At 46.4% G+C, this 70,375-nt stretch overlaps 5 protein-coding genes and 1 long non-coding RNA gene across 8 annotated transcripts; 4 read left to right on the forward strand and 2 right to left on the reverse strand.

Annotated features, from left to right (window-relative positions):
* The first annotated feature begins 14,633 nt into the window (after positions 1–14,633).
* LOC139832062 (uncharacterized) lies at positions 14,634–15,753 on the forward strand. Its single transcript, XR_011746563.1, has 2 exons — positions 14,634–15,320; positions 15,402–15,753. It is a non-coding gene; the product is annotated as an uncharacterized lncRNA (long non-coding RNA).
* Positions 15,754–21,397: 5,644 nt separating this feature from the next.
* On the forward strand, positions 21,398–24,872 carry LOC127321615 (pentatricopeptide repeat-containing protein At1g77170, mitochondrial). 3 transcript variants are annotated; one of them, XM_051350637.2, is made up of 5 exons: positions 22,699–22,880; positions 23,524–23,882; positions 24,026–24,137; positions 24,220–24,280; positions 24,383–24,872. In XM_051350637.2, the coding sequence occupies exons 2-5, from the start codon at positions 23,849–23,851 to the stop codon at positions 24,686–24,688; spliced, it is 513 nt and encodes a 170-aa protein (XP_051206597.1). In that variant the 5' UTR covers positions 22,699–22,880; positions 23,524–23,848; the 3' UTR covers positions 24,689–24,872. The 3 variants fall into 3 exon arrangements, with proteins under 3 accessions (XP_051206596.1, XP_051206595.1, XP_051206597.1); XM_051350636.2 differs by lacking the exons at positions 23,524–23,882; positions 24,383–24,872 and having other exon boundaries at positions 21,398–22,880; positions 24,220–24,245; XM_051350635.2 differs by lacking the exons at positions 24,026–24,137; positions 24,220–24,280; positions 24,383–24,872 and having other exon boundaries at positions 21,398–22,880; positions 23,524–23,847.
* A 371-nt stretch (positions 24,873–25,243) lies between these two features.
* Positions 25,244–27,205, reverse strand: LOC127321616 (uncharacterized). Its single transcript, XM_051350638.2, has 5 exons — positions 26,973–27,205; positions 26,814–26,876; positions 25,753–25,831; positions 25,620–25,665; positions 25,244–25,533 (listed from the first exon to the last, which is right to left on the reverse strand). Exons 1-5 carry the CDS (start codon positions 27,039–27,041, stop codon positions 25,524–25,526), a joined length of 267 nt encoding a protein of 88 aa, XP_051206598.1. The 5' UTR covers positions 27,042–27,205; the 3' UTR covers positions 25,244–25,523.
* Positions 27,206–28,667: 1,462 nt separating this feature from the next.
* On the forward strand, positions 28,668–30,714 carry LOC127321614 (Golgi SNAP receptor complex member 1-2). The gene is made up of 5 exons (XM_051350634.2): positions 28,668–29,152; positions 29,265–29,354; positions 29,439–29,510; positions 30,020–30,149; positions 30,270–30,714. Exons 1-5 carry the CDS (start codon positions 28,802–28,804, stop codon positions 30,365–30,367), a joined length of 741 nt encoding a protein of 246 aa, XP_051206594.1. The 5' UTR covers positions 28,668–28,801; the 3' UTR covers positions 30,368–30,714.
* Positions 30,715–30,861: 147 nt separating this feature from the next.
* On the reverse strand, positions 30,862–35,106 carry LOC127321613 (phosphatidate cytidylyltransferase 4, chloroplastic). Its single transcript, XM_051350632.1, has 6 exons — positions 34,569–35,106; positions 33,533–33,723; positions 32,970–33,094; positions 32,331–32,464; positions 31,545–31,660; positions 30,862–31,325 (listed from the first exon to the last, which is right to left on the reverse strand). Exons 1-6 carry the CDS (start codon positions 35,042–35,044, stop codon positions 31,234–31,236), a joined length of 1,134 nt encoding a protein of 377 aa, XP_051206592.1. The 5' UTR covers positions 35,045–35,106; the 3' UTR covers positions 30,862–31,233.
* Positions 35,107–36,778: 1,672 nt separating this feature from the next.
* Positions 36,779–42,673, forward strand: LOC127321612 (uncharacterized). Its single transcript, XM_051350631.2, has 9 exons — positions 36,779–37,075; positions 37,799–37,863; positions 37,971–38,019; positions 38,316–38,410; positions 38,586–38,671; positions 38,760–38,819; positions 38,900–38,981; positions 42,068–42,181; positions 42,278–42,673. Exons 1-9 carry the CDS (start codon positions 36,868–36,870, stop codon positions 42,440–42,442), a joined length of 924 nt encoding a protein of 307 aa, XP_051206591.1. The 5' UTR covers positions 36,779–36,867; the 3' UTR covers positions 42,443–42,673.
* Positions 42,674–70,375: the final 27,702 nt, after the last annotated feature.

Raw genomic sequence — 70,375 nt, forward strand, 5'->3', positions numbered from 1 at the left:
TAGAGGGGGGGGGGGGGGGGGGTGAATAGGTGCTAACCAATTTTTAGTTCTTTTTCAATTTAGGCTTGACACAAAAGGTAAATTCTCTAGATATGCAACTAAGTGAATTTACCTATATGACAAGGCTAACAACTAAGCAAGATATAGCTAAGCAATATAAGAGATAGAATAGGATAGAGGTAACCGAGAGTGGTGCACGCGGTGACACGGAGATGATTCCCGTAGTTCCCTTCCTTTGCAAGAAGGTACGTCTACGTTTGGAGGAGTGTGGTTGCTACGAAAGCCAAACCAACAGCCACGAAGGCTTCACTCAGATCTCCGGTGAGCAACGCCACGAAGGCCTAGCCCACTTCCACTAAGGGATTTCCTCGAGGCGGAAACCGGGCCTTTACAAGGTTCTTGGGGCACACATCCACAACTGAATTGGAGGCTCCCAAATTTGTAACAATACAACAATCAACAACAACACATCAACATAAATCAACTAGGGAACCAAATAGGAACACTAGCATGAGATCCCTCAAACAAGAGAGGGGGAAATGAAGAACGCTTCCGTGAGGATGTAGATCGGTGTCTTCTCCTTCGAATCTCCAAAGATCAAGAGCTTTGGTTGGGGGAGGAAGGAGATCTTGCAAATTTTGTGTTTCTTGAGGTGGCTCTAATGGAGGTGACTTGGCAGATTTCTTGTGCAATGATTGAGCAAGCAACCAAGGTAGAAGAAGGGGGTATTTATACCCCCCCAGAAAATGAGCCGTTGCAGCTTCCGGGGGGCCGGATATTCCGGCCTAAGTAAGGGCCGGATAATCCCCCCCCCCCCCCCCCCGGATAATCCGGCCTCTGGGACAAAACCATGACAAAATCCGGCCAAATGTCCGGCCCCATGCCAGACTTGTTTTTCTTCAGGTCCTTAGCCAAATTTGAGGGGGCCGGATATTTCCAAAATATCCGGCCCTGGTACAAAACCGGGACAATATCCGGGCAAATGTCCGGCCCCTATACTGCGCTGCTTTTCCTCAAAGACTTAGCCGAAAACTGGGGGCCGGATATTTCCACAATATCCGGCCCGGATTATCCGGCCTGACCAACATTTTGCTGTTTTCTTTTGACAGACCGACCATATCCAACACACATGAACATGTATCTATGTAATCCCTGTACCACTTAAACAAACATTAGTGTATCACATATATTGACATCAAACACACAAAACATAATGTGAGAGATGTTCTTTCAATCTCCCCGTTTTTGGTGTTTGATGACAATGTACGGATTTGCAAGAGAATCACTATAGAGACAAGCATGATGGCAAAACATAGAGGCACTCCCCCTACATGTGTGCATATAAGTAATTTGCATTTGAATACAAATACACAACACATAGGAGTGAGGTGCCTCAACACAAGAGATATCCAACATGAGCTCTAACAATAGACATCGACAAATATGAAGTTGAGATAGGATGCAAGAAATCATACCCATGTGTAGATATATAATACGGAGATATAGCATCACACATAATGTAATATCCTTGATCTCAACAAATAGAAATCTGAAAACCATAACAATGTCTCACACCACATAGCACATAGTTTTGAACGGAACACAAATAAACCAAATAGTTCAAATAAGAGGGAACACAAGCAATAGAAGAATGATAAACGCATATGCTTGTGCCCAAACCATGCAAATCCCCGAGAGTCCTAATAGAACACTTCTCCCCCTTTGGCATCGAGACGCCAAAAAGGGGACAAGCGCGATGCTACACGTCCCATGGGAATCACTCGGAGGCATCTTCATCACCGGACTGGGATGCCGCTTCCTCATCTTCATCTTCAGTGTCAGGTGCATCCGGAGAGCGGCGAGTGAGGTTGGACCTTTGAAGGCAATCATCAAGATCACTCCATGGAACCTGTGCAGAATGCCATCCACTGTAACCTTGGTGAGCTGGAGGCTGAGGCGGGGGTCCTTGATCACCACTGAGCTTGTGTAGAATAACCGCCTGAGTATGCTTAATCTCAGAACGCTCATGGCTGGCCGCATAGTTCTCCTTATGGATCTCAATGTTCATGCAAAGGATGTGACGCTGAAACCAACTAAGCCGGCTCACTTGCTTCCTCATAGCTGGAACGTCAGGATGGCGAGCAGGAGCAAAACCACTAGAACAAGCATCACCCATGAAAGAGTCAGGTGCAGGTACAGCAGAAGAGACTGGCTTAAGCCTGTAAGCCTTCTTGACACTGTGCTTCATCAAAGGGTACCCGCTCAAGTCTTCACCACCCAAAGCCACAGAGTTGTTGATGAGAAGCTGAATGTAGGGTGCATAAGGTATGGTGGTCCAGGAGACCATGGCATCATGGATCTCATGGAAGATAAAGTCCATGACATCAAGAGTGTAGTTCCGTTCCTCAGTAGCATCACGAGCACACTTATAGCTGAGGTGCATAAGATCCACAAGGGCTCCCCGGAGAGCATCATTGTTACCACCACTTGGACAAATGGTGGCCCGAAAGAACCGAAGCAACTGACTGTAGATGGGAAGCAGCCCCTTGGTAAAACCAACTGTTCCCGCTGAGGTATAGAGATGAACCAGAGCATTCTTATCTGTCTGCTGTGGTCCATGAAGGCGACGACCCCCTTCAGCAGGAACTCCAAAAATACCAGCAAATCGGCGCAGAGTGGCACTACAGTGAGTGGAGCCAGTCATCCATTCCATAGTGCATTCCTCATCTTTCTTGATAGCCAAAGTGGCAAAGAATTGCTTCACCAGATCTGGGCTATAGTCACATTGAATCTTCATGATATCAAGCAAGCCCATTCTGCCAGCTACCCAGATTGCATCTTCAAAGTGATTGTTGACTGCCAGAATGTCCACATCGATAGCTTGCATGGGTCTCAGATTCTTCATGGGCTCATAGATGTCCCTGTAGATGAACTCCTGCTCCATGCACCAGTATCTCATGCCCTCTATCTCTTCATCCCTTGGGAGGTCTTCATACCAGTTCTTCAAGCGGATAGCGGAATAAGAGATAGGGTCCATGGTCTTGTAGTTTTCCCTCACTTCCTTGTTCTTCCGCCTTGAAGCGACGGACTTGCGAGGTGCATTGGATGCAAACTCATCACTTGATCGATCATGCCTAGAGCGTCTCCGACCACCCCGAGAAGCACCACCTGTGAGAAGAAAAAGCGGGTAGCAAAGAGAAGGTAATGCTCATAAGTCATGTGAGATACAGTAATATACTCTAGAAACATGCTATAAGTCGGTACAAATCTAGACATGATAGATTGAAACAAACTGCAGCGACGATGAAGCTCCAGGCCGGATAATCCGGTGTCCCCCGGGGGCGGATAATCCGGTCTGGCGGGGGCCGGATAATCCGGCCCTGCGAAAGTTGCAGTTCTTCCAATCAAACACTTGTCTAAGACCAGATCGGCCTCATAGCATGCAAGAGGAGTATACTACACTTGATTTGGAACAACTAGACACCAATTCCACCAAGAAAATAGCACATATAAAACACAACATCTAGGGTTAGAGATTGTGAATCATACCCACATCCATTGTGGAAACCGCTTGGAGGAGAAGGTAGCTAGGGAGGAGATGCACCCGATCCACCCAAAAACTCCGAGAGGGAGCGGACGGAGCGTCTCCGGCGAGGAGGAGGAGATCCGGCGACCTTGAGAGGAGAGAGAGGAGAGGGAGGCGCGTGGGGGGTGGTGTGAACCGTTTGCCCCCCCCCCCCCCCCGCGGCCTCGTCCTCAGCCCTTTCACGATCTGCCCAGGCCGGATAATCCGGCCCTAGTTTAGGGCGGATAATCCGGCCGGGCCGGATTTTCCGGGGTGCCCTGGGGCCGGATTATCCGGTTTTCTGGAAATTCCAGAACACCGGGAATCCGGCCCATCTTTTGTTGGTTATTTGCATAGACCCATATGCGAGGCAATAATGTATCACGTCACATATAAGATGCAAATTTACCAATAAGATGGAGCAACCTAGATCATCCGACCGAAAAACCTCAAACTCCAAGTTTTTTACCAAACATGACAAATGAGCAAGATGGAAGTGGCTTATAGGAGAGAGTAGGCTTAGGTTTTAGAAGATACAAACTGTTAATGGTACATGATCACTCAAGTTTGCAAGATATGAGCAAATAAGGCCAAACTAGAGTGATTTCCCATAAGAACATGGAGATGTCAAATAAAAGGCGATAAGATCCAAATAACTCCAACTCTTCACAAAGAAGAGTGTGGTGGCCTAGGACACCATATATGAGTGTTGTGGCATGGCACCGCGAAGATATATCTTGGGTCCAAGCCACTACTCATCATTGAAGCTCACATATCAACATATGATATAAAGAGAATGATTTCTTAATGTTGGCATTATGGGGGGAGGGATAGCTCAATAATTTAAACCGCACTCCCCCTATTTCCATGCCCACATCTAAACCAAATAAAGTTTTGAGACGAAGGTGTGTTTGCAAGATGGTCAAGCTATACTCCTTGAATCAATGATATTTAGCTCATTCCTCAAATAAGTGAACCTTGCTTCATCAAGAGGCTTCGTGAATATATCGGAAAGTTGATCTTTGGTAGGAACATAGATAAGCTCAATATCACCACGGGCAACATGATCCCTAATGAAATGATTCCGGATCTCAATATGCTTCGTTCTTGAATGTTGCACCGGATTATAGGCAATCTTGATAGCACTTTCATTGTCACATAATAGAGGCACTTTGTCACAAATGACACCGTATTCCTTTAAAGTTTGCCTCATCCATAACAATTGAGTGCATCCACTTGCGGCGGCAACATATTCGGCTTCGGCGGTGGAGAGAGATATACAATTTTGCTTCTTAGATGACCAACACACCAAGGACCTACCAAGAAATTGGCAAGCCCCGGAGGTTGATTTCCTATCATCCTTGTCTCCCGCCCAATCCGCATCGGTGAATCCATTGAGAATAAAACTTGAGCCTTTGGGGTACCAAATACCATATCTTGGGGTATCAACCAAATATCGAAAGATTCTCTTGAGAGCTATCATGTGGCTCTCCTTAGGAGAAGCTTGATACCTTGCACACACACCAACACTCAACACTATGTCCGGTCTAGATGCACAAAGGTAAAGCAAGGATCCAATCATGGAGCGATATACCTTTTGATCCACCTCTTTACCATTGGGATCAAGTGCAAGATGACATTTTGTAACCATAGGAGTGGCAACACCTTTCATCTCGGTCATCTTGAACCTCTTGAGTATGTCTTGGAGATATTTTGCTTGGTTGATGAAGGTTCCTCCTCTCAATTGCTTGATCTCAAAACCAAGGAAGAACTTCATCTCTCCCATCATAGACATCTCAAACCTATCGGTCATAAGCTTTGAGAATTCATCATTGAAAGCTTTGTTAGTAGAGCCAAAGATAATATCATCAACATATAATTGGCAAACGAAAAGCTCCCCATTGACCCTCTTAGTAAAAAGAGTGGGATCGATTAGCCCAACATCAAACCCACGGTCTACCAATAATTCCTTAAGGTGCTCATACCAAGCTCTAGGAGCTTGTTTGAGACCATAAAGAGCTTTATCGAGCTTGTAGACATGGTTAGGGAAGTTGAGATCCTCGAACCCCGGGGGTTGCTTAACATAAACCTCTTCATGCAAAGGACCATTAAGAAATGCACTTTTCACATCCATTTGTTGTAACTTAAAGTTATGATGCGATGCATAAGCAAGAAGGATACGGATGAACTCAAGGCGAGCCACGGGAGCATAGGTTTCTCCAAAGTCAATTCCCTCAACTTGAGAGAACCCTTGAGCCACCAATCTTGCCTTGTTCCTCACAACATTTCCAAACTCATCTTGCTTGTTCTTGAATATCCATTTAGTGCCAATAACATTGCGGCACCCCTTTGGCTTCTCTACTAAGGTCCACACTTTGTTGCGCTTGAAGTTGTTGAGTTCTTCGTGCATAGCTTCCAACCAATCCGAATCTTCAAGGGCTTCAAATACTTTCTTGGGTTCCACTAAGGAGATATAGGCATGATGATTGCTAAAGTTAGCCAATTGCCTTCTTGTGGAAACCTTCGCCCTTATATCACCAAGAACCTTATCATGAGTGTGATCACGAAGCTCAAGGTTCCTTTCTCTTCTTGCTATACGACGGGCCTCGATCTCCTCCTTGGTTCTTCTTGGCCTTGGAGGTATCACTTGATCAACTTGATCTTTTGGGTCCCCGTCTTGACCTTCAACTTGAGCAACTACAATTTCTTGTGGGTGCTCAACATCATGTGCTTGATCTTGGACATCATTTGGTGCGGAGCAAATATCAAATGGATACTCATGGAACCATCATGAATTCTTGGTTGATCTTGACCTTGATCTTGTCCTTGATCTTGTCCTTGATCTTGCCCTTGATCTTGTCCTTGATCTTGCACACTAGAGGGAGGGTTTTGTTCTTGTTCTTGGGTTGGTGCATCATTTGCTTCACTTGATGGGGTTTGTTGATGTTGAGAAGATGAGGGCTCCACCGTGGTAGAGCATAATCCTTCCCGAGACGCCACACCGTGTCCCTCAACGGGGCGGAAAAATCCCACACCCATTCTTACTATGGCATCTTGAGGTATTTCATCACCTGCACATACATCAACTTGCCCCACTTGGGAGCCATCATTTTCTTCGAACCTCACACTACAAGATTCAATGATAATCCCGGAGGCTATATCAAAGATTCTATAAGTGTGAGACTCGACACCGTAACCAACAAATATACCCTCCAAAGCTTTAGGAGCGAATTTAGATATACGAACCCCTTTGATTTTGTAGAAACACTTACACCCGAACACCTTGAAGTATGAGATATTAGGCTTGTTCCCGGTGAGTATTTCATATGGAGTCTTGTTCAAGCCCTTGCGGAGATAGAGCCGGTTGGAGGAGTGACAAGCGGTGGAGATGGCTTCGGCCCAAAAGTTATAGCGGGATTTATACTCCGCCATCATAGACCTTGCCATATCCATAAGAGTCCGGTTCTTCCTCTCCGCAACACCATTTTGTTGAGGGGTGTAAGCAGCGGAATATTGATGATGAATCCCCTCATCACTAAGAAAATCATTGAGTGTGTAGTTCTTGAACTCGGAGCCGTTGTCACTTCTTATTGCCATAATGAGGAGGTTGTGTTGGCGTTGCACCTCGGTAGCAAAGTCAATGAATATTTGTTGAGTCTCATCTTTCGTCTTGAGAAAGTAGACCCAAGTGTATCTTGAGTAGTCATCGACAATCACCAAGCAATGTTTCTTCGCACCAAGACTTGCATGAGTAACGGGACCAAAGAGATCCACATGAAGGAGCTCCAAGATCCTCTTGGAAGAGATGATGGTCTTGCTTGGGTGCAGAGAGTCATGCATTTTGCCTTCAACACAAGCCCTACAAACACGATCTTTGGCAAAAGACACATTTTCCATTAGTCCCACAATATGGTTCCCCTTGTGAAGACTTTGCAAAGTTCTCATGTTGACATGGGCTAGGCGGCGATGCCACAACCAACCCACGTTCGCCTTTCCGAATAGGCACATCGCACTTATCGTGGTGGTCCCCGAAAAGTCCACCACATACAAGTTGTGTTCGCGATACCCAACGAATGCGACTTTTAGAGTCTTGCTCCACAAGAGGACCACAATATCATTATCAATAAAGACGGCGAAACCCATCTTGCCAAGGGCGGAAACGGAAAGCAAATTGTAACCAAGGGTTTTGACAAGCATGACATCCACAAGAGTAATGTTGTGTGCAACCACAACCTTGCCAAAACCCAATACCTCGGATGTAGAATTATCGCCAAAGGATACGGTGATATGGTTTATGTTGGGCCTCAACTCCTTGACGAGGTTCTTGCCACCGGTCATATGACTTGTACATCCACTATCAAGTACCCATTTTGAACCTCCGGCGACATAGTCCTACATGAGATCAATTCTTGGATTTAGGTACCCATTTTTCAATGGGTCCTCTTTTGTTAGCAACAAGGGTCTTTGGGACCCAAATAGACCAAGCAACATAACCATCATATGGACCAACATATTTAGCATAAACATCACCATAATAATCTTTAAATAGAACATAGTGAGGGTTATCTATTCCCGCACCATCATCATTAATGGTTTTGCCCTTTCGGGTTTCACCATTAGCTTTCTCATGTGCGGGTTTAGCCTTTTTCTTGTTGGCATTATTAGCCTTGGTATTAAAACCAAGTCCCTCCTTCCCATTGTTTGACCTTTGCTTACTCAAAAGATCATCCAAGGAAAGTTTATTTTGGGGAGAGGAGGCCTTAGCAAGTTCATCTTTCAACCTAGCATTTTCCTCAATAATATTTGCATGTTCACATGAAGGAGTAGAGGTACTAGGTATGTCATATGAAGCAAGCCTAATTTGAATTTGCTCATAAGACTCGGAGAGGAGAGAGTATTCACTCTTCAAGGCTTTGTGAGCCTTGTCTAGTTCATCTAGATCCTTCACAAGTTTCTCATGATCAACACCAAATTTGGCCTTTTCCTTTATAAGCACTTTGGTCTTAGCTCTAGCAAGATCTCTAGCTTTAGTGAGCTTGTTAAGTTTATCTTGAAGTTCTTCAAGATTTTCTAGCTTCTCTTCAAGAGATGCTATAGTTTCTTGACATTCCTCAAGAGCATTTTTAAGAGCATGTATTTCTAGAGAGTCTTCTCTCTCTATTTGGCACTTTTTCTCAAGAGTATCATTTAGTTGAGCCACACGTACCATGAGACTTGAAACATGCTTCTTAGTGTTACCTTGTAGGTTACTAATGAAATCATCAAACTCTAGCATTTCTTGTTTCACTTTTAGACTAGCGGGGTCAACCCCTAGATCATTAGAAATGTTAGGCATAGAGGGGTTAGGAGATGATACCTCGGAAGATTTAGCCATGAGGCAACTTTCTTCCTCCACATGAATGACTTCATTGGGAGATTCACTTGTTGATGAAGAGTTAGTAGAGAGGGAGGCAAGAGCAACCAATCCATTTGAGGTTGCATCTTCTTCATCATCAACATCTTCATCTCCGGAGGTATACTCTTCTTGAGTTGATAGCACAATAGATGTGTCCAAGGTGGACCTTGCCATGAAGCAATGTGCATTCTTGCGTTCAGGGTTCTCATTGGGTGAATCAAAGAGAGAGGAAGAGGGAATGTTGGTGGTGACAATGGCGGCCACTTCTCTTGAGCTTTCCTCTTCATCATCACTACCACTTGCAATCTCATCGGAAGAGTATTCTTCATTAGCAACTAGCACAATCCTTGAGGGCCTCTTGCCCTTCTTGTTCTTGTTATAGAATTTCTTGTTGGGGGGCTTTGAATATTTGCCCTTTGAGTCTTTGCTCTTGTCCTTGGGGATGAGCCTTCCACCATGAGTCTCCCCATTCTCATAGGGACATTCGGCAATGAAATGGCGCTTGTCATTGCAATTGTAGCAAGATCTTGTTCTTGGGCCCGAGCTTGAGGGACCCCTTGAGTTGTTTCTCTTGATGTTGTCCTCCTTGGCCTTGGAAGGATCAATCCAAAAGGTGTTTGCATGGAATGCCATGTGGTCATGGTAGTGGTGTTCCAAGTCTTCCGGATAGGTCATGCTCCAAGATGCCCTATAAGATTCTTGAGGAATCACTTCTTGCACGGGGTCAACCACCATGGCAAGGTTGGACCCTTTTGTCATCCCAATGGCACGATTGCGGGAATCATGAGAGTTTTGCTCAAGCACCTTGAGAGCTTGCATCTCGTGCATGGCTTGTTGAGAGGTGAGAGAGGCATAGCATTCTCTTCCGACAAGAGTCTTGACATCAATAGGCTCGAACGGCATCATGCACTCAATGTACTTCTCCTTGATCCAAGAGTCATTAATGTGAGTGGCTCCAACAATCCGGAAGGCGTCGGCAACGGTGAGGAGTCTTCCATACATGTCTTCATGATCTTCATTCGGAAGCCTCATGAATCCTTCGGCTTTATTCCGAAGAGCATTATACTTGTTCCTTCTTGTGCTCTCACTTCCAATGCAACTCGTGGCCAAAGCATCCCAAGCATCCTTGGCGGTGGTGAAATGCCGAACACGAGACAACTCCTTTGTCCCCACGGCAGTTTGAATAATGTGCAAGGCGGTGTTGTTGAGTTGACTATCAACCACTTCTCTTCTAGTCAACTTCTTGGGGTTGTAAGGATTGAAGCCTTCCTCGATGATTCTCCAAAGTTCATTGGAGGCACTGCGAACATGAGAGCTAAACTCAAATTGCCAAGTATCGTAATCATTAACGGAAAACTTAGGTGGGTCGCCCCGGATGTTTATATGAGGATGGGGAACTGGTATATCGGGTGATTGGAAAGGTGGAGGTACTCGATTGTAGCTCTCACTTCCACTAGTTCCCTTGGGAGATGCAATGGGGGGTTTGATAGTGTTTAAGTTATCACCATCCATGGGTGTGGTAGCGGAGGGTAATACTGAAGTATCACCCTCTACAACCGCATCCGTGATATTAACCTCTATGGTGGGAGCCACGGGACGGGGAGGAGCCAAAAGCTCGGAAATCATTTTTCTCATGCTTTCCATTTGAGCATCCATGGATGACTTCAACGAATTGATATCCTCCATGGTGACCGGCCTAGTCTCCCCTTCCGAAGGTCCATCGTCCGGCATACTCTTAGGCGGTTAAGCCTGAAATAAGAGCCGAGGCTTTGATACCAATTGAAAGGATCGTATGCCGCACCTAGAGGGGGGGGGGGGGTGAATAGGTGCTAACCAATTTTTAGTTCTTTTTCAATTTAGGCTTGACACAAAAGGTAAATTCTCTAGATATGCAACTAAGTGAATTTACCTATATGACAAGGCTAATAACTAAGCAAGATATAGCTAAGCAATATAAGAGATAGAATAGGATAGAGGTAACCGAGAGTGGTGCACGCGGTGACACGGAGATGATTCCCGTAGTTCCCTTCCTTTGCAAGAAGGTACGTCTACGTTTGGAGGAGTGTGGTTGCTACGAAAGCCAAACCAACAGCCACAAAGGCTTCACTCAGATCTCCGGTGAGCAACGCCACGAAGGCCTAGCCCACTTCCACTAAGGGATTTCCTCGAGGCGGAAACCGGGCCTTTACAAGGTTCTTGGGGCACACATCCACAGCTGAATTGGAGGCTCCCAAATCTGTAACAATACAACAATCAACAACAACACATCAACACAAATCAACTAGGGAACCAAATAGGAACACTAGCATGAGATCCCTCAAACAAGAGAGGGGGAAATGAAGAACGCTTCGGTGAGGATGTAGATCGGTGTCTTCTCCTTCGAATCTCCAAAGATCAAGAGCTTTGGTTGGGGGATGAAGGAGATCTTGCAAATCTTGTGTTTCTTGAGGTGGCTCTAATGGAGGTGGCTTGGCAGATTTCTTGTGCAATGATTGAGCAAGCAACCAAGGTAGAAGAAGGGGGTATTTATACCCCCCCCAGAAAATGAGCCGTTGTAGCTTCCGGGGGGCCGGATATTCCGGCCTAAGTAAGGGCCGGATAATCCGCCCCCCTGATACGTCTCCGACGTATCGATAATTTCTTATGTTCCATGCCACATTATTGATGATACCTACATGTTTTATGCATACTTTATGTCATATTTATGCATTTTCCGGAACTAACCTATTGACGAGATGCCGAAGGGCCGATTCTTTGTTTCTGCTGTTTTTGGTTTCAGAAATCCTAGTAAGGAAATATTCTCGGAATCGGACGAAATCAACGCACAGCATCCTATTTTTCCACGAAGCTTCCAGAACACCCGAGAGTCGCCAGAGGGGGCCCACAGGCCCACCAGGAGGGTGGCCGGCGCGGCCTGGGGGTGGCCCGCGCCCCCCTATCTCCTCGCCGCTTCTTCGACCCTCTGACTCCGCCTTTTCGCCTATATAAAGGTCCTCGACCTAAAACCTCGATACGGGAAAAGCCACGGTACGAGAAACCATCCAGAGCCGCCGCCATCGCGAAGCCAAGATCTGGGGGGCAGGAGTCTCTGTTCCGGCATGCCACCGGGACGGGGAAGTGCCCCCGGAAGGCTCCTCCATCGATACCACCGCCATCTCCATCAACGCTGCTGTCTCCCATGAGGAGGGAGTAGTTCTCCATCGAGGCTCGGGGCTGTACCGGTAGCTATGTGGTTAATCTCTCTCCCTATGTACTTCAATACAATAATCTCATGAGCTGCCTTACATGATTGAGATTCATATGATGATGCTTGTAATCTAGATGTCATTATGCTAGTCAAGTGAATTTTACTTATGTGATCTCCGGAGACTCCTTGTCCCACGTGTGTAAAGGTGACAGTGTGTGCACCGTGTGGGTCTCTTAGGCTATATTTCACAGAATACTTATTCACTGTTATGAATGGCATAGTGAAGTGCTTATTTATATCTCTTTATGATTGCAATGTGTTTTGTATCACAATTTATCTGTGTGCTACTCTAGTGATGTTATTAAAGTAGTTTATTCCTCCTGCACGGTGTAATGGTGACAGTGTGTGCATCGTGTTAGTACTTGGCGTAGGCTATGATTGTGATCTCTTGTAGATTATGAAGTTAACTATTGCTATGATAGTATTGATGTGATCTATGCCTCCTTTCGTAGCGTGAAGGTGACAGTGTGCATGCTATGTTAGTACTTGGTTTAGTTGTGTTGATCTGTCATGCACTCTAAGGTTATTTAAATATGAACATCGAATATTGTGGAGCTTGTTAACTCCGGCATTGAGGGTTCGTGTAATCCTACACAGTTAGTGGTGTTCATCATCCAACAAGAGAGTGTAGAGTCTAGCATTTATCTATTTATTCTGTTATGTGATCAAAGATGAGAGTGTCCACTAGTGAAAGTATGATCCCTAGGCCTTGTTCCTAAATACTGCTATCGCTGCTTGTTTACTGTCTTACTGCGTTTCTACTGCCTGCAATATTACCACCATCAACTACACGCCAGCAAGCACTTTTCTGGCGCCGTTACTACTGCTCATATTTATTCATACCACATGTATTTCACTATCTCTTCGCCGAACTAGTGCACCTATTAGGTGTGTTGGGGACACAAGAGACTTCTTGCTTTGTGGTTGCAGGGTTGCTTGAGAGGGATATCTTTGACCTCTTCCTCCCTGAGATCGATAAACCTTGGGTGATCCACTTAAGGGAAACTTCTTCTTTGTTCTACAAACCTCTGCTCTTGGAGGCCCAACACTGTCTACAAGAATAGAAGCACCCGTAGACATCAAGCACTTTTCTGGCGCCGTTGCCGGGGAGGAAAGGTAAAAGGCACTCATACTCCGGTTCAGTGTAACGATGCTTTTCTGGCGCCATTGTGTGTGTGCTCGAAGATATTTCCTTTAGATCCTGCAATTGCATCTTTTTGTTTCTTGTTTACACTAGTTAGGCATAATGGAAAACAACAAAAATATGAGAGATCTTTATGAACTTTATCTTGAATTAGGACATGATGTGTTTGAAGAGAGAATTAAAAAACCCATGGAACTTTATATGCATGCTAATGGGAATGTTATTAATATGAATGCTTTGAACACTATTGTTGCTAATGCTATGGAAAATTCTAAGCTTGGGGAAGCTGGTTTTGATGAGCATGATCTTTTTAGTCCCCCGGGCATGGAGGAGAAAATTTTCTTTGATGATACTTTGCCTCCTATTTATGATGATTATAATGATAGTAGTCTTTTAGTACCGCCTGTTATGGATGATAAATTTGATTATGATTACAATATGCCTCCTATATTTGATGATGAGAATAATAATGATAGCTACTTTGTTTAATTTGCTCCCACTACAACTAATAAAATTGATTATGCTTATGTGGAGAGTAATAATTTTATGCATGAGACTGATGATAAGAATGTTTTATGTGATAGTTATATTGTTGAGTTTGCTCGTGTTGCTACTGAAAGTTATTATGAGAGAGGAAAATATGGTTGTAGAAATTTTCATGTTACTGAAACACCTCTCTTTTTGCTGAAAATCTTGAAGCTGCACTTGTTTTATCTTTCTATGCTTGTTGCATTATGCTTCTTGAATTTATTTATTTACAAGATTCCTATGCATAGGAAGCATGTTAGACTTAAATGTGTTTTGAATTTGCTTCTTGATGCTCTCTTTTGCTTCAACTACTATTTCTTGCGAGTGCATCATTAAAACTGCTGAGCCCATCTTAATGGCTATAAAGAAAGAACTTCTTGGGAGATAACCCATGTGTTTATTTTGCTACAGTACTTTTGTTTTATATTTGTCTCTTGGAAGTTGTTACTACTGTAGTAACCTCTCCTTATCTTAGTTTTATTGCATTGTTGTGCCAAGTAAAGTCTTTGATAGTAAGGTTCATCGGATGAAGCCCGGTGATCACATGGGTACGTGAGCACGCGGTGAGAGACTGACACGTGTCTAACGGTGTTAGTTATCCGTGAGATGACATTTTGTAATAAAAAAATTGTATCACCGCGATAAAAAAAATCGCACGTCCCCCTTTTTAACCGCTGCGCCTTATCCACTCCGCATCTCTCTCCAAGCCACACATTTCTCTGTCTCTCTCTCCTAACCACGATGGAAACACCGCGCCGGAGAGGTCGCCGTCGTCGCCGCGTCCGCATCGGGACGCTTCCTTCACGCGAGCACGCGGCCGCAGGGGAGGCCGCCGCCGTCGCCGCGCACGCATCGGGACGCCGCCTCCAAGCGAGCACGCGGCCGCAGGGGAGGCCGCCGCCGTTGCCGCGCACACATCGGGACGCCTCCACGCGAGCACACGGAGGCAGGGGGTGACGCCAAGGCCGAGGCCGATAGGCAGTCGTTCGAGCTCGCCGCCAAGGACCACGCGCTCTACGCCTCCATAGACCTGACCGACGACCTCAACGCCAAGCTCGCGGAGAAGGAGCGGGCGTTCCGGCACCTCTGCGCGGCGCACGAGGACCTCAAGGCCAGCCTCCGGGAGCGGACCAGCGGGTGGGAGGCCGAGCGGAGGTTCCTGAGACGAGGTCTTCTGTGAGTCCGGGCACGCCGAGCGCGGCCGTCTTCTGCAGATGTGCACCCGCCTCGAGCCAAGACCTCGTCCTTGTGGTCGACCTGACCGGACACGGCCAGGGGCCACGGCTCCCTCCTCCGCCGGCATGAGAGAAGCCGACCGTCATGAGAGGAATTGAAGGTGTCGCGTGGAATCGAACCAGCACATAGACGCCATCCTGTCCGGCATGCATTTGTGATTTCTGGTTTGCCGATTCCACCATTTCTAGATCTTTTTTAGATGCAGGTTCGGCTAGCCAAACTAGATTTTTGTGTGTGTTTGGTCTCTGTATAAACTTGCTGTAACGTGTTATCGCTCTGCCTGTAGCTGTTGCCAGCCTCGACGCAGAGATTGAGGTGCACGACAACGAAATCGCTGCCGGGCTGGAGCCACCTCCGCTGTGCGGTTCGACGCCACGGAGAGGTCCCGTTCCCTGGCACCGGCGACGACGCAGACGGCAGCGGCAGCGTCGGTCCGAAAGTGACATCAGACGACCTCCACGCAACCGGATTTGGGCGTTGCTTCTCCGCCGGAACGCCCGTCAGACCCGGTCGTCCCCAAGCTCTGGAAAGAAGAGGCGAGCACTTCACCTGTTGGTTGGACGCGGCGTGTCTCCGTCGTGTAGGCCGCATCGGTGTAGAAGGATTCGTCCAATTAATTCCAAGTTTTCTCTAATCAAGGACACCTTGTCGCCCATCTCCGATTCCGACGGAGACGAACACTGTTCGTGGTAGAAGGCCGTCGACGCGGTGCGGCGGACGAGATCTCTTGCCCTCTGACCGGCGGACGACGCGCGGCGATGTACGAGGGCGACAAGACGTCACGCAGCTGTGGATAAGGTTGAACGGCGACGAGCTGCTCACCACGCATGTAGGAGCATGGAGGACATCGCTGCCAGTCCCATGCGGGTGACCATCGTCTTCAGTATCATATACTACTACTATTCCTGCCGATTCTGGGTAAAGCTCTGACGGAACTGCTCACCCCACATGGTCCACAAGATACCAGGCGGAAAAAGTATTCACGCCGTGTGACTGCCGTGAGGAAGAAAACGAATCTCAACACTGATCCAACGATGGCTAGACCGTGCTCACGTACCCCCCTGAACACCAAATCCACTCTCTAAGGTTCATACTAGATTTGGATTACTGCGCAGAAACAGATTTCTTTGCTGTCACGAATCTGGGCAAAATTCTCTATAGGTAACTCAGAAAATTATGCCAATTTACGTGAGTGATCCTCAGATATGTACGCAACTTTCATTCAATTTGAGCATTTTCATTTGAGCAAGTCTGGTGCCTCAATAAAATTCGTCTTTACGGACTGTTCTGTTTTGACAGATTCTGTCTTTTATTTCGCATTGCCTCTTTTGCTATGTTGGATGGATTTCTTTGTTCCATTAACTTTCAGAAGCTTTGGGCAATGTCCAGAAGTGTTAAGAATGATTGTGTCACCTCTGAACATGTGAGTTTTTGATTATGCACTAACCCTCTAATGAGTTTGTTTCGAGTTTGGTGTGAAGGAAGTTTTCAAGGGTCAAGAGAGGAGGATGATACAATATGATCAAGAAGAGTGAAAGCTCTAAGCTTGGGGATGCCCCGGTGGTTCACCCCTGCATATATCAAGAAGACTCAAGCGTCTAAGCTTGGGGATGCCCAAGGCATCCCCTTCTTCATCGACAAAATTATCAGGTTCCTCCCTTGAAACTATATTTTTATTCGGCCACATCTTATGTACTTTACTTGGAGCGTATGTGTGCTTTTGTTTTGTTTTTGTTTGAATAAATGCTTGTGTGGGAGAGAGACACGCTCCGCTGGTTCATATGAACACATGTGTTCTTAGCTCTTAATTTTCATGGCGAAGGTTGAAACTGCTTCGTTAATTGTTATATGGTTGGAATTGGAAAATGCTACATGTAGTAATTGCTAAAATGTCTTGGATAATGTGATACTTGGCAATTGTTGTGCTCATGTTTAAGCTCTTGCATCATATACCTTGCACCTATTAATGAAGAAATACATAGAGCATGCTAAAATTTGGTTTGCATAATTGGTCTCTCTAAGGTCTAGATAATTTCTAGTAAGAGTTTGAACAACAGGGAAGACGGTGTAGAGTCTTATAATGTTTACAATATGTCTTTTATGTGAGTTTTGCTGCACCGGTTCATCCTTGTGTTTGTTTCAAATAGCCTTGCTAGCCTAAGCCTTGTATCGAGAGGGAATACTTCTCATGCACCCAAAATACTTGAGCCAACCACTATGCCATTTGTGTCCACCATACCTACCTACTACATGGTATTTCTCCGCCATTCCAAAGTAAATTGCTTGAGTGCTACCTTTAAATTTCTATCCTCTACCTTTACAATATATAGCTCATGGGACAAATAGCCTAAAAACTATTGTGGTATTGAATATGTACTTATGCACTTTATCTCTTATTAAGTTGCTTGTTGTGCGATAACCATGTTCCTGGGGACGCCATCAACTACTCTTTGTTGAATATCATGTGAGTTGCTATGCCTGTTCGTCTTGTCTGAAGTAAGGGAGATTTACCACCTTTATGGTTAGAGCGTGCATATTGTTAGAGAAGAACATTGGGCCGCTAACTAAAGCCATGATCCATGGCGGAAGTTTCAGTTTTGGACATATATCCTCAATCTCATATGAGAAAATTAATTATTGCTACATGCTTATGCATAAAAGAGGAGTCCATTATCTGTTGTCTATATTGTCCCGGTATGGATGTCTAAGTTGAGAATAATCAATAGCGAGAAATCCGATGCGAGCTTTCTCCTTAGACCTTTGTATAGGCGGCATAGAGGTACCCCTTTGTGACACTTGGTTAAAACATGTGCATTGCGATAATCCCGGTAATCCAAGCTAATTAGGACAAGGTGCTGGCACTATTAGTATACTATGCATGAGGCTTGCAACTTGTAAGATATAATTTACATAACACATATGCTTTATTACTACCGTTGACAAAATTGTTTCTTGTTTTCAAAATCAAAGCTCTAGCACAAATATAGCAATCGATGCTTTCCTCTTTGAAGGACCATTCTTCTACTTTTATTGTTGAGTCAGTTCACCTATTTCTCTCCACCTCAAGAAGCAAACACTTGTGTGAACTGTGCATTGATTCCTACATACTTGCATATTGCATTTGTTATATTACTCTATATTGACAATATCCATGAGATATACATGCTATAAGTTGAAAGCAACCGCTGAAACTTCATCTTCCTTTGTGTTGCTTCAATACCTTTACTTTGATTTATTGCTTTATGAGTTAACTCTTATGCAAGACTTATTGATGCTTGTCTTGAAGTACTATTCATGAAAAGTCTTTGCTACATGATTCATTTGTTTACTTATGTCATTTACCATTGTCTTGGATTGCTGCATTCATTACATGTGTTTACAATAGTATGATCAAGTTTATGATGGCATATCACTCCAGAAATTATCTTTGTTATCGTTTACCTGCTCGGGACGAGCAGAAACTAAGCTTGGGGATGCTGATACGTCTCTGACGTATCGATAATTTCTTATGTTCCATGCCACATTATTGATGATACCTACATGTTTTATGCATACTTTATGTCATATTTATGTGTTTTCCGGAACTAACCTATTGACGAGATGCCGAAGGGCCAGTTGTTGTTTTCTGCTGTTTTTGGTTTCAGAAATCCTAGTAAGGAAATATTCTCGGAATCGGACGAAATCAACGCCCAGCATCCTATTTTTCCACGAAGCTTCCAGAACACCCGAAAGTCACCAGAGGGGGCCCACAGGCCCACCAGGAGGGTGGCCGGCGCGGCCTGGGGGTGGCCCGCGCCCCCCTATCTCCTCGCCGCCTCTTCGACCCTCTGACTCCGCCTTTTCGCCTATATAAAGGTCCTCGACCTAAAACCTCGATACGGGAAAAGCCACGGTACGAGAAACCATCCAGAGCCGCCGCCATCGCGAAGCCAAGATCTGGGGGACAGTAGTCTCTGTTCCGGCACGCCGCCGGGACGGGGAAGTGCCCCCGGAAGGCTCCTCCATCGACACCACCGCCATCTCCATCAACGCTGCTGTCTCCCATGAGGAGGGAGTAGTTCTCCATCGAGGCTCGGGGCTGTACCGGTAGCTATGTGGTTAATCTCTCTCCCTATGTACTTCAATACAATAATCTCATGAGCTGCCTTACATGATTGAGATTCATATGATGATGCTTGTAATCTAGATGTCATTATGCTAGTCAAGTGAATTTTACTTATGTGATCTCCGGAGACTCCTTGTCCCACGTGTGTAAAGGTGACAGTGTGTGCACCGTGTGGGTCTCTTAGGCTATATTTCACAGAATACTTATTCACTGTTATGAATGACATAGTGAAGTGCTTATTTATATCTCTTTATGATTGCAATGTGTTTTGTATCACAATTTATCTGTGTGCTACTCTAGTGATGTTATTAAAGTAGTTTATTCCTCCTGCACGGTGTAATGGTGACAGTGTGTGCATCGTGTTAGTACTTGGCGTAGGCTATGATTGTGATCTCTTGTAGATTATGAAGTTAACTATTGCTATGATAGTATTGATGTGATCTATGCCTCCTTTCGTAGCGTGAAGGTGACAGTGTGCATGCTATGTTAGTACTTGGTTTAGTTGTGTTGATCTGTCATGCACTCTAATGTTATTTAAATATGAACATCGAATATTGTGGAGCTTGTTAACTCCGGCATTGAGGGTTCGTGTAATCCTACACAGTTAGTGGTGTTCATCATCCAACAAGAGAGTGTAGAGTCTAGCATTTATCTATTTATTCTGTTATGTGATCAAAGATGAGAGTGTCCACTAGTGAAAGTATGATCCCTAGGCCTTGTTCCTAAATACTGCTATCGCTGCTTGTTTACTGTCTTACTGCGTTTCTACTGCCTGCAATATTACCACCATCAACTACACGCCAGCAAGCACTTTTCTGGCGCCGTTACTACTGCTCATATTTATTCATACCACCTGTATTTCACTATCTCTTCGCCGAACTAGTGCACCTATTAGGTGTGTTGGGGACACAAGAGACTTCTTGCTTTGTGGTTGCAGGGTTGCTTGAGAGGGATATCTTTGACCTCTTCCTCCCTGAGATCGATAAACCTTGGGTGATCCACTTAAGGGAAGCTTGCTGCTGTTCTACAAACCTCTGCTCTTGGAGGCCCAACACTGTCTACAAGAATAGAAGCACCCGTAGTCATCACCCCCGCCCCCCCCCCCCCCGGATAATCCGGCCTCTGGGACAAAACCATGACAAAATCCGGCCAAATGTCCGGCCCCATGCCAGACTTGTTTTTCTTCAGGTCCTTAGCCAAATTCGAGGGGGCCGGATATTTCCAAAATATCCGGCCCGGATATTCCGGCCCTGGTACAAAACCGGGACAATATCCGGGCAAATGTCCGACCCCTATACTGCGCTGCTTTTCCTCAAAGACTTAGCCGAAAACTGGGGGCCGGATATTTCCACAATATCCGGCCCGGATTATCCGGCCTGACCAACATTTTGCTGTTTTCTTTTGACAGACCGACCATATCCAACACACATGAACATGTATCTATGTAATCCCTGTACCACTTAAACAAACATTAGTGTATCACATATATTGACATCAAACACACAAAACATAATGTGAGAGATGTTCTTTTAACGGGTCAAGTTTCTAATTCCCTTCTTGCTCGTCATGGTGGCGAGGAAAGGAAGTGCATCCGGGACTTCGGTTGGTGGCTGCTGGATCTGTGGCAAGGGGGGAGCTACGCTTCTCTTGGGAGAGTCATCACGGCGACGCCCTCGCCGTCGTTCTACACACCCGAAAGGCGGCTGCTCCCACCTCCTACGTTAGCTACGGTGTACTTCGGCCAGCGTCTGAAGGACATCAACCTCTAGGCTATCATGCCGCATCGGAGGCCCTCTAGCGACAACACTCCTCTCCGCACCAAGTGGTATCGTCCTCGACGGCGTAAAGGTTGATAGCGTTGAGGTCAATGGTGGTGGTCATGGAGCTGGACCTGATTGCTTTTTAGCTTCTCTTCTCAAGATCTTTTGTGCAAATTGTATGAGCCTAACTTTAGTTTCTAGTTTTACTAAGACCCTTTATGTAAAATGTAACGTCACCGCTTTTACCATGGATAGCTCTCGGCCCTTCCAGGCCGATCCCTTGTTAAAAAAATGGTCAAACTTAGAAGGCGAAAAAACAAGGATACCCTATGCATTTTAACTAGTAATAAAAGTGATTGGAAAGCTAAAATTATGCATTTATGCATTTTTTAAAAACTATGTCCACGGTGTCCACTTCGCTCTTGTGCGGCAAAAGTGAAATATCTATCCTTTGAATGCCGCCGCCTCCCACTCCGGTGGCGCCAAACCCCGCCGCCGTCATCCATGCCGCGCTCTTGAAATGCTCCCCTTCCGGCCTCCCTCCCCGCCTCTCCTTCAACTCCCTCCTCGCCGCCGCGGCCTCCTCCTCGCACCCCCGCCTCCGCTCCCTCGTCCTCCCTGCCCTCGCGCTCGCGCACCGCTGCGGCCCACTCGACTCCTACGCCCTCTGCTCCGCGCTCCGCAACGCCTCCGCCGCCGACGCGGCCCCCCTCCACGCGCTCGCCGCGAGGTCCGGGTGGCTCGGCAGCGTCTTCGTGTCCTGCGCGCTCGCGGCGTCCTACGGCGCGTCGGGTCACTTCTCCGACGCCCGCAGGCTGTTCGACGAGAGCCCCGTCAGGAACGGCGTCTTCGGGAACGCCGTCCTCGCCGGCTACGTGGGGGCGGGGAAGTGGATCGCGGCGCTGGAGTTCGCCAGGAGGTTTCTGGAGTTTGGGCTGCCGGCCGATGGGTACACGATGACGGCCGTGGCGAGGGCTTGCGGAGAGACGGCGAACGCTGATTTGGGCGGCGAGGTGCACGGGCATGCGATTAGGAGGGTGACAGGCGTGGAGTCTGACGTGTTCCTGACCGGCGCGCTCGTGGACATGTACGCCAAATGCGGGCTTGTCGGGCGTGCAGAGCAGGTGTTCAGGTTGGCGCTGCGGGCGAATGCTGGTGGAGACGATGTGGTGTTGTGGACGGCGATGCTGAACGCCTATGGGCGGCATGGGCAATGCAAGGAGGTTATCCGGACGTATGACCAGATGGTGGCCTTTGGGGTCTGGCCCGACGAGCTGGCTATCCTGGCCGTGCTCTCAGCTTGCCAGCATGCTGGGGAGGTTGCCAAGGGGCTCAACTATTTCGAGTCTATGCGTGCAGATTACGGGTTGGTGCCTACACCAGAGCACTATGGTTGTGTGGTCAACATGCTATGCCGGGCAGGAGAAGTAGCCAAGGCATGGGAGATTGCTACTAGGGAGGGATGTGGATGTGATATTGGCGTGTCTACATGGGGCGCTCTGCTCAGTGCGTGCCGTAGTTGCGGCAATGTTGAGTATGGGAGAATGGCAGCTCAGAGGGCAATTGAACTGGAGCCTGGGAATGTCGGGATTTACGTCGAGTTGTCAAATCTGTATGCGAGTGCTGGCTTGTGGGAGGAGATTAACGAGCTAAGGGAGGTGATGAACGAAAGGGGTTTCGAAAAGCATGCCGGGTCTACTTGGGTTGATCAGAATTTGTGAAAGGGCCTACAGAAATTCAAAGATCTTCATAGGACCATATGATTTGATCGTTATGATTCAGGGGAATCTGGTTTTATTATAAGCTGTCACCAGATCTACAAGAAAACAAAATATCTGTTGCTGGGTCAATATTTGAGTGTAATCCTGCTGACACACAAGATCATCAGACAGAAACCAAGGTGAGACCAATCATGGACGTGTTTTTTGCTTGTTTATGTCAGATTTATCACTGTTCAAGAATGAAGATAAAATGATATGATACTGTCATTGAACCGTGGGAAGCAGACAATGTAATGCATTTTTTACATTCTTCCATAAGCTCTTCTGAGTTCTGACTTCCAACGTTTATGTATTGTTAAGAGTGGTGGAGCATACGATTTTGACTCCCATCAAAACTGGAATTTACATCAAATGCCCCACCTATCTTCTAGTTTAAGTGTCTAGTATTGCGTGCTGTATGTTAAAATTTGGAACATAAACTAATGGTCTCCAAAAGACATAAAAGGAAACAGCAAGAGGAATCTCTCCTTTTTAAGCTAAAGCATGGTCATTCAATTCATCTTATGGAAGCAAAAGCATACAGATGTGCTAGAAAGCATGCCTAGCATCATCCTTCTAGCCCAGCTCCTTGTTCCACTAAAAAGTGGTGTTAGACCGCTCTAAAAGTTACAGTACCGACTTAAGTTTTTGATATTTTGCAACTCACTAATTTTTTAACGTAGAAAAGAGGCAGCTCTTGTTTGACAGCCACACAGTTGGACCTTTCACCATATTCTTTCAGCAGCTGGGCCAATCCTAACTCACCTGGTAAATTATGTGCAGAACACACTTCAGAAGGTAAGAGAAACTAGACCTTAACCCTCATTGCGGAAACCCAACCAGGAGCCGAGTTGGTACATTTTCCCTCAAATGATTCCTGCAGCTCAACTGCTCAAGAACCGGACCAACTCTAACTTCACAGCCAGGGCAGGAATCAAATGGAAAGGGCAGAAAGAGAACTTGTAAGATAGAAAGGGGAAGAAAGGAATGCATTCCAAGCTTGCCTTCCATTGGTTTTCTCTGACTATATAAACACTCAAGTTTCCTTACATCTTCTAAGGAAAATAACTCTCTCTGTTCTGTCTCTGTTCTTTCTCTTTTACCAATAATGGGTCTTCCCTTTAGTGCATTCAACAAGTTTGGTGAGTTTATTTCCGTGGTCTTGTTCTCTAGGCTGCTGCTACATGATATGACATTGCTCTTCTGGTTTCGTTCTGTTATATTTCTTGCCTGCTCTTCAGTTCCATTTTCTAAATTTATTAACTTATGTTGGCGTCTTTCTCAGGGCTGCCGGGAATTAGCTCGGTAACTACCGGACAAGTTTATGATCGACATTTCAAGGACAGGGAAACTGGCAACTTTAGAGATTTTCATATTGCCTATGTTGATTTCTGCCAGTAAGCTTTCTGTTTCTGCAGTTTTGTTGCCTGCACTCTCTCTGCCCCCACATTTTATTTATGACATTGTCCAACATTGTAGGTATTTCAACACTGTAATGCCTGGCCAAGATTTTGATACTCCAGGACTTGGAGATATTAAGGTAAACCCAGCATCCATCATTTTTCTCATGGACGTGATTCGGTGAGAATGTTTCCGGACAGCAGATAATTGCAACTGAACATGCTACATGCATTTAATGCAGGACTTCTATGAAAAAACATGGGAACCTCTGAAGGACGAGGTCGAAAAGAAAAAGACGTTCATTAAGTTCATGGAGGAAAATATCCACGAGGCCAAAGTTGACGACAGCCTCTTCATCATGGCCGGCTTGGCTGCACCAGCAGCAGCCATCATCGCCAAGAGGAGCAGCGAGAGCATCCCTCAGGTGAAGAAGTTCAAGCTGCAGTACATCCCCAACGTCGTGTTTGTGCCGCTGTGCACGCTGTTCGCCATCATGGGTGCCACCGCAGTCCAGATGAATAAGAAGAACAAAAAGCCTACCAGCTGATGATCTCATATCGCTATGTATGTAGTTAAAATAAGATGGACGTAATAATCCTAAGAAACCTGGAACGTGTATATCATCCAAGTTATGATTCTATAAATTTGTAAACTGTAAGGCACGTGGTAAATTAATGCTTCCTTTTGTCACTGAAATAGCCAACGAAATGAAAGGGGAGTTTAAAAATTCACCACGTAACAAGTTTATTCTAGTTTGCCTTTTGTTTTTATTTTGTTTCTATATATAAATCTTCTGAAATAAACATCAAGGTCCATGGCAGAAAATATCACATGTGTGTTCAGGACCTGTAAAAAATTCATCCATGTGACTCAACTGCGTGCAGAACACTGCACCTATAAATAAAACTAAACTTCTACTTGCTGCAAGAAAGCTACCTTCTAAGAGAAGTGCAAACCAAGCTTGGAATCAAATAAGCTACCAGCAACAAAAGGTATTGTTCATCATCAGAACTTGAAAAGAAGTATCGTTTATCAGGGTTTTTTTTTTGCAGGTAAGGGCCCTTTCATATTACGAGGGTCTCGAAAATTCAAACCAATTCCATGACCATCTGACCAAGTTCATATTTCAATGAAATAACAAACCACCAGAGCATCAACACCACTGCATAATAATGAAGCTAGCCCAAGCACGAAATTCATGGTCTGGATAACACACTTCAACTTCACAGGGCCCCTACTATGCCTGGCCAATATGGTATATTACAATCAAATTTGGACAAGACGGAGATGAAGTCTACTACAGCCTCAATTTCGCCTTCATTCGAGCTCAGGATATATAGGTTGATACTTATCCTTGCAATAAAGCAGACATAGAGCTATTGTTACTTTCCCCTGAAAAGCAAACATGAACAACAAATAGGTAAGCGCATCAAATAAAGCAAAAGAAAGTAAGATAATGTAGTTTGCTCTTCACTTACGTGTTCATCATTAGCGTAATGTTATCTCCTTTCAAGAGGATCCGACCTGCAAACGATTGAGGAAATAAATTTTGGAGTTTTCAGCAGTGTGGAAACAAGAACAAAATGATAACGGAGAGCACAGTTTCTTTACCCAGAGATTTCCTAGTGTCTTTCTTGATGTTGATCTCCTCGGCATCCTCCAGGACCAAATTCATGTATTCATCAAAGCCCTACAGCACTTGCTGCGGTAAGTATACAATGCTTGATTAAAAGTCAACAATGCTTCTGGCAAACTTTATTCAAAATACAATGCTTCTTTAGAAGTCAGTGATACTTCTGGTCCACTTTATTCAAAATAAATGCTTGTTTAAAAGTCAACAATGCTTATGGTCCACTTTATTCAATACAAACTGCTTGTAAGAAGGCTTCTGATCCATTTTACTCAAGGACATACCAAAAATTGTATGAAAAGGCTACCTCAAAACGCATATCCAAAGCCATAAAATACAGTATTCACAGTTTTGAACAATATTTGCTTCTAGATAATAAGAGTTATTCCTTTCATTTGCATACACACGAGACTTCATGATTGATAAAAAGGGGACAAGTTGTTGACACACATGACCTATATCTAAAAAGAAACTGCGAGCAAAGAGCAGCATAATAGAACCAAACATTAGACTAAAAGAGACATTTTCCTTTCTGTAACAACTGCATCGTCAAGCATCAGTTCTCTCAATGTTAACACACATCGGTTCAACTAATAGCAATATTAGGTGTCTAATGTATTGGCAAACACTCAACCAATAGTGCTACTTCTGTCCCATTTGATATGTGGGTATAGTGTGTTTGGATAATCCAATATGATATGGCAAATACGATTACATGTAAATGCAACAAAAACTATCACAAGAACCTGCACTTCGACCCAACCCCAGTGGCAGTACTACTGAAAAATAGCACCTATCATGCCAAATTACGCTTCTAATACTTTCATCCAAGGCAAATACCGCATTACTCAGGCGTTGGACACTTTGGGCAAGTCCAAAGAGTTCAACTCTGCTCGCCGAACAGAAGAGAACCTCCCTCATCTCCCCACACGGTGAAATCCTCTCCACTGCCACTACCAGGCAAACGTTTCCGCCTCAATACAGGATCGAATCCCAGCAAAAAATGAATAAAACCTGACACGGCTAGTGCGCGAGTACTTACGATGATCCTGCCCTCGATCCGCATGTCCTTCTGCTCGAAGAGCCAGATCTGGATGCGCGCCTTCTGCTCCACGAGGATAAGAGTCAGTAAAAGCGCAAGCAGAGGAGAGGAAGGGGTCGAAGGAGCGGGTGTGTCGGGAGGAGGGTAGGGAATACGTACGCTCTGGAGGAATCTGAAGATGAGGTTGATGGGCTGGGTCATGATCCGCTGCACCTTGGTGGACGCCATGGCGGCGGGCTAGGCTGCGCTCCTCTCGCCCCCCTCCTCTGGCGCGCCGTCGACGAGCTTTCACGGCGGCGGAAAAACCCTAGCTTGCTTGGCGCGAGCTAGGCGGGGGCTTTCCCTTTGCGGTTCGTCAAACCTGAGGTCAAGAGATCTAAGCCCAATGGACCTTCTTGTGGATAAGAAGAAAGTCCACTTCTCATCCTTGCATTTCTGGGATGGGAAAGTTCACTGTTGGTCCCAAAATTACTTTTAATTTGAAACGAATCTTGAACTTTTAGAATAGTTTACTTTTCATTCATTTTCACTTAAGTTGAGCAAACCGCTGATATGGAAAAAAGAACTAGTGAACCAACCGAATTGGTTTAGAACTAGACCAAGACCAAACTAGCTGAGATGTCGAACCAAACATCTTATATAAATGCAAAGAAGGAAAAGAAACCCTTGGGTACTTGAACTAGTCTTCGCTTTATTTCTTTCCCTTCCAATTCACTTGAAGGGTTGCGCCAAAAAGGCCTGCTTGTCCTACCTCTACCCTTGCACCCTTGTTTTGAGTTTTTGACCACCGATGGCAGATATTTGTATAACTCAACTGGAATAAGGACTAAAAGTGAATGATTATGAGAGTTTAAGGTTCATTTTGAACCAAACAAAAATTCTAGGACCAAAAGTGAACTTTCACTAGAATTCAAGGACCAAAAGTGGACTTTCTTTTGTGCATAATAGTAATGCTTTTTTACTCTAGCAAAGTGTCGACTGCTGTGGGGCCTCTCCTCCGGGGTGAATTCTATTTGACGCTTTGTGTGAACCATAGTTGTTGGATTAAAGGAATTGAGCAAAGGAAAAATGCAGGAAAATTTCCGTTAATCTCGATTTCAAAGGAAAAAAAATGGAGGAATTTTGCACTTCACTTGGACCTCCTTTTGAAATTCCTAGGCACGAAGAACAAGACCCGGTTCTCTAGTGGCATAATAACATCCTAATTATACTTTTTACCTGGTATGACTTTGTTTGACCTTGTCCATTAGGAATCCTATGTTTTTCTATTCCCATGGACCAAACAACTAAGATTATAGAATTTATGTGTTTTCAATCCTTGTCGTGTACCTGCATTTCTTATCTTTCCTCGGTTTTTCATGTTCTTGTATTTGAAATACAGCGAACTAAAAGACCCTTAATATGTGGATGGAACAAATGTTGCCTTAGTTACAAATTTTCTAGGTGGTTTTAACAAATTAACGAGGAGGGATTACATGTCTGTGCCGTCGAGTACCATATATAAAATGTTCTCCCTTTTCAATGAAAATACAATGCATCTTGCTAAAGCCGAGTACTCATTTGGTAAGAGGAGATGTTTTCCATAGACAACAAGATAGTTGTTGTGACTCCATCAACCTTAGACCATCTTTAGCTCCAACCTTCCCGTATGCAGTATGCAAGTATTTTTCTTAAATATTTAAGAAAAATACTCCGCTTTTTTCCTAAAAAAATAAAATAGTTCTACTCGGTGTTGGTGAGAAAAAGAAAAAAACAATCTCGAAATGGCCACAGCGTCTCCCTCTTCGATTCTCTGCTCACAGATCTCGTCGGCTCCATCTCAGCCGTCAAACTCCACGATCGAACGGACGCCCTAGACCTAGAGTCTCATCTCGGAGATCCAGCCTCCTCCAACCTCCTCGCGAACAAACCCCGAATCCAAATCCTCGCACTCCATTCCATTCCACCCTCAGATCACGAGCAGCAGAGCAGGGGAGACCGGATCGGAGATGATGCACGGCGCGGGATCGTCGGACGCGGCGGCGGCGGCGTCGCTGGAGCTGCAGGAGTCCGGGTGGGAGGAGCTGCGGCGGGAGGCGCGGAAGCTGGAGGGCGACCTGGACGTGAAGCTCTCCTCCTACGCGCGCCTCGCCGCGCGCTCCTCCTCCTCCTCGGCGTCCTCCCCCACCGCCGACCGCTCCTCCTGGAAGTCCACGGAGCTCGAGATCCAGGCGCTGCTCGACAAGCTGCAGGACGTCAACGACGCCATGAGCCGCTGCGCCGCGCCCGCCGCCCCCTCCAATGCCTCCGTCTCCCAGAAGCTCGCGCGCCACCGCGACATCCTGCACGAGTTCACGCAGGTCCTCTTCCCTTCCCTTCCCCCTCCCCCACCCACCACCAACTCTGCTCCTCTGCCGCTCCGGTCGCTGATAAGCTTGTTGTTTGGTTGACCGACCCGATCGATCGGAACAGGAGTTCAGGAGGACGCGGGGGAACCTGAGCTCCATGAGGGAGCACGCGGATCTCCTCAGCTCCGTGCGCGGCGACATCACCGAGTCCAAGGTTCGTCTCACCTGCCGCGGGCTCTCAACTTCTCATCGAAGCGTTGCAGTGTCTGATCACTGGAATTTCTCCCTCTCTCTGTAGGCTACCGGCGGCATGTCGCCCAGGGTGCATTTGCTCCGGGAGAGGGCTTCGATTCATGGCAGCATCAACCAGGTATGGCTCCAGACCTTGAGTTGTTGAGCTGGACAAAGGCTATGCTGGTCTGAAATACTACGTATTGTTCAACAACTACACGCCAGTTGCTTGGCTTCGCACACTTACACTTGTAGGATCTACGTTTAGACATGTGATGTTCATCATGCATTCTCTCATCTGATGCACAAAGTCAATATATATCTGTGATCTGAGTGATGTCCCATACTCCCATTCGATGCGAAACTTAGGGGCAGTATGCTCCGAGCACCAACTGCTACAACATTCGGCCATTCCATAAGTATAACACAACATTAGCAAGACCATGGTGTTTTTCTTTGTGTGTGTGGGTAGCAAGGACAAGGTGTTTTGTGCACTGGTTGGTGTAGCGACATGCGAACCTTGAATGGTGATGTTAGTGAAGAAGAGAGAAAAATAGCTTACTTTGCCACTGTCAATATGATGTTTGCGATAGACTCTAGGTCATCTAGCACAAGGCATTGAGTTCCTGTTTTCCCCCCAAATTCCAGATCGATGAGGTAATTGGCCAAGCTCAAAGCACAAGATCAGCCCTATCCAACCAGAGGGCCTTGTTTGGAGATGTTCAGGGAAAAGTCAAGCAGCTGGGTGAAAAATTCCCTGTTGTCCGAGGCCTTCTTGGTACTGTATAGACCCCTACATTTTTTTTTTTACTTTGAACATTAGTATTTCGACCGTATTTCTTTGTCATGTATTGCAGTATGCCTACACCCTAACTATTGAACGCGTACTTGTTTCCAGGCGCCATCAAGAGGAAGAAATCAAAGGACACAATCATTCTTTCAGCAGTAATCGCAGCCTGCACCATGTTTTTGATCATTTATTGGCTCTCGAAATGATGGGAACATTACTGGAAATTGCGGCGGCGGTTTTCCCTCTCGGCACAGGCGACAACAAATGTCATAGACTAGGGAACTTGAGATTCCATAGTCATCAGCTTCCAGCTAGCTTCCCTTGACGCGTATCTTATTCCTGGAGATCTCTGTAGAGCAATTTAGCTTGGTGGATTGCCTGCGAGGCCACACCGGTTGAGTACATATGATGGTGCCCTTCTGATACTTTATCTTACAATACAACTTGTTTGGACTTGGCCTCTTCTGGGGTGCTGTAATTTTCTCTATTATTGAGGGAACTGTTCACATGGACAATGAACTGGTTGAGTAAATATGGTGACACTCGACTGATACATCATCTTACAACTGTCCCAACTTCAGCTCTTCTGTAAATATTGTTGTAACTCAATGCAATTGCAAATTCAGCATCCAAAATCAAAGATTACATTTATAAATCTCAACATCAGTCAGGTAGTGGCTAAATAGGCTCTGGGGTATCAAAAAAAGTTTGGGAATCAACACTGTATATTTTGGTTCCCAGGATCCATTTCCCATCAACCACATTAATACACTTCACAAGATATGTAACTCAGTAATTAATCTTCCTTTTACTCTACAAAAAGTAAAAAAAACTATGTACACCAAAGTGATAAGTTTTCACCATTCTGGTGCGCTCAAGAAGGAACAGACTTGATCCATACGAAGAAACACTTGCTTAGCAGTCGTGCCCCATTGGTGCTCACGAAGGAACAGACTTGATCTCACTTAGCCAGACACAAAATTCCATTGAGCGGGCAGTGAAGGGGTTGGTCCTGGGCATCTCAGACCATGCTGCTGAAGGTACAAGGCAACCAATTTGCTCGCTGCAGTAATCAGACTCCGTACAGGGGCAGAGCCACTCTGACAAATGAGTAACAGAGCGCCCCCGTGAAGACATAGCTGTCGACCCGGTCAAGAATCCCACCTGAATTGCAAATATGGTATAACTTACAGTTTGGAAGTATGAGACTAACTCCATGGTAGACATAAAACAAATATAACTGCATGGAGTACTGCTGCTGAAAACTTGACATGCCACAACATGAAAATATGTGTCCAATGGGGCTCTAAGATGATCTCAAGTCCTGGCACATGATTCCGAGGACTAGATGAAATATAACAAAACAGAGCTGACAATGTTTACCATGGCCAGGAATGAGTGATCCAGAATCCTTCACACCAGCGTCGCGCTTAATCAGAGACTCAATAAGATCCCCGAACAACGAACCCAGAAAGATCAGGATTCCATAAGCAGTAGCACTTGTACCAATGAATGAAATAATTAGGCAGCGAAGCAAAGTTCTATACAAATATATATCATTAGAGATACAAACGCACAATTTATATGCATCTAAACTCAACAAAGAGATGAACACTATCAAATGTATGTTGCGTTAACATTTTTTAGGCTAATATGGTATAGTATTAATATCTTCGTTTATATGAATTCTGAAGGACATTAGGAACAGGCTTGTTAAATATTTAAAGTAGGTTAATACTGTACAGATAGGGTTACAGAAAGATAAAAGAAAAGAGCTAGCTACCCTAACTACTGGGAGATACCAAAACTGACCCTTTTGAGAAACTCTAAATGTTGGCAAATCCCTACCAATAGAAGTTTCTCCATCTCAACTTTACTGAGGGACATATTCTTTTGCAATGGGATAACATTAATGACTAATGAGTTCCCATGGATTTATTAAGGAAAATCCTGGCAGTTGTGAATTTGTTGTTAATATGCGAAGCAAATGTTTCCACCTTAAAACCTAAATTTGATGGTTTATTCTGTTCAAGTAACTAATCATTTAAGAATTCAGCAAAGAAAAATAATGTTTCAGAACTAGGACAATAATAATCCCTCCGTTCACTAATATAAGCCGTTTTGGAAAGCTAGAGGTTGTAATAGAAAGCTGTCAGAAATTAGCAATACCTTAACAGAGATCTTGGCCAGCGAAAGAGAGTCGACAGAAGCAAAGTGGTAAGCACACAGCCAGTTAGACCGGCTAAAGCACCCTCCAATGTCTTCTTAGGGCTTATGTTAGTCAAAGGAGTACGGCCAAATGCCTGGAACAAAAAATGGATAACACAATGACATGATTTACTTCCTTTCAAGTACACAGCTGTCTAAATAAATTGCTTGGCTCAAAAGGTACAGAAAAAATAAATGTCTTCATTCAACAAAGATGCATACAACTAAAGCACACATGAACGCCAAAAAAAACAACTAAAGCACACATGACTAAAAATTAGTAGTTACTTTGGCAAGGAAAGAAATAAGCTCGCAGCTGATATGTGATCTGACATTTTTTTAATCAGTGTGGTTGTGCTACATCAAAATCATAATCTTAAAACGTTGCCTTCTGTACGAAAAATCTCTTGGTGTAAACAACAAACAGGACAAATACAATACTTGTTCAAAACGAGTAAAAAATATTTATAATAACCCACACAACTAGTTGCGAAGTTGTTTCCAGATAAATCATGAAAAACTAAAAAGACTGTTTTAGTAATAACATGACAAAATGAAATTGGGTTAAATAAAACTGAAGTTAATTAGGAAAGAGCATACCCTTCCACAAAGGAAGGCTGATGTATCAGCGGCAATAATGCTACTAATAGATATCAAGGTTGCTACAAGTCCAACTGTCCAGTGAGCTTGCCCACCGAGAAGTATTGGCCAATTATGTGCTATACCTGGCAAAGAACACTGTTATGACTTATAACCACAAATGAAAAATATATATACCAAGAAAGAGAGAGAGAGATTTACAACTTCTTGCACTGGTAAGCACTTACCAAAAAGAAGGACAAATTGATATAGAAACATGTATAAACAAAGTAGTCAGAGAAGTACGCGGGCATATAGGGTGCACTACACACTTGAGGTGTACTAACAGTACCATGCTGGCACTATTCAGTGTCAGATTTGTCTTTTTTGTCTTGCGATATATAACGAATTTGGATTTGAAAGTTTGAGACATGGTAAATGTAAATTGTGCCAATGTTGTAATTTGTTTTTCAGAGTTTTTCATTACAGTTGAAAATAGTAATCAGCCATCTACTACATTAGTACACCTAATTAGTCCATAGTATATGCCCCCCAGAAGTAAAAAGAGAATTTGATCCACGTACTTGTGTTTAAGGCAGGAGCTGCTAGTCCGCAACGGAGCTTAACCCAGAAAGAAGGAAGATAGCCGCAATAAAATAAACCAAAAACTGAACTAGTTAGCTGCGCAAAACGGGGGTTTCCTCTTTGCAAGAGCAAAGATATTGCAATAATAAATGCCGAAAACGTCAGGGGAACATCCATGCGGCCATAGTACCTACGCAAATATACATGAGAAACATCAGAACTGGAAGCTGTGACCATATTAACAGGAAATGACAACTAGATGCTGTGTCCTTCCTTCTGACAGTACACACACACCCGAAGAAAAGAAAATCCGACTGTTAACAAGCATTATGATCATTAAGCTATATTTTTGGTTCATTCCTCAGTATTGTTCAAAAATGATACAGTCATCATGAAATGATGTTGCAAAACAAAGCATACGGGTTATGGGAGTTTTTTCTTTTGCATCTACATTGTTCTGAATCCTAAACATAAATCCACGAGACATCAAGTTTTTGCTCCGAGAAAAATATCTACAAAATGACTATAACAGATTGATGCGGAAGCTCAGAAGCAATCAAAGGGCTGTAAACTAATATCTCGAAAGTATATGAAAATGTACTGATACTGAAATTTGTTCCTAGTCTAGGAATTGAGTGACAAGATGTGGAATTCAGTGCTGAGATGGTAACTAGTGAGGCCTGATTCCTAATGATCCCAAAATCTGAAATGTATGTTCTTGAATCGAGCTAAAGCTGGAACTTCCAGACTAAAAAGTTCCAATGCCGATAAACAATTTCAAGTAATTGCTGCCTTGAACCTTCTTTGGTCAAAACTTAAACCAGGCAGTAATTAAGTGAAACTGTTGGTCGGCATTAGAACTTTTCAGTCTGTAACTTGTCCTCAATAACCACAACCACTGGGAACAATGTCAGCGTAGCTAGGAGTAGAACATGACACATTTTATTCACCAAATCCTGACTAAATACCACCTCAATTACAGTAAGCACAGCATTCTTCTAGCTTAGTCTGACAGCAAATGCAAGGCTTCCTTACAGTGTGAGGATGGGCATGAGAGCGCAGATGGCGGTGCAGACGCGGGAGACGTAGCGCGGCGGCGGGGTGCCGCCGCCTACGGCGGTGCCGCGGACGAGCCCGAAGTACTCGCGGGCGCCGGCGAGGCCGACGGCGGCCATGGCGGCGGCGAACACCCAGCCGCCGGCGATCACGACACCGCCCGCGCCCACCCCGATGGCGACGCCCACAAGCACTCTCCGCTGTAGCTTCCGGGCCTTGTCGGTATTCTCGGCGGCCTCCTCCGCGCTTCCTCCGCCGGCGGAGGCGGCAGCGGCGGCGGCGACGGCGAGGAGCGGGAAGCGGCGGCGGAGGCGGAGGGGCGGCGGGGAGGGGAGGAGGAGGCGGAGGCGGAGTTGGGGCTGGGGATAGGGCCGTGGCGCGGAGTGGAGGAGGAGAGGCGGGTGGAGGCGGGTGGCCGCCACGGCCGCCGTCGCAGCAGCAGCAGCAGCAGCCATGGAAGATGGGTGGGGTGGGGGGCGGAGAGTTCGATGTCAGAAAGGAGTTTTCGCTACCGTTGTTTTTGGCTGCAGGCGACGAACAACCGACGAGTTTTTTTTTGTTGGCAAAGCCACCAGCCCACCACCGAGATTTTTTTCCTTCGAAATTCTACCAATATATTGATGATCATCAATAAATCACTAAAAAAATTAAAACAAACTTTATAGTAGTAAAACTTGTCGTAGTAAACAAAAGAAAGTTCGTCGTGCTAATGCCCAAAGAACTAACACACCAGATTAGCAACCATCACCAATAAAGATAACCATAGATCGGAAGAGTATGGAAACACACCAACAAATATGAAAACCGACCAGATCTCTAGAGATCCACTGGACACATGACCACACTTCCTTCACCGATGCTAGGCGCACTAGCGGAGCAAGGATAGGGTAGGGATGATCTTATTTTGACTTCAGAATATAGCTCCCACCTCATCATCCCGATAAACATATTGAAAAAAAACCTAAACAAAGAACGGGAAACCTCCCACCAGCGAGTGTCCATGGTCCGCCATGCCTCAAAGGCTCCAAGGCCACCGAAGACGGAGTAGATCGACGGTGTCGCTGGCGGAGAGGACGAAACCCTAGATGGGTTTTTAGGAGCTCCTCACGACCACCTCTCCTTTAGCCACCATTATATTAATGCATATCAAAAAACTTATATTATGTCTAAAAGATCATCCTTCAAAACAATTTCCTATCCTCTGAAGGATCATCCTTTCTTGATTTCCTATCCTCTGACTAAAACCCTTGAAGGATCATCCTTCAAAACAATCGGATCCATAGAAGAGACGGTATAATTGTTTAGTATCATAGATATTGGCATTTTTCTAAATAACTTTGGTCAAATCTAGAAATCTATGGACAAATCTATCAATTTTGATTCAAGATAGAAGTTGTATGTCTCATATTTTGGGAGAATAGGAGCACCTAGGGGATGGACGATTAACATCGGACAAGACTCATGTTGCATGTTTGTGCATCTTCATGGACTCAAGGTGTATTATGAGACCTTATTTTCTAATGATATCTTTTGGGGTAGTTGGTCAGTTGGATGTTCAAGTTAAATGGATTTTATGACATTCAATCTTATTATTTCGTTTCACTATATCGTAGTTGGTAGACACATTTTTTTAGTTCGCTATGCGACTCCTGAAAGTCATGACTAACCTTAGAAAGTAACATAAATAAGTGGGTTTGTGCCACCTAAAAGTCCTTACTCCCTTCATTCCTAATATAATACCCAGATTAGTTTGAACTTGTACCTCTGACCATAAATAGATGTCCGGACTTTGATTAAATTTGAATGTATCAGACATCTTTAGTGTATAGGTACATTCAAATTTGAAAAAAATCTTTGGCATCTTTTCATGGACGGAGGGAGTATTATATTTATAGTAAGAGAGGTAGTACTCCCTCTATTTCATGAAGGTTATCTAAAATTTATTAAAATTTGGATGGATCTATGTAGATGGTAATGTCAGACGACTTTAATGAAATAGAGGGAGTAATCATACCTTTGCTGATTTTTGGTGATCACAACAACAAATGAACCAATTACAAAAATTTATACGGATTTTCAATCGTACGAGGGCTCGAAGCCTCGAAGAAGAACAAGCACCCCCAAATGAGGTAAACAAAAACTGAAATAAGGAAACCAGCTCCAGGGCAGCACAGAAGCGGAAACAGAGCCCACACCACCCGATCCGGTCCGGTCCAGTCCAGTCCAGTCTCCACCCGCCGGCCGCCGAGTCAACCAGCAAGCCGATCCCCTCGTCCCCATGGCGGCCGCGACGGCGACGGCGACGGCGGCGGAGGAGGAGGCGCGGCTGCTGCGGCTGGAGGAGCAGGCGGAGCACGGCGGCGGCGGCGCCTGGGAGTACCTCTCCCTCGCCCGCAGGCTCCGCGCGCGCCGCCCCGCCCCCGTCCTCCGCCTCGGCCTCGCCCTCCTCAACGACGCCTCCGCCCGCTCCCGCCTCGCCGCTGAACGTAACGCCCCTCCTCCCCGATCTCTCCCCTTCCTTCTCGCACGCGCTGCCGCCGCCATCGGTTTGCTCGGTAGATCTCGTGGCCCGCCCGCCCGCCCTAGGTTAGATCTCTCTCCCGCGCGCGCGGCTCCGATCTGCCCCGCGGGATGCCCCGGAGCCGGTTGCCGGCCTGTGCTTCCACCCCTTCCGCGTCAGACCGTGGCTCTGCGGGATCTGCCGCTGTATCGGAGCCTTCTGGTCTTCGTGCTTTTTTCTGTTTGTGTGTCGCCTGCAAGCAGCTGCGGTCTTGTCGATCGGAGGTCATAATTTGCAACACTATTGCAATTAAGTTGGCACTTATTTAATTTGAAATCAGGCCTTACGAAACGGAATATAGTTGCCTGAGTATGAAGTAAACAAATCTTATAGCACTATATTTATTTCGATGCAAGTGCACTCCGAAGTTCTATGATAGGGTTGCATATCCCAAACTCAACACACAACCCAGAAAACGTGACTTTCTCTCCAAGCTCCGGTCAAGGTTCCGTTGCGGTATTGCACATGTATAGATTCCTCATGGACCGATCATCCCCAATATGTCTAGAATATTCCATGTATTACGGAATGAGTTTACTTACAGCACCTTCTACTACCACCTGGGATGCTGGCAGCGATTGCGCCTGTTGATCTCTCGCCGCGCTCCTGGTTGTGTTACTGAACATGAGATTGGTTTCTTTCGGTGCAGAGTGGACGCTCTACGAGCAGGTGGCGGTGGCAGCCATGGACTGCCAGCGTCTTGACGTAGCAAAGGTGAGTTGTTCTCTGCAATTGATTTTGTCCGCTGGAAATTTCATTTTATTTTTGGGTTTGGCTATCACTATCTCTTGATGAAACTACCTCTTTTCATGGTTTTGCAGGATTGTATCGGAGTCCTCTCCAAGCAGTTTCCTGGCAGCGTGCGCGTTAGTAAGCTCTCGTAGACCATATACAGGCACTTTGCAGCTTTAGCTCAAAACTATATTAATTGGTCATAATACAATACAATGCATGGGTAGGAGCTTGAGAATTGTGCAGGCCTGGGAATTATCTAAGAACCCGCTACCTAAATTCTGTAGCACACACCAAGTGTTGCACATACCTAAAATCAGAAACCCTAAATCTTTTATTCAACAACGCCATAATTTTATCTATCGAGTCATATAATACTGGTTATTATGGCCATCTTTCTGCATATGCTGAACACACCTTGCTCTAAAATGCAGGCCGCCTAGAAGCTCTGCTGTTTGAGGCAAAGGGTGATTGGGCAGAAGCTGAAAGAGCATATGCACTTATCCTGGAAAACAACCCATTTGATCAGGTATCGTAATTCGTTAGTCAGATGACGAGTCTTATGTTCTTGTGGAAAATTTGGTGTGCAAGATGGATTTGATTTTTTCGTTTATTTCCAGAACCATTCAAATCCAAGGATGATACTTCTGTAAATAATATGCTGACATTTTACACAATAAATATCCTCCTTGTATGGTTGGCAGATTGTCCACAAGAGGAAAATTGCTATTGCAAAAGCACAAGGTGACATGTCTTTAGCTGTCGACTATCTGAACAAATATTTGGAATTGTGAGTACCTGTATCATTTTGTTTATAGACCAGATATTGCCACTTTTGTTTGTCTTGTTAGAACATATTAACCCTTTCCCTGTGTTAGATTCATGGCGGATCATGATGCCTGGAGAGAACTTGCTGAAATCTACGTTTCCTTACAAATGTGAGATGTTCGATCTTGATCTATTCAGCATAGTATAATAAGATGTAATTATACTAAATTATATGCCACTTTTTTGTCAGGTACAAACAAGCTGCCTTTTGTTACGAGGAGCTGATATTGGCACAACCAACAATTCCACTTTATCATCTAGCTTATGCTGAGGTACGTGGACCAAACACAGCCTCTCGTGCAAATAAAGAGTAAAATGCAAAAGATCTGTAATTATTTATGGAGAGTGAGTACTAAAGTATTTCCATTATATATGGAACTTCTCATTATCCTGTTGATCATCTATTGATGGTATCTTCGGTCCTATAGTAAATGATGAATGGTCGAAAACCATCGCGAGATAACAATAATAGTCAATAAGCCAGTAAAGATCCAATTAAAATGAAGCACACCAAGTCATAATTGAAGTTAACAAAAAATACTTGACTTAAAGATTTAAGACATAGTGATATAACAAGACAAAATATTAAAAATAGCAAATATAGTAAGTATTCTAAGCTGTGCTTTACAAGATGATGATCCATGTGAAACATGAATTCAAATGTATAAATAATTTGCATGTTTGTAAACTTCTCAGATATAGACGATGAAGTATTGTGACACTGACTTTGCAACTGTATCATAATCTGCAGTGAATCAACATAATACGGTGATTGCATCAAATTTTATATTTTTGACTAATTGCTAGTTGGAGGGCTCACAATCTGGTTGTGTCCAGCTATGGAAATTGGTTCTAGTGATATAAGATAAGGACTAGCTTTCATTGGAATCCGTATCTTATGGAGTTTGTTTGGAATTTCTTTGAGGTAGCCTTTTTTCTGATTATGTTACAAGTTTTACTAACTAATAAGTGGGCTTGGTAGGGCATAGGCTGATAGGTGAATGTGTAGTTTTAGGGCCGTGAGTCTGTTGGAGCTTGGCCTTGTTTGTTTTGGGGACGTTAGTAAAATTAAGGTGTTGTTGCATGTTTTTTTGTTAACTCATTTTGTGTGGTATGTGGTAAGAGGGAGGCAGCCAGAACAGAAGTACAGTTTATTTGACATATGCTTATATGGCAATACCACAACCAGTGCAAAACAGATTGACTTCACGCAGTAGCTTGGGGAAAAAACAAGCCCAACGGCTCGATGCTCTCGCGACCATGGCGCGGGGCGAGCTAGCGCCGCCGCCGGCCTGATCTCTCTCTGCTGGCGTCCTCTCCCACCGCTGACACCAGATCCGGTCTTCCCCGTGCCTCCTCTTTCCATCCTCACCAATATCCGACCCTGCTTCGTGCGTTGGTGGCGGCTGCCACGTCCAGAGCTAGGCATGCCCGCGCCGGCGACCGCCGGTGTCTCGCCGCCCACCGCAGCTGCTCCTGCCGCCGGGCGAGCCACGGCGCCTCCGGTCCACCCAGGTAAGGTGCTGGAGGCCTCCCCTGCACCCACCGCGCGGGTCACTCCAGCTCAGCCGGCCAGCTCCGCCGCCGCGCTGGCCGCGGCCGTCCTGGCCTCCCGCAAGGCCGACCCTGCCATTGGGGGCCGTTTGGCTCGTCCTCGACGCCCCCATAAGCCCGCGATGGCGGCTGCACCTTCGCCTTGCCCGTCCATCATCCCTGCTGCTTCCATGGAAGGTGGTTCAGTCACCCTGCTGCCGGTCCCCGAGTCTGTGCCGGTGGCAAAGTCGCCCAACCCTGTCTGGGTTGGCGTCAGGTGTATGTGCGGTTGTGCTGCCACCTAGTCCGGCAGCACCGGCCTGATGTCAATCCTGCCGTGGTCGACACCGGAACGGGCAATGCTGGTCAGGAGGAGGCGCCTTGGGTGCTCGTCCAGCCTAGGCGCTCCCTACGCCGGATGGCCTTTGCCCGTCCGGCTTTGAAGACGCGTCCTCCACCTCCTGCTTGGCTCAACGGGAGATGCCACCGTTGCCATGAAGCCGGGCACTGGGCTTCGATCTGCTGTGAGCCGCTCAGGTGCAACAATTGTCGACAAGTTGGCCACAAAGCGAAGTGCTGCACTGGGAGAACTGCTCCTCGCCCACCTCCGGTCCTAGTTCGCCACACTGAGCAAACGCATGGTGTTGTTCGTCTCGACCCTTGCAGCGACCTCCTCCCCGACCACAACTGCGGCCAGAGCTATTGGCCACGGCAGATGTGCAGCCTTCCCTTGCTGAGCAGGCCATGTTGCTCCGCTCCGAGCTTCGGGACTGCCTCGCGAGGGTCGAGTGTTTCTTGGTGAGAGCGGGGGCTGCTCTTGGCACATCCCCTGGTGCACATGAAGCCTCTCCTTCAACCGAGCTTGGTGTCGGTTCAGCTGAAGTTGGGGATGAGGGCCTATATGGTGCTTTCTCCCCTCGTTCCATTCCCTGCCCGCTGCAGCAACCCCATGTGTCGTCTCCTTCTGAGAGTGAGGTCATAGATCCTGTGATGTTGATGATGCCCGAGCTGAAGCTGCAGGAATTGTGTGGGGAGTCGGCTTCTCCCTCATCGTTGATGCATTTGGACATGGACTCGATTGAGCTCTCGGCGGTGGTTCCCATGCCACCATCTTCAAAGCTCAGTCAGTCGCTTGCTTTAGTTGACTCTGAGGCTCTCTTTGCAAAAGAGCTTTGCGACCTTCTTAGCAGTTTGGAGACGGATATCCCAGGATCTAGCAACGAGATTGTGCACCTCCTGTCAGGAAAGGATTCGGGTGACAAAACCAATAAGGTGAAAGAGTATCTCAAGAGAAAAAGCAAGAAGAGTAGCACCACGAGAAAGGCATCAGCAGCCGCTTGATGTATGATCTCATCTTTCAGTGCGTTGTGTGTAGTGAGCTTTGATTTGAGAGTTTGTGGCCACAACAGGTTGGGAGAGTTGGTTGATCTAGTTTGGAGATCGAGAAGTTGTGGACTTTGGGTTTAGTCCCCATGTGTTGTTAGGTTGGGAGAGTTGGTTGATCTAGTTTGGCGATCGAGAAGTTGTGGACTTTGGGTTTAGTCCCCATGTGTTGTTGTATCGGTTTTTGCCCGGTTTTCCGTTAATAAACTGGGCATTATCTTCTTAATTAATAGATTGGGGCAAAGCTTTTGCCTCCGTTTCAAAAAGAAAAACAACCAGTGCTATTTGTTTGTTTAATCTGTCTGGTGAAATGCAAATTTGCTGAGTGTTTCTGATTCACAAAAAATTACCAAGTCAAGCCAATAAGATGTCCTGCTCCTGCCAAAGGCACAATTAATTTCACGCATATCCTTGCTTATTTTTGTTTTCTTATTTGTTGAAGGTTTTGTACACTCTGGGTGGCTTGGAAAACCTTCAAACAGCTAAAAAGTATTATGCATCAACGATCCAGTTGACTGGAGGCAAGAACACCAGAGCTCTCTTCGGCGTGTGCCTGGTAAGACTGACATACATCTTGAAAAGTTGCAGTTGCCTGTATTTTTTATTATCGAAGCACTGGACGCTGATGCACATCTCCAACATGGATACACAGTGTAGCGCGGCGATCAGCCAGCTGACCAAAGGGAGGAACAAGGAGGAAGACAGCTCAGAGCTGCAGAGCTTGGCGGCAGAGGCACTACTGAAGGCCTACAAGCAACACGCATCGTCCAAGGAGGCGCTCGTCGCGGGTATGCTGAAGAACATGAAGCTCTCCTGATCCCTATTGGCTTGCAAAAGGCTTTAGCTTTAGCCTGTGGTAAGCTAGCTAGCTAGCTAGGGATGGAGCGAGCAGCACGGTTTTGGAGACGGTACCGACCAGCAGTGTAAAACTTGACTTATGCAAACTTACTACCACATATTCGTTTTTTGTATTCGTTGTGCTTACCATATAGCAATAAGGAGACACTGTACTATTGTAATTTTGAATATAGACCAAAACTTTTTGATCTTTTTGAGTAACGGCCCTTGGCATTTTCATTCCATGGACGACATGCGAGATTGAACAAGCTCAACCAGAGAACCTTTGGTAACTAAAAACCATAGGTGCAGACTTTAAATTAAGAGTTTCATGGTTCGAAAATACCCAACGGAACCCGGCAACAGGCGAGGATGATATCATCTCCGTCCCATGGTTGGAGATTAGCAATGTATTAACTCTTAATGTTGTATTATGTCTTTGTCCAGCTTTTCTGTCGACGTGTATTAGTCGTATTTAGTCTATGCATGCGTTGAGCAATAATTCATGTGCAGAGGCACAGAGCAATAACTGCTGGCAGGAGAGGTTTGCCTTGAACTCTACTACTAGCAACGCTCACCTGCTGAGTGACACAGATATTAATTCCTGCCGGCAGAGGATGAGACCAGACGAGTTCGATCTACTAATTCCTGCCGGCCACCTGCATCTCGTCCTCCTTCGTCAAATCTTCTCACTTTCCCAACGAAACTCCATGTCCATGCCCCAGCCAGCTAGAGCAAGCTAGTATCCGGCCGACATGCCTGGTGCTCCTCCTCAGCCCAAGCTCCAAGACAGCGAGCTGCTCCGGCTGCCTTCCTCGTACGCCTGAGCTCCAAGGCAGCTAGCGAGCTCGTCTAGTCGTCTTACTCTCTGCACGAGCTTCTCCGGCCGAGCTCCAAGGTAGCAACATCCTCCACCGCCTTGTTCTTCCACGCAAGCTTCCTCCGAGTGAGATATTTGCTGGTTATTTTTCGGATTAGATGGGATATCAATGTGTATATTTTTCTCCAGGAGCTCTATTTTAACTCTTTTTTTGTACGTTGGATGTTGTGGGAAGAAGTAGCGCTTGTTCTTGATTTCTTGTGGATTCTCCTACAACTATTTTTAGTTTAATCTGGCAAGAGAAAATGTATTTTCCTATCTTCTAAAAGCTATGGATCGGTTTCTGAATGCAATGACAAGATGCTTACGGGCTTACGGCTTTAGATTTCAGATTATGTATGCATTTTTAAAAAGTTACTTGACGAAAAAATCATGCATTTTTTCCTTGTTGAAAATGTTTTTTAATTAATCTGTAATAGGAACAGTGCTATGTTCACATGGTCCAAAAAAAAAAGTTATTTTCCTGACAAGAAACTTTTCTTATTTTTGATGACCATCTTACTGTTCGATAAGCTCTAAATTAGAAGCAGCGGTTTGATGATGCATCAACTTATTATTAATCGATGTTATTGCATGCCTGAAAATGTACTGCTCTATTCATATCACTACAGGAATCGACGTAGACGCCGACGGCCGGCTGCCCTCGGCGTAGCCACGCCTGGCCCTCGGCGTAGGCTACGCCGACGGCAGCCCTCGGCATAGCGCCTCGGCGTTCAGGTCCCTCGGCACCTGTCATCGTGCCGTCGGCGTAGGGCCGGCCGTCGGCGTATGCCGCCTATACCGACGGTGCGACTTCCCCTCGGCGTAGCTGCCCTCGGCGTTTGGCCACGGCCGGCCGTCGCCGTTAACGGTGCTCCATCAGACGCCGACGGCCTTGCCCTCGGCATAGCCACGCGATCTGGGCGCCGTGGGGCGACGTGGCGCATCGCGAGGCTGCCACGTACGGCGTCTACGCCGACGGCCCGGCCCTCGGCGTCTGCATGGCCCATGCAGTGGACACGCTGGGTGCTGCTGCCAGGTGGGGGGTCTACGCCGACGGCAATACCGTCGGTATAGCCCTGACCATATGGTCGCAGCAGGGGTCTATGCCGACGGCATTGCCCTCGGCGTAGACCTGCCCAAATTTTTTGTTTTGTTTTCAGCAGTTTAATTTGCACCGTTCCAGCAGTTCAGTTTGCATAATACTACAGTTCACACATACAAATTCATCCAAATTCACCATAATTCACATAAATAGCATGAAATCCACATAGTAGCATACATGGTGCACATAATAGCATAAAAAAGGAGAGTGTCATGTCATCCAAATACATAGTAGTAGCAAGCAAACCCTAGTTCTAAGCTGACTAGCGGAGGAAGGACCCGGGCGGGGTGTGTCCGCCCACATCGTTGGCGAAACGAGGAGCCCGGGGTCGCGCTCCGGTAGAAGCTGCAGAAGAACCACCTGGAGAAGGACCGGTAGCACGCCCAGGAGAAGTCGACGGAGAGGCACCGGGAGTAGTCCCAGGAGTAGTCGACGGAGAGACACCAGCAGAACGCCCAGGAGACCGACCACCTTCATGAACCGGTGTGACCTCGCGCCCACCCGGCGAGGCCTGGTTCCCGGACCATCCCGTTCCCTACGTGTTCCCTACATGTTAGCAACTTGCGAGGCAAAGGAAAGTGGTAACTACCGGTTTGGCAAAGAACTTACCTCCGGTGTGGATCCGTAGTAAGTCGCAGCGAAAGCTGCCTTCGATGACATGATAGGCATGTCCCCCGCCACGGTAACTCGAGCCGGTGGCGGTGTACCAGTAGACATAGAGATCATCATTTCCTGCAAGATAGGTTACAAGTTAGGCTTTGCAGAAATAAAGCATCAAACTGAGACTTGTCATCTACTAGCGAGAAGAAAGATTCAGACTTACTCCTATATACGCCATATAGGCCGTATTCTGCCTATTCCACTGGGCAGCGGCCTGCTGATACGCTTCATTGCAGGCTTCGAAGGCCGCTTCGAACTCAGGCTACAATTTCAGAAACAATGAATCTCGTAAACACTTAGCCATGTAGGAAGGAAAACCGGAAAGAGGATGAAAATGAGGAAAACTTACATCGTAGGCGGGTGGACGAGCAGGCCGTGGACGAGGCTGGGGGCTGTCGGCGGTGAGGGTATGCTTGAGACGCGTGTAGCTCGTGGAGTGGGTAGGCTTGACCGCCTTATTCAGAAAGGGGAAACGGCCATGCGGACGCCCGTGCCCCGACAGGACCAACGACTCCTCGTCGACCGGAATGCTCAAGGGGTCATCCACCTCGGGGTGACGAGACTTGACCATGTCGCAGTAGTCCTCCTTGGCGGCCTTGGCATTGCCGTAGTACTGTGGCTGAGGCAATGCGGGATTGGGCTTCGTCGTCCGCATCATGTCATATATCCTGGGCATCATGAAGCACCACCCCGGGTGGTGCCTCGCCACCGCATCGCGAAAAAGAAAAGTTAAGCGTACCACAAATGAGACATGACGGGAAATGAAAGAAGGTCGTTCCATGTATATACATACCTTTTTCCCCTTGAAGCGGGTGTAGTCGCGGTTTCCCGCGCAGTGTGTGCCACCGGTGCCTCGGTTCTCCATCTTACGCCTCGACACGGCTGCAAACTCCTCGTCCTGCCTGCGCCACCTCGCCCTAATCAGCTCCTCCCATGCCTCCCTATGCTGCTCGGCCCACTCGGGACAAACCTGAAAACGCAATACTCAGCTCAAGATAATTCAATGAAAACTTAGCAGCAATGTAGAATCTCATTGACATTTTACTCACCGACATGTACTCCTCAATGGTCATTGCCCATTCCTCCGTAGGCTGGTTACCAACATAGTACTCCTTCTTGACCCTCTTACCCTTGTTAGCCCAGAAGGCACTAGCGCTGGTGAACTTTTGGTTGTACCACTGCTGCGGTGTCAACCTCTCGCAAGCGCCACGCAAAGTGAGACGCGCCTGCGTCTCATGCTCCGTGTCCACACGATAGAAGCACTTCAATCATGCATAAATCAGTTGTGAAAGTCATGAGTTAGCACATTAGGGTCATCAACTATGAACGGTGCTCGAGAAATATATGCCTTACCCAGAACTTGGTGGTCACAGCCTCGGCATTGTCGCGAAGCCTACGGCGGGGGCATCCTCATAGTCCGCCCAAGTAGTGGCTAGCTTCGTCGGGCCACCGGGGACCGTGCTAAGGGGAGTGTATCTGCCGGGCCAGAACTTCTTAATCGTAGCCCCAAGCAAGCTGTTAGGCATGCGGGGGCTTGGCATCCCATGTCCGATTGCTGCAAATAAATCACACATTAGTACACATGCCAAATTGTTTATTATGCCCAAGATGAAAATACATGTTCGAAATTTCTGAAGTAGTACACTTACTCATCGCTCGAAGGAATGATAAGGGCCTTGTCATCATGGGTCTTCGGCTCCTTCCTCGCATCGGGGACTCTAGCTTCTCCACGAAGCTTCAAGGGCTTCGGCGCACCTTCACCCTCCATGACCTCCAACTCAGCCCTAGAGTCCGACTCGTGTGTAGACTCCGTCTCCATCTCCACCTCCCCACTAGACGGACCCTCAAGGTACAACTCAGGAGCCACGTCGCCGTGGCGGAGGGTGGCTCGTCAAAGTCCATGTGTACCCCGCCGCCACCTCGTCCTCCACCTCGTCCTCCTCGTCCTCGTCCTCGACCTCCACCTCGTCCTCCTCGTCCTCCATCGGTACCATCGGCGTAACGCGGATTTTGCACCGGGGCTCGATCACTCCGTCTAGGCACTCTAGGAATATTCCTCTTCACCTGCGCCAGCGTCTTAAGCAAGCTCTCGGAGTCTGCCTTGCCGCTGCTCATATTGTTCGACCACCGCATTGAGAAGAATAAAACAGTTAAGCACAAAGACATATTATATGAAGATACTAAGAATAAAAGGCACAATGCAATTAAGAAGCATGTTGACATAATAAAATGAAGATACTAAGAATAAAAGGCACAATGCAATTAAGAAGCATGTTGACAAATAAATACTAAGAATAAAAGACCCTCACCAGCCATCATCGCTCTCACGCTCACTCTCATACTCCATCTCTTTCTCTTTCTCTGGCCCACTATCACTATCACTATCTTGTGAGTACAAAGTTGAAGGGTCGACGGGTGGAGGCTCATCATAATTGTCATTCGCCTCAAGTAACTTCTCGAGCATAGATATGTCCTTTAGATCCAACACTGACTCACCACGAGTTTCTGCATCGTTCCCGAGGTCCTCTTGAACAAACGGTTCTAAAATATATTCCCCGAAGTCCTGTTCCTCTTGATAGAAAATCCCCTCGTATGTCACGGGGTCAATGTTGTTGTAATCATCCTCAGAGGGAATCGGTAGGTTACCATGTGGCGATACCTGGAAGACGACTTCCCAACCCTTGAGTTCCGCTTTCTGGCATGGGTAGGGCAAATAATAAACTTGCTTGGCTTGGTGAGCCACAACAAAGACATCGGCTCCGCTATAGGTGGTTGAAGGCTTAACTTCAACTAACCCAATGGACTTATCACTTCTCTGTCCACCTATTGGGTCGAACCAATGACACTTGAACACGATGATATTGAGTTGCACGTTCGTACGATTGAATGTCAACTCGTATACACTTTGTAACCTCCCGTAGTAATCAAAGTTGTTGGCTCCTTTGGTGAAGACCCCAGTATTTATCGTTTTGGGATTCGCCCGGCCCTTCTGGTGCGTCTCTGTGTGGAAGCGAAACCCATTCACATCATACTTCTCATACTTGGTCACCTCACGGCTACAACCTTGGGAAACACATTTCAACTCATCTATCATATCAACGTTTCTCTCACGGCCCTACAAGAACATTTCAAATTTGTTGGGTGCATTAGTTACGTGTAATAAGAGGGACAAGTCACATGTTGCAATGTAAGAGGAAAGGTTAGAAATTACTTTTTCCATGAACCATGTCACAAAGTTTTTATTAATTCCGGGAGCACCGTCTTTCAGTAGAGTGTCCATCTCCGAGGTTTCGGGCAATTCATCATACGGCCACATTTCATCCATGAATTCGCTGAAAGGAGAAAATAAGCATTAGACCGAGATGAGGTTACTAGCTGCAAAGTAATTTGTTCACCATTTTACCTTACGAATGGGATCACTTCCTCCATGTTCATAAGCACATATAGCATTATACAATCCTTCTCTTCGTTCTCCAATTTATATTTTGTTCCTTTACCAGCCTTGCCACCGGGGAATTGGAATAGTTTTAGCTTGGGGTCATTCTCGGGCACGTCGACATTGTAACGAGTGACCGGGTTATGCTGAGTGGGAACATCATCGGGATAGTACGTTGTCGCGGCATCTGCCATCTCCCGAAGGCATATTGCCTCAGCTATGCATGCTTCAATCTTGGCCTTGTTTCCAGTTATCTTTCGAATATACTTAAACTCTCTCTCAATACGAATCGCTAACGAAACTGCACCGGACCACCCAAGAGTGCCTCGTTGGCGAGGTGCACAATGAGATGTGCCATCGGAGTAAAGAAGCCTGGCGGAAATATCATCTCCAAATTGCATAGCAACTCCGGCACTGTATGTTGTAGCTTTGCAATAACCTTGGGACATATCTGCTTAGCACAGAGCGTGCGGAAGAAATGGCTCAACCGCGCAAGCACTCGCGCACTTTCTCGGGGATATACCCTCGAAGCATCACCGGCATGAGCCGCTGAATCCATATATGATAGTCGTGACTCTTGAGCCCGGTGACTTTTCCCGTCGAAAGATTAACTCCCTTACTCATATTCGAGCAATAACCATCCGGGAACATCACGACGTATTTGAGCCACCTGAATGCCTCCTTCTTTTGGATGGAATCAAGGCAGAAGTTGGCATGCGGCTTGAACCAATTCTTTTGACGGCCAATAGGACGCTTCATGTGTAATTTTTCCCTATCACAGAGGATCTCAACATCGACTCTAGCCTTGACATTATCCTTTGACTTCCCGGGAATGTTCAGGCATGTGTGAAAGACGGACTCCGCGACATTCTTTACAGTGTGCATCACATCGATGTTATGGGGAAGTTCGAGGTCCTTGTAATACTCGAGCTTCGTTAAGGCCGCCTCATGAGTCCAGTTGTGCGTTACACCATATCCCTCAAATTGATGGCCAGTTGGCGTCGCTGCCGGCACGAGAGCACGTAGCTCGGCTTCAACAAGTGTACCATCAAACTTCGACACATCTTTTTTTTTCATGCACAACTTTGCCCTTCTTGAAGTTCTTTTTGTCTTCTCTAAACGGATGCCTCCTTTTGAGGAACTGTCGATTCGTGTCAAACGCAACATACTTGCGACCCTTCTGTAGCCAAAGAAACTCAAGCCGATGCCCGCACACCGGGCATGGCCACTTACCACCGTACACCATCCGCATGTTAGGGCGTACCCGGGCATGTCATGCATGGTATACTGCAACCAAACTTTCATTTAGAAGTTTGTCTTCGATGCTCGGTCGTACGTCAATGTCCCGTGGTGCCAAGAGTGGTTCAAATCTTCCACAATCGGCTGCATGTAGACACTCAAATTCTTCCCCGGGTAATGAGGGCCTGGAATGATCAGCGACAGAAACATGGTCTTCCTCGTCATTAGGACTCCGGGAGGGAGATTGAGAGGAATAACAAGCACGGGCCAGCAACTGTAATTGGCATTCGACATACCATATGGATTGAAGCCATCTGTTGCTATCGCAATTCTGACATTCCGAGCCTCGGCTGCCTTAAGCGGGTGTTTTGTATCGAAGTTCTTCCATGCCGTACCATCGGATGGATGTCCCATCTTCAACTTCTTGTTTTCGTCCACGAATCTCTTCCCATACTTGTGCCACATCATCTGTTTGGCTGTCTCCTCGTGCATGTAAAGCCGCTGGATTCTTTTTATGAATGGGAGATATCGAAGAATCGACTTTGCGGTGCTTGACTGCCTCACCTGACCATCCTTTCCCGTTACCTCTTCATACCTAGACTGCTTACAGATGGGACAGTACTTGTCCTCCGCATACTGTCTCCAAAATAGAATGCAGCCTTTCGGACAACAGTCTATCCTTTGATAATCCATGTTGAGGTCCTTCATCATTCTCCTCGTCGCGTGCAGGCTTTGAGGCAGACAATGATCTTTGGGCAACATGTTACCAGTTGTTTTCAGACTTGCTTCAAAGCCCTCACGGGTGGTGTTGTACCGGGTCTTGTCGGCTAGACATTGGGAGATGGCATCGAGCTGAGAAATCGCGGCGCCCTCGTACAGAGGCCTCTTAGCCGCGGCAATCATATCATAGAAGGCCTTCGCGGTTGGCTCTGGTTCCTCCGGTTCTGGCGGCGCCTCCGGTTCTGGCGGCGCCTCCAGTTCTGGAGGTGGCAAATCCGGGACATCGGCATGGACGAGATCATCTAGAAAGTCTCTAATTCCATCGTACTCATTGCCATTGAGCCGCTGCCGCATCACCTCACCTCTGTCATGTTCGCGCTCATCAAAGTCGATTTCCGTGACGTACCCATGCATATACCCATATTGCAGAAGGTGTCTATACATTTCATCCTTCCCACGACGTTGACGCTTCACGCAGCGAACACAGGGGCAAAGTGCCCGAACCAGCCCCTTTGTACCACGCGCTAACTCATTCACTAGAAAATGGGTCTTCCTTGTCCACTCATCTATTTTCTCAGTCGCACTAACACGCTCATTGTACATCCATCCATTATCAGCCATCCTCTGCTTTATTGGGAGCCAAACCACAGACATAGCATTTATATCAAATAAGAAATTAAATGCATCATATTTTTATTTATTTTACCGGGCGAAACGCATGCATCAACCTACATCTCTACTAGGTGGGCTCCTAGCAGCCGCCGGATCCGTAGTTGGCTACGTTCTCGATGCTCTACCCCGGTCCAAGTCAGAATTTCGGCAGCACCTCCCCGCCGCTCTCCCGATACACGTCTCGGCAAAAAGCCGAGAGGATGTGCATCCGGAGAACAACGGGCAGGCGCCGCCGAAATCCTGACTCGGACCGGAGTAGAACATGGAAAACGTAGACAACTACGCATCCGCCGACTGTACCGTAAATGCCGCAAGCGTTACGGTTCAAAATATGCGGACCACTAATGCATATTTATCCGCGTAACGCTCGCGGACGGGAAGTGACACCTAGGTTACGCAACTGGACTTGGAAAATGAATCTAGTGACATAAGAAAATGCGGAGAAGGGGAGGCGATGTTTTAGCTCACCCTCGGCGACCGGAGAGAATCGCGGACACGACGACACGGCGGTCACGACGGGGCGGTCACGATGGAGCGGTCACAACGGGGCGGTCACGAGGTCGGCAGTCACGACGGCACCTATTTCCATTCAATATAAAACAAATTATTTCACATTTCGATGTTTATTTAAATTTTTATTTCACATTTTCTATTTGTATTTCTATTTCACATTTTCTATTTCACATTTTCACATTTCTACTTTCACAATTCACAAACTATTTCACATTTTCTATTTGTATTTCTAAATAGCATACAATAATAGAAATAAAGTTACAAAAAATGAAAAAAAAGAAAAAAGCCTTACAGAGATGGACAGGCAGGGGGGCGGCGCGTGCAGGGGAGGCCGGGGGCGGCGCGTGCAGGGGAGGCCGGGAGCGGAGCGAGGCGGCGGCGGGAAGGAAGGGGCGGCGTGTGGCTGCCGGGGTGGCGCGAGCAGCCACGGCGGCGGCGCGCGTGCAGGGGAGGTCGGGGGCGGCGCAAGGCGGCGGCGGGGAGGCAGAGCAGGGGCGACGGCGCGAGCAAGGGGCGGCGGCGCGAGCAGGGGGCGGCGGCGGGCTCGGGGGGAAATGGGGGCGCGAGAAGAGAGCTCGGGGAGAGGGGCGTGCGGACCAGCTACGAGGGGCTCGGGCGTGGATAAGGTCCGGCTCGACCAGGTGCGAGGGGCTATGCCGAGGGCCTCTCTATGCCGACGGCTACCCTCGGCATAGCCCCCCCTTTTTTTTTTCTTTTTTCCGTTTATTTTCTGTTTAAATTTTATTAATGTCAATTATATTTATAAAATATATTAATATAGGTCCATGCTAATTTGTTTTAATCTTCTACATTCCCAAGCTATGCGCATAAAAAAGTTACCATCCTAACTTATTATTTTCTCACATAGAAGAAACCCTAATTCGGTAGCCCCGCAGATCTACCCCTTTGACCGACCTCCGATGACAGCTGACCCATGGACTTTTCTCTTACTTTGTGTTGTGTTAGATCATTGGAACATGTAGTATCAATAATTACCCTATCTTACATCAATATTCCTTCCGGTAGAAGAAACCCTAATCTGGGAGCCCCGCAGATCTGCCCCTTTCACCGGCCTCCGATGACAGTTGACCCATGGAATTTTCTCTTCCTTTGTGTTGTGTTAGGTCATACGAACATGTAGTACCAATAATTACCCTATCTTACCTCAATATTCTCTCCGGTAGAAGAAACCCTAATCTGGGAGCCCCGTAGATCTACCCCTTTCATCGGCGGTCTACCACTTTGACTGCATCCCATCGGTGGTCCCCCGGTGGGCATATGCCTCCATTTGAGCTTGGTTAGGTCATAGGTACATGTGGAAACAAGGATCATCCCATATGATCTCAAGTTTCTCTCCGGTTCACCTCCGAGGGAGTTCCCCCCTATACATGCATAATCTGCCTAAGTGTAGTAACCCCCTGTCCGAGAAGCCGGACACACCTGGGGGGTAGCCTTGGATATAAAACCATCTCAAATCACTTTTGTGCATTCCATGTGGACACACACAAGTTTTGGGGCCATTCCCTAGATCCGATGCTCGATTTCTGACGAAACCCTAGTTCTATTGACCGCGCGGTCTACCCCTTTGACTGCATCCAATCGGGGGTCCCCCGGTGGGCATATGCCTCCATTTGAGCTTGGTTAGGTCATAGGTACATGTGGAAACAAGGATCATCCCATATGATCTCAAGTTTCTCTCCGGTTCACCTCCGAGGGAGTTCCCCCCTATACATGCATAATCTGCCTAAGTGTAGTAACCCCCTGTCCGAGAAGCCGGACACACCTGGGGTAGCCTTGGATATAAAACCATCTCAAATCACTTTTGTGCATTCCATGTGGACACACACAAGTTTTGGGGCCATTCCCTAGATCCGATGCTCGATTTCCGACGAAACCCTATTTCTGTTGACCGCGCGGTCTACCCCTTTGACTGCATCCCATCGGGGGTCCCCCGGTGGGCATATGCCTCCATTTGAGCTTGGTTAGGTCATAGGTACATGTGGAAACAAGGATCATCCCATATGATCTCAAGTTTCTCTCCGGTTCACCTCCGAGGGAGTTCCCCCCTATACATGCATAATCTACCTAAGTGTATTAACCCCCTGTCCGAGAAGCCGGACACACCTGGGGGTAGCCTTGGATATAAAACCATCTCAAATCACTTTTGTGCATTCCATGTGGACACACACAAGTTTTGGGGCCATTCCCTAGATCCGATGCTCGATTTCCAACGAAACCCTAGTTCTGTTGACCGCGCGGTCTACCCCTTTCACTGCATCCAATCGGGGGTCCCCCGGTGGGCATATGCCTCCATTTGAGCTTGGTTAGGTCATAGGTACATGTAGAAACAAGGATCATCCCATATGATCTCAAGTTTCTCTCCGGTTCAACTCCGAGGGAGTTCCCCCTATACATGCATAATCTGCCTAAGTGTAGTAACCCCATGTCCGAGAAGCCGGACACACCTGGGGGGGTAGCCTTGGATATAAAACCATCTCAAATCACTTTTGTACATTCCATGTGGACACACACAAGTTTTGGGGCCATTCCCTAGATCCGATGCTCGATTTCCGACGAAACCCTAGTTCTGTTGACCGCGCGGTCTACCCCTTTGACTGCATCCCATCGGGGGTCCCCCGGTGGGCATATGCCTCCATTTGAGCTTGGTTAGGTCATAGGTAGATGTGGAAACAAGGATCATCCCATATGATCTCAAGTTTCTCTCCGGTTCACCTCCGAGGGAGTTCCCCCCTATACATGCATAATCTACCTAAGTGTAGTAACCCCCTGTCCGAGAAGCCGGACACACCTGGGGGGGTTGACTTGGATATAAAACCATCTCAAATCACTTTTGTGCATTCCATGTGGACACACACAAGTTTTGGGGCCATTCCCTAGATCCGATGCTCGATTTCCAACGAAACCCTAGTTCTGTTGACCGCGCGGTCTATCCCTTTGACTGCATCCAATCGGGGGTCCCCCGGTGGGCATATGCCTCCATTTGAGCTTGGTTAGGTCATAGGTACATGTAGAAACAAGGATCATCCCATATGATCTCAAGTTTCTCTCCGGTTCAACTCCGAGGGAGTTCCCCCCTATACATGCATAATCTGCCTAAGTGTAGTAACCCCCGTCCGAGAAGCCGACACACCTGGGGGTAGCCTTGGATATAAAACCATCTCAAATCACTTTTGTACATTCCATGTGGACACACACAAGTTTTGGGGCCATTCCCTAGATCCGATGCTCGATTTCCGACGAAACCCTAGTTCTGTTGACCGCGCGGTCTACCCCTTTGACTGCATCCAATCGGGGGTCCCCCGGTGGGCATATGCCTCCATTTGAGCTTGGTTAGGTCATAGGTACATGTAGAAACAAGGATCATCCCATATGATCTCAAGTTTCTCTCCGGTTCAACTCCGAGGGAGTTCCCCCCTATACATGCATAATCTGCCTAAGTGTAGTAACCCCCTGTCCGAGAAGCCGGACACACCTGGGGGGTAGCCTTGGATATAAAACCATCTCAAATCACTTTTGTACATTCCATGTGGACACACACAAGTTTTGGGGCCATTCCCTAGATCCGATGCTCGATTTCCGACGAAACCCTAGTTCTGTTGACCGCGCGGTCTACCCCTTTGATCGCATCCAATCGGGGGTCCTCGGTGGGCATATGCCTCCATTTGAGCTTGGTTAGGTCATAGGTACATGTAGAAACAAGGATCATCCCATATGATCTCAAGTTTCTCTCCGGTTCAACTCCGAGGGAGTTCCCCCCTATACATGCATAATCTGCCTAAGTGTAGTAACCCCCTGTCCTAGAAGCCGACACACTGGGGGTAGCCTTGGATATAAAACCATCTCAAATCACTTTTGTACATTCCATGTGGACACACACAAGTTTTGGGGCCATTCCCTAGATCCGATGCTCGATTTCCGACGAAACCCTAGTTCTGTTGACCGCGCGGTCTACCCCTTTGACTGCATCCAATCGGGGGTCCCCCGGTGGGCATATGCCTCCATTTGAGCTTGGTTAGGTCATAGGTACATGTGGAAACAAGGATCATCCCATATGATCTCAAGTTTCTCTCCGGTTCAACTCCGAGGGAGTTCCCCCCTATACATGCATAATCTGCCTAAGTGTAGTAACCCCCTGTCCGAGAAGCCGGACACACCTGGGAGGGTAGCCTTGGATATAAAACCATCTCAAATCACTTTTGTGCATTCCATGTGGACACACACAAGTTTTGGGGCCATTCCCTAGATCCGATGCTCGATTTCCGACGAAACCCTAGTTCTGTTGACCGTGCGGTCTACCCCTTTGACTGCATCCCATCGGGGGTCCCCCGGTGGGCATATGCCTCCATTTGAGCTTGGTTAGGTCATAGGTACATGTGGAAACAAGGATCATCCCATATGATCTCAAGTTTCTCTCCGGTTCACCTACGAGGGAGTTCCCCCTATACATGCATAATCTGCCTAAGTGTAGTAACCCCCTGTCCGAGAAGCCGGACACACCTGGGGGTAGCCTTGGATATAAAACCATCTCAAATCATTTTTGTGCATTCCATGTGGACACACACAAGTTTTGGGGCCATTCCCTAGATCCGATGCTCGATTTCCGATGAAACCCTAGTTCTGTTGACCGCGCGGTCTACCCCTTTGACTGCATCCCATCGGGGGTCCCCCGGTGGGCATTGATGGCGTGTAACTCACACGTTCGTTGGGAACCCCAAGAGGAAGGTATGATGCGCACAGCAGCAAGTTTTCCCTCAGAAAGAAACCAAGGTTTATCGAACCAGGAGGAGCCAAGAAGCACGTTGAAGGTTGATGGCGGCGGGATGTAGTGCGGCGCAACACCAGAGATTCCGGCGCCAACGTGGAACCTGCACAACACAACCAAAGTACTTTGCCCCAACGAAACAGTGAGGTTGTCAATCTCACCGGCTTGCTGTAACAAAGGATTAACCGTATTGTGTGGAAGATGATTGTTTGCAGAAAACAGTAGAACAAGTATTGCAGTAGATTGTATTTCAGTATAGAGAATTGGACCGGGGTCCACGGTTCACTAGAGGTGTCTCTCCCATAAGATAAACAGCATGTTGGGTGAACAAATTACAGTTGGGCAATTGACAAATAAAGAGGGCATGACCATGCACATACATATTATGATGAGTATAGTGAGATTTAATTGGGCATTACGACAAAGTACATAGACCGCCATCCAACTGCATCTATGCCTAAAAAGTCCACCTTCAGGTTATCATCCGAACCCCCTCCAGTATTAAGTTGCAAAGCAACAGACAATTGCATTAAGTATGGTGCGTAATGTAATCAACAACTACATCCTTAGACATAGCATCAATGTTTTATCCCTAGTGGCAACAGCACAACACAACCTTAGAACTTTCACATCACTTTGTCCCTGTATCAATGCAGGCATGAACCCACTATCGAGCATAAATACTCCCTCTTGGAGTTACAAGCATCTACTTGGCCAGAGCATCTACTAGTAACGGAGAGCATGCAAGATCATAAACAACACATAGACATAACTTTGATAATCAACATAACAAGTATTCTCTATTCATCGGATCCCAACAAACGCAACATATAGAATTACAGATAGATGATCTTGATCATGTTAGGCAGCTCACAAGATCCGACAATGAAGCACAATGGGGAGAAGACAACCATCTAGCTACTGCTATGGACCCATAGTCCAGGGGTAGACTACTCACACATCACTCCGGAGGCGACCATGGCGGTGTAGAGTCCTCCGGAGATGAATCCCCTCTCGGCAGGGTGCCGGAGGCGATCTCCTGGATCCCCGAGATGGGATCGGCGGCGGCGGCGTCTCGGTGGGTTTTCCGTATCGTGGCTCTCGGTACTGGGGGTTTCGCAACGGAGGCTTTAAGTAGGCGGAAGGGCAGGTCAGGAGGGGGCACGAGGGCCCCACACCACAGGGCCGCGCGGCCAAGGGGGGGCCGCGCCGCCCTAGGGTTTGGGCACCTCGTGGCCCCACTTCGTTGACTCTTCGGTCTTCTGGAAGCTTCGTGGCAAAATAGGACCCTGGGCGTTGATTTCGTCCAATTCCGAGAATATTTCGTTACTAGGATTTCTGAAACCAAAAACAGCAGAAAACAGCAACTGGCACTTCGGCATCTTGTTAATAGGTTAGTTCCAGAAAATGCACGAATATGACATAAAGTGTGCATAAAACATGTAGATAACATCAATAATGTGGCATGGAACATAAGAAATTATCGATACGTCGGAGACGTATCAGCATCCCCAAGCTTAGTTCTGCTCGTCCCGAGCAGGTAAAACGATAACACAGATAATTTCTGGAGTGACATGCCATCATAACCTTGATCATACTATTTGTAAAGCATATGTAGTGAATGCAGCGATCAAAACAATGTATATGACATGAGTAAACAAGTGAATCATATAGCAAAGACTTTTCATGAATAGCACTTCAAGACAAGTATCAATGAGTCTTGCATAAGAGTTAACTCATAAGGCAATAATTTAAAGTAAAGGCATTGAAGCAACACAAAGGAAGATTAAGTTTCAGCGGTTGCTTTCAACTTATAACATGTATATCTCATGGATATTGTCAACATAGAGTAATATAACAAGTGCAATATGCAAGTATGTAGGAATCAATGCACAGTTCACACAAGTGTTTGCTTCTTGAGGTGGAGAGAAATAGGTGAACTGACTCAACATTGAAAGTAAAAGAATGGTCCTCATAGAGGAAAAGCATCGATTGCTATATTTGTGCTAGAGCTTTGATTTTGAAAACATGAAACAATTTTGTCAACGGTAGTAATAAAGCATATGTATCATGTAAATTATATCTTACAAGTTGCAAGCCTCATGCATAGTATACTAATAGTGTCCGCACCTTGTCCTAATTAGCTTGGACTACCGGATCATCACAATGCACATTTTTTAACCAAGTGTCACAATGGGGTACCTCTATGCCGCCTGTACAAAGGTCTAAGGAGAAAGCTCGCATTGGATTTCTCGCTATTGATTATTCTCAACTTAGACATCCATACCGGGACAACATAGACAACAGATAATGGACTCCTCTTTTATGCATAAGCATGTAACAACAATTAATAATTTTCTCATTTGAGATTGAGGATATATGTCCAAAACTGAAACTTCCACCATGGATCATGGCTTTAGTTAGCGGCCCAATGTTCTTCTCTAACAATATGCATGCTTAACCATAAGGTGGTAGATCGCTCTTACTTCAGACAAGACGAACATGCATAGCAACTCACATGAAATTCAACAAAGAGTAGTTGATGGCGTCCCCAGTGAACATGGTTATCGCACAACAAGCAACTTAATAAGAGATAAAGTGCATAATTACATATTCAATACCACAATAGTTTTTAAGCTATTTGTCCCATGAGCTATATATTGTAAGGTGAATGATGGAATTTTAAAGGTAGCACTCAAGCAATTTACTTTGGAATGGCAGAAAAATACCATGTAGTAGGTAGGTATGGTGGACACAAATGGCATAGTGGTTGGCTCAAGTATTTTGGATGCATGAGAAGTATTCCCTCTCGATACAAGGTTTAGGCTAGCAAGGCTTATTTGAAACAAACACAAGGATGAACCGGTGCAGCAAAACTCACATAAAAGACATATTGTAAACATTATAAGACTCTACACCGTCTTCCTTGTTGTTCAAACTCAATACTAGAAATTATCTAGACCTTAGAGAAACCAAATATGCAAACCAAATTTTAGCATGCTCTATGTATTTCTTCATTAATGGGTGCAAAGCATATGATGCAAGAGCTTAAACATGATCACAACAATTGCCAAGTATCACATTACCCAAGACATTATAGCAATTTACTACATGTATCATTTTCCAATTCCAACCATATAACAATTTAACGAAGAAGAAACTTCGCCATGAATACTATGAGTAGAAACTAAGGACATACTTGTCCATATGCTACAGCGGAGCGTGTCTCTCTCCCATAAAGTGAATGCTAGGATCCATTTTATTCAAACAAAACAAAAAACAAAAACAAACCGACGCTCCAAGCAAAGCACATAAGATGTGATGGAATAAAAATATAGTTTCAGGGGAGGAACCTGATAATGTTGTCGATGAAGAAGGGGATGCCTTGGGCATCCCCAAGCTTAGACGCTTGAGTCTTCTTGATATATGGAGGGGTGAACCACCGGGGCATCCCCAAGCTTAGAGCTTTCACTCTCCTTGATCATGTTGCATCATACTCCTCTCTTGATCCTTGAAAACTTCCTCCACACCAAACTTAGAACAACTCATTAGAGGTTTAGTGACAATAAAAATTAACATGTTCAGAGGTGACACAATCATTCTTAACACTTCTGGACATTGCATAAAGCTACTGGACATTAATGGATCAAAGAAATTCATCCAACATAGCAAAAGAGGCAATGCGAAATAAAAGGCAGAATCTGTCAAAACAGAACAGTTCGTATTGACGAATTTTATCGAGGCACCAGACTTGCTCAAATGAAAATGCTCAAATTGAATGAAAGTTGCGTACATATCTGATGATCACTCACGTAAATTGGCATAATTTTCTGAGTTTCCTACAGAGAATTTTGCCCAGATTCGTGACAGCAAAGAAATCTGTTTCTGCGCAGTAATCCAAATCTAGTATGAACTTTTCTATCAACGACTTTACTTGGCACAACAAAACACAAAACTAAGATAAGGAGAGGTTGCTACAGTAGTAAACAACTTCCAAGACACAAAATAAAAACAAAGTACTGTAGCAAAATAACACATGGGTTATCTCCCAAGAAGTTCTTTCTTTATAGCCTTTAAGATGGGCTCAGCAGTTTTAATGATGCACTCGCAAGAAATAGTATTTGAAGCAAGAGAGAGCATCAAGAAGCAAATCCAAAACACATTTAAGTCTAACATGCTTCCTATGAAAAGGAACCTTGTACACAATTAAATTCATGAAGAGCAAAATGACAAGATCAGGAAGATAAAACAAGTGTAGCTTCAAAAATTTCAGCACATAGAGAGGCATTTTAGTAACATGAAAATTTCTACAACCATATTTTCCTCTCTCATAATAATTTTCAGAGGCATCACGAACAAACTCAACAATATAAGTATCACATAAGGCATTCTTATTCACATGCATAAAAGTATCATTACTCTCCACATAAGCATAATCAATTTTATTAGTTGTAGTGGGAGCAAATTCAACAAAGTAGCTATCATTATTATTCTCATTATCAAATATAGGAGGCATATTGTAATCATAATCAAATTTATCCTCCATAATAGGCGGTACTAAAAGACCAATATTATTATCATAAATAGGAGGCAAAGTATCATCAAAGTAAATTTTCTCCTCAATGCTTGGGGGAATAAAAAGATCATGAAAACCAGCTTCCCCAAGCTTAGAACTTTCTATATTATTATCAACAATGGTGTTCAAAGCGTTCATACTAATATTACTACCAGCATGCAAATAAGGTTCCATAGGTTTTTTAATTTTCGCATCAAACAATCCATGTTTTAAATCAGGAAATAGAATAAGAAGATCATTCTTGTCCATTATGCCAAACTAGTGTAATAAAAACATGCATGATATTATAAAGTAAAACAAGTAACTAATTTTTTTGTATTTTGATTTAGTGCAGCAAACAAAGTAGTAAATAAAACTAAGCAAGACAAAAACAAAGTAAAGAGATTGAGAAGTGGAGACTCCCCTTGCAGCGTGTCTTGATCTCCCCGGCAACGGCGCCAGAAAAAGAGCTTGATGGCGTGTAACTCACACGTTCGTTGGGAACCCCAAGAGGAAGGTATGATGCACACAGCAGCAAGTTTTCCCTCAGAAAGAAACCAAGGTTTATCGAACCAGGAGGAGCCAAGAAGCACGTTGAAGGTTGATGGCGGCGGGATGTAGTGCGGCGCAACACCAGAGATTCCGGCGCCAACGTGGAACCTGCACAACACAACCAAAGTACTTTGCCCCAACGAAACAGTGAGGTTGTCAATCTCACCGGCTTGCTGTAACAAAGGATTAAACGTATTGTGTGGAAGATGATTGTTTGCAGAAAACAGTAGAACAAGTATTGCAGTAGATTGTATTTCAGTATAGAGAATTGGACCGGGGTCCACAGTTCACTAGAGGTGTCTCTCCCATAAGATAAACAGCATGTTGGGTGAACAAATTACAGTTGGGCAATTGACAAATAAAGAGGGCATGACCATGCACATACATATTATGATGAGTATAGTGAGATTTAATTGGGCATTACGACAAAGTACATAGACCGCCATCCAACTGCATCTATGCCTAAAAAGTCCACCTTCAGGTTATCATCCGAACCCCCTCCAGTATTAAGTTGCAAAGCAACAGACAATTGCATTAAGTATGGTGCGTAATGTAATCAACAACTACATCCTTAGACATAGCATCAATGTTTTATCCCTAGTGGCAACAGCACAACACAACCTTAGAACTTTCTGTCACTGTCCCAGGTATCAATGCAGGCATGAACCCACTATCGAGCATAAATACTCCCTCTTGGAGTTACAAGCATCTACTTGGCCAGAGCATCTACTAGTAACGAAGAGCATGCAAGATCATAAACAACACATAGACATAACTTTGATAATCAACATAACAAGTATTCTCTATTCATCGGATCCCAACAAACGCAACATATAGAATTACAGATAGATGATCTTGATCATGTTAGGCAGCTCACAAGATCCGACAATGAAGCACAATGGGGAGAAGACAACCATCTAGCTACTGCTATGGACCCATAGTCCAGGGGTAGACTACTCACACATCACTCCGGAGGCGACCATGGCGGTGTAGAGTCCTCCGGGAGATGAATCCCCTCTCCGGCAGGGTGCCGGAGGCGATCTCCTGGATCCCCCGAGATGGGATCGGCGGCGGCGTCTCAGTAAGGTTTTTCGTATCGTGGCTCTCGGTACTGGGGGTTTCGCAACGGAGGCTTTAAGTAGGCGGAAGGGCAAGTCAGGAGGGGGCACGAGGGCCCCACACCACAGGGCCGCGCGGCCAAGGGGGGGGGCCGCGCCGCCCTAGGGTTTGGGCACCTCGTGGCCCCACTTCGTTGACTCTTCGGTCTTCTGGAAGCTTCGTGGCAAAATAGGACCCTGGGCGCTGATTTCGTCCAATTCCGAGAATATTTCGTTACTAGGATTTCTGAAACCAAAAACAGCAGAAACAAGAATCGGCACTTCGGCATCTTGTTAATAGGTTAGTTCCAGAAAATGCACGAATATGACATAAAGTGTGCATAAAACATGTAGATAACATCAATAATGTGGCATGGAACATAAGAAATTATCGATACGTCGGAGACGTATCAGGCATATGCCTCCATTTGAGCTTGGTTAGGTCATAGGTACATGTGGAAACAAGGATCATCCCATATGATCTCAAGTTTCTCTCCGGTTCAACTCCGAGGGAGTTCCCCCCTATACATGCATAATCTGCCTAAGTGTAGTAACCCCCTGTCCGAGAAGCCGGACAAACCTGGGGGGGTAGCCTTGGATATAAAACCATCTCAAATCACTTTTGTGCATTCCATGTGGACACACACAAGTTTTGGGGCCATTCCCTAGATCCGATGCTTGATTTCCGACGAAACCCTAGTTCTGTTGACCGCGCGGTCTACCCCTTTGACTGCATCCCATCGGGGGTCCCCCGGTGGGCATATGCCTCCATTTGAGCTTGGTTAGGTCATAGGTACATATGGAAACAAGGATCATCCCATATGATCTCAAGTTTCTCTCCGGTTCACCTCCGAGGGAGTTCCCCCCTATACATGCATAATCTGCCCAAGTGTAGTAACCCCCTGTCCGAGAAGCCGGACACACCTGGGGGTAGCCTTGGATATAAAACCATCTCAAATCAGTTTTGTGCATTCCATGTGGACACACACAAGTTTTGGGGCCATTCCCTAGATCCGATGCTCGATTTCCGACGAAACCCTAGTTCTGTTGACCGTGCGATCTACCCCTTTGACTGCATCCCATCGGGGGTCCCCCGGTGGGCATATGCCTCCATTTGAGCTTGGTTAGGTCATAGGTTTATGTGGAAACAAGGATCATCCCATATGATCTCAAGTTTCTCTCCGGTTCACCTACGAGGGAGTTCCCCCCTATACATGCATAATCTGCCTAAGTGTAGTAACCCCCTGTCCGAGAAGCCGGACACACCTGGGGGGTAGCCTTGGATATAAAACCATCTCAAATCATTTTTGTGCATTCCATGTGGACACACACAAGTTTTGGGGCCATTCCCTAGATCCGATGCTCGATTTCTGACGAAACCCTTTTTTCCCGCCCACCCTTTCCCGCTGCTTCTCTCCCGCCCTTTTTTCCCGCCATGATTTCCCGCCAAGTTTACCCGCCCACCCTTTCCCGCTCATTATCTCCCGCCAAGTTTTCCCGCCCACCCTTTCCCGCCCATTCTCTCCCGCCAAGTTTTCCCACCGTTTCAGCCCCTCGTCGGCCTATATATAGCCATGTCTTCTCCACTAACAGCACCAGCAACATTTTCTCCCTTCATCGCTTCTCTCATCCAACAGAACCACAAAATCCTCTGAGCTGAGCTGCCACTGAGATGGCTCCTCGTCGCCGTAGCAACACGGGCTTCATCGGCGTTCGCCTGCGGCCCGCGGGACATTTCGCGGCTGAAATCACCGCCGGTGGTACGCGTGTGTGGCTCGGTACCTTCTACACGAAGGAGGCTGCTGCCCGCGCATACGACGTTGCGGCTTGGAGGTTTGGCCGGCCGCGCCACGAAATGAACTTCCCGGAGGTCAGGTCTCTGACGGAAGCTCAGAGTCTCTCTACTGAGCCGCTACTTCGCTCACAGGGTGAAGCGCGGCGGTACAGGTCTGGCCAGCGGCGGATTGATACCACCGAGGCGGACGAGCAGTTCATGGCACAGTGGCGCAGAGACAATCCTGGAGCCGTCGAGGCAGAGCGCGCATTCTGGAAGGACAAGCAGACGTACAGGAGAGAGAGGAGGGCGGGAAAGCGGCAGAGGAAGGCCGAGGTTGAAGCAGAGTACGCCAAAGGAGAGGCGTCGACATGGGGGGAGGATGATGAACGGTGGTCGTGGAACCTCACAACCACCGCTTCAGAGGACACCCCCAGCGAGGATGAAGATTTCGACTTTTGATTAATATGTGTGTGTGTCGAGTCCGTGTGTCTAGCGGGTCATGCATCGACCCAGTGTTAAGTGCTTTGTTCGTGTGTGGGTGTAGTTCTTTAAATGTTTTGGTTTGTGTGTGGGTCTAGTTCTTTAAGTGTTTTGGTTCCTCTGTGGGTGTAGTTCTTTAAGTGTTTTGGTTCCTGTGTGGGTGTAGTTCTTTAAGTGTTTCGGTTCGTGTGTGGGTCTTAAGTTCTTAAATGTATCACTTTTGTGCATGCCATGCCATGTGGACACTCACAAGTTTTGGGGCCATTCCCTAGATCCGACGCTCGATTTCTGACGAAACCCTAGTTATGTTGACCGCGCGGTCTACCCCTTTGACTGCATCCCATCGGGGGTCCCCCGGTGGGCATATGCCTCCATTTTAGCTTGGTTAGGTCATAGGTACATGTGGTAACAAGGATCATCCCATATGATCCCAAGTTTCTCTCCGGTTCACCTCCGAGGGAGTTCCCCCCTATACATCCAGAATCTGCCTAAGTGTAGGAACCCCCTGTCCGAGAAGCCGGACACACCTTGGGGGGTAGCCTTGGATATAAAACCTTCTCAAATCACTTTTGTGCATGCCATGTGGACACACACAAGTTTTCCAGCGATTCCGACGCTCCGATGGTCTGTATCTTGGAAAACCCTAGGGCGGGGACCCCGCAGATCTACCCCTATAGCTTTCTCCGTGCGAGGGTTTACCAATGGACTTTTTTACTTGTTTTGCTTTGTTTAGGACATATGTACATGGAAACCATAGGTTGGGCATACTTTACCATAAAATAGGCTCCGTTTGAGCCGTGGCGGGAGTTTCCACATACAGATCCTGGATTTTACCAAGTGCTAGCCCATGCATGTGGAAATCGTCAACGCCGGGTACATGAAAGGTTAGCCAAACCTTACATCACAATTGTACACATATGTTATGGGCATATGCATGTTTTCCAGCGATTCCGACGCTCCGATGGTCTGTATCTTGGAAAACCCTAGGGCGGGGACCCCGCAGATCTACCCCTATAGCTTTCTCCGTGCGAGGGTTTACCAATGGACTTTTTTACTTGCTTTGGTTTGTTTAGGACATATGTACATGGAAACCATAGGTTTGGCATACTTTACCATAAAATAGGCTCCGTTTGAGCCGTGGCGGGAGTTTCCACATACAGATCCTGGATTTTACCAAGTGCTAGCCCATGCATGCGGAAATCGTCAACGCCGGGTACATGCAAGGTTAGCCAAACCTTACATCACAATTGTACACATATGTTATGGGCATATGCAAGTTTTCCAGCGATTCCGACGCTCCGATGGTCTGTATCTTGGAAAACCCTAGGGCGGGGACCCCGCAGATCTACCCCTATAGCTTTCTCCGTGCGAGGGTTTACCAATGGACTTTTTTACTTGCTTTGGTTTGTTTAGGACATATGTACATGGAAACCATAGGTTTGGCATACTTTACCATAAAATAGGCTCCGTTTGAGCCGTGGCGGGAGTTTCCACATACAGATCCTGGATTTTACCAAGTGCTAGCCCTTGCATGCGGAAATCGTCAACGCCGGGTACATGCAAGGTTAGCCAAACCCTAGGGCGGGGACCCCGCAGATCTACCCCTAGGGTTAGGGTTAGGGATAGGATCCGGGTGAGGTTTAGGGTTACCAAAATGTTCGCAAAATAGAAAGTTGGCCCGCAGAAGCGGGAAACCCAAGGGCGGGAATGGCCTCGGTTAGGGTTAGGGTTGGAGTTAGGGTTAGCAATGGAATTTTTCCTAAATGTTTAAGGACATATGTACATAGATAACAGAAGTTGGGCCTAGTGGCTCCGGTTGACCCGTCTGCGAAGAGCGTCACCCGTGGGACCTACATATATGCCATCTACGAATTCTTAAAAAATAGAACCTTTTTTACATAATTCATACTAGTAAATAAATAATAGAAACATAATATAAAGTAATATGAGAGAGAGAAAAAATAAAAAAAATAAAAAAAAGCTATATGCCGAGGGTGGCCGTCGGCATAGGGGGGCCATGCCCTATGCCGAGGGTAGCCCTCGGCGTCTGACCTGACGCCGTGAGAGGGCAGTGATGACGCGGATGGAACAGGCACCATGCTACTGCCTACGCCGAGGGCCAGGTAGACGCCGACGGCCGCCCTCGGCATAGGAACATGTACGCCGACGGTACGTAGACGCCGACGGTCGTCGTCCCGAGCTGGCCCGGCGAGGCCGTACGCCGACGGCCCCGACATTTGGCCGTCGGCGTACACTCTGGCCGTCGGCATCTGTCACCATTCCTGTAGTGTATGGTCCCAGAAAAAATATAAAGATTCTTGACAAAAAAAATGTTCCTATTATTCATGTCCATCTTACTGTTTGATAACCTCTAAACTGGACGCGTCAATATGGAGAAGCATGTGCATGAAAAATGCATTGTTCTGTTCATTGTCTAAGAAAAAAAATATTTTATTAACAAAAGATAATCTTACTGTTTATGCTCAAATTATTTTGCGATAACTCTAAATTAGAACCGTCAACTTGTTAATTGATGTTAATCAATGCATTATAGCTGCATTGTTCTTTTCATATTGGTCATGAAAAATAATCATATCTTCTTACATATCAACCTCGCGCGTTGCCAGGTCCCAAACGTCCGGGTCGTGCTTTATTTCCTTCCCGCAGGGCGAGGTCACTGTCATGAGGTGACCAAAGTCCGGCAATCAGTTTCGATCACTATGTCGTACCCATTCTCTCAATGACAGATAGCATCTCTACATGCGACTTCAGCTATGAATGAGTCACTCTCACTGACATTCACTTCCTGCATTCCGCTGCTACCAAATGTCCAGCACCATTCCTGGCAACAATTCCCGAATTTGTTCCAAATTGGGTTTGTCAATGGCAGTATCAGTGCTAAGCTTACTCAATCAAATAGCACGCCCAGCTGTTGTCGAAAATTCCAGTGACTTGACCAATTCATCCACAAGTTCCCTAGACCTCCGGACCCGGTCAAAGATCTTGGTTTTTCACCATGTTTTCAAACAATGCCTTTAGCAAGGCCGTTGCCAGGTACAACTAATGAAGACCAGAACTTGGATTCTCACCTTGGAAATCATGCCTTGGTACTCGAGGAGCACAACCAAAAGTGCAATCCACTTGTATTGCCACCCCCTCTTGCCAAGGTTGCTACCCGCAAAAAAAGGTTGCTACCCGCAACAATTCCCGAATTTGTTCCAAATTGGGTTTGTCAATGGCAGTATCAGTGCTAAGCTTACTCAATCAAATAGCACGCCCAGCTGTTGTCGAAAATTCCAGTGACTTGACCAATTCATCCACAAGTTCCCTAGACCTTCGGACCCGGTCAAAGATCTTGGTTTTTCACCATGTTTTCAAACAATGCCTTTAGCAAGGCCGTTGCCAGGTACAACTAATGAAGACCAGAACTTGGATTCTCACCTTGGAAATCATGCCTTGGTACTCGAGGAGCACAACCAAAACACCTGACACAAATGAATAACATGTGCCGCATTATCTTCATCCCAACCAATCTCCACCTCTATAAAATTAATGGAAATCTATATTTAGACATATGCCATGGCACCGATAAGAAATCGAAGCTTCGCACCACATCCTCATGAAACCTTACTGGCTGAAGATAAGGGTGTACACGATCATATCGATTCCGCTCTAGATAGCCAGTGTGCCATGCGCCAATCAACGGAAATCTCTGGTAGGAAGACCATAACTCGTTGGCGCCTCCATCAAGAAGGCCGACATGAAGCAGATCGACAACTTGGCGCTCAAAAATCAGGGGGTCCAAACCACCTTTATTCGCAAGACCAACATGCATGTCAGAAAATTTGCTTTACAAGTAATGCATGCATTCATCCCATATAGGGAAATGATGCCCTACCTTGGTGACTGCTGCCAGGTCGTGCCAGCGGGCGCGTGTCGCGGATCTCCTCTAGACGTTATGGTCTAGCGATGGTGGGTGGCAACTCAAGCGGGGATCCAATATTTCTAAGTCTCGGTGATTTTTATTTTCGTACCAGTTTTTCATTTTTTTAGAAACGCAGGAGCTTACATACACTCACCCTATGAACGCACACACGCACACCTATCCCTATGAGCATCTCCGGAAGACTGAACCGGCGGACTAGGTCTTGAAATTGACGAAGTCACCATAAGCGCCTCGCTGTCGATGGGAACGTCGCCTCCCACTGAATGAATATTCTGCCTTTATGACACACACATATGTCAAACCTGTGGTTTGAACTCTGGTGAGTTGGGGGTACAACCACCCTCCTAACCACCCAACCTCAGGTTGATTCTCGGTTTCCATTTGTATATGTTATGGTTGCCAAATAGATTACAAACATCTACCAAGAAAATAATGTGGCAGAAAGGGGAAGAGACAGGCCGCACATGTCGCGGCAGCTATGTTGTAATTAATGAAGTAGAACATATATTCCTTGCATATTATAGTTAAAAACCCATGAATCGACCTGATTACAAAAATGATACTACCTCCGTTTCAAGGAATAAGGCGCACGCGCATCCCAAGACGAACTTTGACCAATAAAATTGAGCAACCAAATCTTGATTATATTGTATGTAATTAGTATCGTTGGATTCGTATTGAAAACACTTTTTAATGATATTAATTTCATAAAAATAATCTTTATCTATTTAAAGTAATTTTGGGTCAAACAAAAAGCTCGTAAAACGAGGGCGTCTTATTCCTTGAAACGGAGGTAGTAAGAGATAGTGTTACATAAAACAAAAAGAAAGCAGATACACAAAGGGCGAAGGGTTGCTAGAAACTAGCCACCTACGCAGAACCATACACAGTATATATTAGGAATTTAGCATTGTCTAGTACCACAGCGTCGCAAAGGCGACGTGGATGAGGAAGCAGACGTAATGCGCGGGAACATTCCTGCCGTTTCTCCCGGCGGCGGCGGCTGATTTATCGTCATACATCGGGCAGCCGACGCTGCACGCGACCTTGCACTGGGACGCGTCCAGCTTCTTGCTCGCGTCCTCCTGCTCTGCACTCTTCTTCGCGCACTCCTTGAGGCAGTCCTCCATGCACGACTCGCCCTGCACGCCTGGAGACGCGAGGAGGACGAAGACGGCAACGAAGAGCAGCGCCGTGGCGGCGGCCGCTGATCCCCTTGCAGGCGACATGATCGGTCGATGGGTTTGTTCGAGCTGGCCGGTGCGCCGACGGTGGTGCTTGGTTGCGATTTGCGAGAGGTTCCTTGTCGTCGTCGTCGAACAACGCTGGTTGGTGGGGAGAGACGGTGGCGTCCTCTCGCCGGGTGGTGGAGCTCATGTATTTGTGTCGGTAGGGCGTGAGGGCGTGCGAGCTTCGCGGGCGGCACGTGCGTGCATGCATGCGTGTTGAGGCTGTGGCTGTGGGTGCTGGACTGGATGGATGGACGACGCACGCAGCCATGCCCCATGCATCCTCGCTT

Source organism: Lolium perenne, chromosome 6 (assembly GCF_019359855.2).
Source record: "Lolium perenne isolate Kyuss_39 chromosome 6, Kyuss_2.0, whole genome shotgun sequence".
NCBI classification, from domain to species: domain Eukaryota; kingdom Viridiplantae; phylum Streptophyta; class Magnoliopsida; order Poales; family Poaceae; genus Lolium; species Lolium perenne.

Coding starts and splice junctions, on each gene's coding strand:
- LOC127321615 (XM_051350636.2), top strand. CDS start 21,436: ATGCCGCCGCCTCCCACTCCGGTGGCGCCAAACCCCGCCGCCGTCATC.
- LOC127321616 (XM_051350638.2), bottom strand. CDS start 27,041: ATGGCGTCCACCAAGGTGCAGCGGATCATGACCCAGCCCATCAACCTC. Junction 25,832..26,813: donor GGATCGAGGGCAGGATCATC/GTAAGTACTCGC, acceptor CAAGTGCTGTAG/GGCTTTGATGAATACATGAA. Junction 25,666..25,752: donor AGACACTAGGAAATCTCTGG/GTAAAGAAACTG, acceptor AATCGTTTGCAG/GTCGGATCCTCTTGAAAGGA.
- LOC127321614 (XM_051350634.2), top strand. CDS start 28,802: ATGATGCACGGCGCGGGATCGTCGGACGCGGCGGCGGCGGCGTCGCTG. Junction 29,153..29,264: donor TCCTGCACGAGTTCACGCAG/GTCCTCTTCCCT, acceptor CGATCGGAACAG/GAGTTCAGGAGGACGCGGGG. Junction 30,150..30,269: donor TGTTGTCCGAGGCCTTCTTG/GTACTGTATAGA, acceptor ACTTGTTTCCAG/GCGCCATCAAGAGGAAGAAA.
- LOC127321613 (XM_051350632.1), bottom strand. CDS start 35,044: ATGGCTGCTGCTGCTGCTGCTGCGACGGCGGCCGTGGCGGCCACCCGC. Junction 31,661..32,330: donor TGGCCAAGATCTCTGTTAAG/GTATTGCTAATT, acceptor CATTGGTACAAG/TGCTACTGCTTATGGAATCC. Junction 31,326..31,544: donor ATCACTCATTCCTGGCCATG/GTAAACATTGTC, acceptor TTTGCAATTCAG/GTGGGATTCTTGACCGGGTC.
- LOC127321612 (XM_051350631.2), top strand. CDS start 36,868: ATGGCGGCCGCGACGGCGACGGCGACGGCGGCGGAGGAGGAGGCGCGG. Junction 38,672..38,759: donor CTGAACAAATATTTGGAATT/GTGAGTACCTGT, acceptor TCCCTGTGTTAG/ATTCATGGCGGATCATGATG. Junction 38,820..38,899: donor ATCTACGTTTCCTTACAAAT/GTGAGATGTTCG, acceptor CTTTTTTGTCAG/GTACAAACAAGCTGCCTTTT.